At 35.8% G+C, this 66149-nt stretch overlaps 1 pseudogene; it reads right to left on the reverse strand.

Moving 5' to 3' along the window:
- Positions 1-27254: 27254 nt before the first annotated feature.
- On the reverse strand, positions 27255-53894 carry LOC127546786 (elongation factor 1-alpha 1-like; annotated as a pseudogene).
- Positions 53895-66149: the final 12255 nt, after the last annotated feature.

Raw genomic sequence — 66149 nt, forward strand, 5'->3', positions numbered from 1 at the left:
TTCAATTTCCTCATATGTAAAATGAGTTGGAGAAGGAAATGACAAGACATTCCAGTATTTTTCCAAGAAAACCCTAAATCACAAGAAGTCAAACACAACTGAACATCAAAACTAATAAGGGATCTACTAGATGACCTTTAGGGTCTCTTCCAGCTTTAAAATTCTTTTAATATAGTCCAAAAGAAACTAACATTAGTGGAGTTTTCAATTTCAACTCTTCCATTAGCCAAGTTGGGATGAATCACAAGCAGGAGGTTGGGATGAATCACAGATAGACTCAGAGAAGGAAAGTGACTTGGCTATGATCACACAGTTATGGCTCTAGGAGATAGGTCTTGAAATGAGTATTCGTTTGGAAAAATCACAGTGTCTCTCCAGATCACCTCCTGGTGGTATAGCAACTCAAAAAATAAAAATAAAATAAATTTCATAAGCTTCCCCATGGCCAGAAAGATGGCCTGCACTCTCACCAGACAAGATGGACAATCAGGGTTCAGAATTACTTTGGCCAATTCCTCCTATCCCAGCAGCCATCATTAAGGGCAGAATATGAACTTGAGAGCTCTAGACTTTTTTCTCTTCTTCCTCTACCTTCTCCCTTAGGCAATCTGGTGGAGTGGATAGAGATTCAGTGGCTATCATTGTTCACTTTTGAAGAGGATCAGTGACATCACAAGTGATTTTTTGATTCATGAATTACTAAGTGGCATAGAGTTGCCCAAAGTCTTCAGTCTCATTCTTTCTAATGTACATTGACAAGACAAAAGGCAAGACAATTGACAATGAGCCTGGGAGCCTTGGCACCTTTCCTGCCTGATCAGTCTCTAAGTGTTCCACATTACCTGCTTAAGCCACCTTCATGGCCTTTGAAACAACTTGTTCTTATCTGCCCAATATTGCAGTGGAAATCTTTGCATGCTTGGTATAGACATCCCTCTGACTCACTGATGGTGGTTTAGCCCATTTGTTAAGATGGTTTTGCTGGAGTGTTGATCTCTCTGCACAGAAGCTTCTTGGACCCTCAGGTGAGAGTTCAGTGACAGGTCATGCCAAAGGTGGATTGGCAAACCCTCACACCAGAAGTGTTAGTCCTCCCTGAATACTTCATATATTCCAGAGAGTCAACATCAAAATCAGGAAAACCTGGGTTTGAGCCCTATCTCTGACACATAATATTTGTCTTTGAGCAAATCATTTGCTCTATTTAAATCGCAGAGAAGAGGTTAATCGGCATTTGTAAAAGGGGTTTCTTATTCTGAGAGCTTTTTTACCAATGAATTTATAGAACCAATCTTTATCCCTCGCAAATCCAAGCCCATCTGTCTGCTGGAAAAGGATGGCCATCCCTTCCCCCTTAAAAAGATGCTAGGTGCCCAGACCTATGCTGCACCTGAAACTATGGTTTTTAAGTTCCACCTAAAGAAACAAGGAGGTACCATTTTAGAGAACAATTTGAAATTATGCCCAAAGGGCCACACTAAAAAAACTGTGGACACCTTTTGCTTTAGCAGTGTCACTATTGTGTCTGATTTGCAAAGAGATAATAAAAGAGGAAAAAGCACCCACCTATGCAGAAATGTTTGTGGCAGCCCTTTTTGTAGTGACAAGGAACTGGAAATTGAGTGGATGCCTTTCAGTTGGGGAATGGCTGAATAAGTTATGACATGAAAGTTATGGAACATTATTGTTCTCTAAGAAATGATGAGCAGGCTGATTTCAGAAAAGCTTGGAAAGACTTACATGAACTGTTGCTGAGAGAATTGAGCAGAACCAGGAGAACACTGTATACAGCAACAGTAGACTGTATGATGATAAACTATGATAGACTTAACTCTTCTCAGAAATTCAGTGTTCCAAGGCAATTTCAATAAACTTTGGATAGAAAATGTCACATACAGAGAGAGAACTATGGAGACAATGTGGATCAAAGCATACTATTGTCACCCTTTTCCCTTTTATTGTGGTTTGTCCATTTTGTTCAGATTTTTCTCACCCAATATGGCTCATATGGAAGTATGTAAAAAATAAATGTATATGTATAAACTAAAAAAATAAAATTTGAAAATAGAAAAAAGCATCAGTGAGGTAAAAGGAGAGCTTTGCACTGGAAATAGGAAGTGGCCAGCAATTCTTTTCATGAGCTTGGGTGAGCAATTTCCTCCCTGGGTCCCAGTTTCCTCATCTAGGAAATATGGGGGTGATGCTAAATGAGCTTTCACTTTGCCTACAGTTTTGGCATTTCTTCTGCCGTCTAGGGTGCTTTCTGGTGCTAACATTCTATTTTAACAACTTAGGTAGTACTTTTAGTTAGCTAGTCAGCTAGCATATATTAAGCACCTATCATGTGCCAGGCCCCATGCTAGTGCTATTGATATAAAGAAAGACAAAAGCCAGTCCCTACTTTCGGGGAACCCATAGTAAAATTTTCCTTATGGAAAGGATCTTGGGGAAATGGTAGAGTAAGTTGGTAAATTTCAAACTCTCCAGATTTCCCCCGTGAATAGAACAAATTTGTGCATCAGGACAAACATACACTGGTGAAAAATCAAGAAGACTTGGGGCAGAACAGGGGTCCTCTGGGTACAACCTAAGAAAATACAAAGAAAGACCGTGGATTGGGGATTAGCTGATGTGAATTGCCAACACCTCCAGGCTAGCTCCACAGAAACATCAAATGGAGACCCCAGGAGCCACCTGGCACTTTATCAGGAATCACCAGAGATTTCACCTCCTGAACAGGCTGTAGAGTCTGAGGACTGAGTTCAGGAAGACTGAGGTAAAATTAGCTGATTAGGAATGCCAGGCCCAGTTGCGCTGCAAGGATGTGGCAGGTGAGTGCAAAGGAAGGGATACTGCTATTTGCAGGCATTTGCTGGAAGGTAGAGCTCTTGGTTTGAGGTTCCAGGTCAGAGAAGAGAACTGAAGTGAAGCTTGAGACACCATCCCTCCATCCTATGATTAAGGTGCTTCTTACACGAATATCTCTTATTTTAAAAAATGAATCAGCAACAAAGAAAGAACCATACCATAGAAACTAACTATGGGCACAGGGAAGACCAGTGTTTATCTTCAGAAAAGTATACTGAAGTAAAAAAAAAAAAAAGCTTCTATCCCAAAGAGTAACATGAAATGGCTCCCTACTCAGAGAGAATTTATAGAAGAACTCAAAAAAGAAATTAAAAATCAAATGAAAGACATTGAGAAAAAACTAAAAAACTAGAACTAAAAATAAAAACCATCCAAGAAAAACAAGAAGATCATGAAAAAAGAGTTAGAATTGGGCAAGGAGAAGCAGTGAAGCTACAAGAGACCAAGAAATAACAAAACAGATTATAATGAATGAAAAAAATAGAATAAAATATGAAGCATCTTATAAGAAAAATGACAGATCTGAAGAACAAATTAAGAAGAGAGAATATCAGAATAACTGAACTGCTACAAAGTTGTGGCCAAAAAAAGAACCTTAATACAACACTGCAAGAAATAATCCAAGAAAATTATCCTGCAGTGATAGAACATGAGAAAAAAGTAGAAATAGAAAAAAAATCCACCAATCACCACTTCAGTGAGATCCTTTGTGGAAATCACGTAGGACTATTATTGCCAAATTTTGAAACTCTCAGATCAAAAAGAAAATTTTGCAAGAAACAGGACTTATCAGCAGCCACAATAAAGGACCACAGGTCCTGGAATCATATCTACCAACAATCAAAAGAACTAGGCTTGTGGCCAAAAATATCATATCCAGCAAAATTATCTACAATATTGAATGAGAAAAATGGATATTCAATGAACTTAAAGATTTTCAAGACTTTCTACCAACCAAACCTGAACTTAATAGAAAATTTAACATACAAGAACATATATCAAAGATCAATTTCAAAGAACTCAACATGGACAATTTGTTTCTGTTTTTTTTTTTTAATGGAAGTATATATCTTATGTTTAAGATTGATTGACATCAGTAATTGGGTCGATCAAAAGAAAAATTGGAACAGAGTGAAGGTAAAAGAAATAATTATATTTATAAATGAGATACAGAGGAAGAATAGACACAGAGGCATTAGAGAGGGAAAGAGGGTTTGTAGTTCTGAAAATTTACTCACATCGAAATTGGATTAAATAGGCAACACTACATGTATACCACGAAGGATATAGCACCCTTCAAAATCTATAAAGAAATAAGGGGGGAGGTATCAGTGGACTGGGAAGCAAAAGATGAGGGAAAAAGAGAAGGGAGGAATTCATGGGTGGAGGGAGGTTAAGTAATAGTAAAATAAAAAAATAAACTAAAATAAAAATTTCCTCAGAACTTCTTGAGGTAAATAAGGTAAATCTTGTTATTTCCATTTACAAATGAAGAAACTGTGGCTCTGAGATTGATTTGTCCATGGCCATAAAACTGGCAAGTTTATTTTCAAATAAAAAAGTCTTGAACTCAGGTTTCCTGAATCTAAATCTAATATATGCTATGTTGCTTCCCTAGGTTCTTGGATACGGTTCTACCAAAATGAATGAATAATGCATTTATGGGATGCTTATTATGTGTTGGAATAAAAAAGACAATAGAAAAACAGTCCCTAAACTGGGACATTAATATATTGCTGATGGAACTGTGAATAGATCCAGCCATTCTGGAGAGCAATTTGAAACTATGCTCAAAAAGTTATCAAACTGTGCATACCCTTTGATCCCCCAGTGTTTCTACTGGGTTTGTATTCCAAAGAACTCTCAAAGGAGGGAAAGGGACCCACATGTGCAAAAATGTTTGTGGCAGCCCTTTTTGTAGTCGCAAGAAAGTGGAAATGGAATGGATGCCCATAAGTTGTAGAATGGCTGAATAAGTTATTTCATATGAATGTTATGGAATATTATTAGTTTATAAGACACAATCAAGATGATAATTTTCGAGAAGCCTGGAGAGACTTATATGTACTGATTCTGAGTGAAGTGAGCAGAACCAGGAGATCATTATATATGGCAACCACAAGATTATATGATGATTAATTCTGATGAACGTGGCTCTTTTCAACAATGAGATGATTGAGGCCAGTTCCAATGATCTTGTGATGAAGAGAGCCATCTACACCCAAAGAAGGCCAGTGGGAATTGAATGATGATCACAACATAACATTCTCACTCTTTTTGATGTTGTTCACTTGCATATTGTTTTCTTACTCATTTTCTTTCCTTTTTGATCTGATTTTTCTTGTGCAACAAGAGAACTGTATAAATATATTTACACATATTGGATTTAACATATGTTTTAGCATGTATAACAAAAAAAGAAAAACAGTTCCTACTTTCAAGAAGCTGAAGTTGATGTGGAGAGACAATGCCTATGGAAGGTTTTGGTCATCAATATATTACATCCTCTATTCTAATATTCTGTATTTTAAACCTGTTTCTATTTCTAATGATCTATGAACTTCCTCTTATTCTAATATAGTCTCTGGTCATCAATGTGTCTGTATTATTCTAGGCAGGAGCTGAAACAGTTAATTGTTTTTGTGAGTTTGCAGGAAAGACTGTTTATACTTTAGAATATATTGTAATTTTGTGGAGACAGAAAGACTAATCAATTTAGCAGAATTTCCTCTCGTCATGGGAGTATGTAGAGATTTATAAATGGCCCCAGGGAGGTAAGAGAGGAGAAAGTGAAGAAAACTCTTAATTTCAATCTGGGAAATGACTCAAGGGCAAAGAGGGCTTTTAAAGAGGTGCTTTCCCATCTCTGTTTTGCTCAAATGATCAAACTGATTTAGAGTTAGAAGCAATAGTATATTGGAGCCCCCTTCAATGATTTGCAAAAGTTGATTATTAAATTTTCACTGTGGGAATTTACACTTTAGTATATAGCAAATGGTACAAATCATGTCTTGGTTTGTTGTATTATTGATTGTCTCACAAGAGCTGGTTATAAACATAGAAGAATCTAACTCAGGCTGCAAAAGATTGTGTAGACCAGACCGCTTTCATTTTATAGCAGCCTAGAGAAAAGACTTGATTAAGGTCACACAGATGGTGATCAGCAAAGTCCAGAATTGACCTCAACTCCAAAATCCACTATTTTTCCCTGTACCACCTTCTTGCTGTTGAGAAGGAAAATAATTAAGCTAGATGGCTTATTCTACCTATTCCAGATGTCAAAGGTTTGAATCATTTCCATAATTTTCAGATCATACCTAATATGAAAATATTGCTTAAGTGTTCTGTCAGGATTGCATAACCAGGATTGCTTAGACGAAGGCAGACTTAACCTTATGTAAAAGCTGATACTTAATGCAAAAATGCACAGAGGATAAATGGGGTTTCAAGTGCCCCGAGATGGAGGAAGTAGCTCAGGCTGGCATTTCATTACCAGACATTTATTCTATCATAAGATTTTGCTGTTCAGTTGTGTCTAATTTTTTTGTGACCCCATCGACCACACTATCCATGAGGTTTTCTTGGCAAAAAATATAGAAGTAGTTTGTCATTTCCTTCTCCAAAGATTAATGCAAAGCAAGGTCAAATGATTTGCTTAGGATCACACAGCAGGTAAGGGTATGACATTGGATTTGAACTCAGGTCTTGCTCTCAGTTCTAGTATTCTATCCACTAAACCATCTAGCTGCTTCTCAGCATAAGGAAGGCATTACTAACAATTAGGAACCAGCACACTGAAACTGTGCCGCTCTGTCTGGTCATATGTCCTTGCTTCAACAGGTTAATAGTAATCAAACATGGCGATGTGTCACAGTTGAAACGCTAATAGAGCCATGTGAATCTGGAAGCCTTTTTAATTACAGTGTTAGGACAATTAGTCAACAAACATTTATAGCACTTATTATATACCAGGTATTCTGCTATGTATGCAGGGGGGACACAGAGGAAGGCAAAAACATAATGCCCATCCTAGTGAGGAAATAACATGAAAATAACTATGTACATAAGAAATATGTGCAGTGTTAACAGAAGTTAGCCTCAGAGGGAAGGCACCTATTAGTACAAAGGAAAGAAGGAGGGGATAGGTTGGCACTGAGAAAGGCTTCCTAAAGAAGGTGGAATTTCAAGTGAGTTTTAAAGGAATCCAGGAGGTAGAAGTAAGGAAGGAGAATATTCCAGGAATTTTAAAAAGGTTCAGAACTGAAAGATAAGTTCAAGGAACAGCAAGCAGGTTAGTGTCAGTATGTGAGGGGGGAGCAAACTGTATAAGAAGGCTGAAAAGATAGGAAGGGGTCAAATTATGAAGAGTTCTAAAAGCCAAAGGGTATTTTGTATTTGAACATGAAGGTAATAGGGAGCCACTGGAGTTTATTGAGTGCCAGTGAAGTGACATGACCTGTGCTTTAAGAAGGTCACTTTGGCAGCCGCTTGGAGGGTGGGCTCAAATGGAGAGATCTGAGAGAGGGAACTTAACCAACCAGTAGGCAGTTGCCATAGAGCAAGCATGAGCTGGGATGACTGTTGTGTAAGAGAAGAGAAGGGGATGCGGTGGAGGAATGTTGTGAAAATAACTACTTTGTTGCTTACTGTTTTCCTATTGTATCATTTAATAGTTTATTCTCAAAGCTTCCCCACTCTATTGTGGATCCAGAGAGCTGTGTCTTATCTATGTGTTCCTGGGAGAAAAGAAATGCCATGGAAATAGAGACTAAGCTCTAACTCTAGGCTGTTAAGCAGAATGCAAAGAGCTCAGATTTGGTCAAAGCCTAAGGAGATCTGTTCCCAGGCTAGGACCAGACTGATCAGGTCAGAGAGAATGGCTCCTCTTTCTCAAAATAGTGTGGGAGACATTGCAGGGAGAAGCAATACGCCTCCATAGCAAAAAAAGAATGAGTGATGGGGCATGTTTTCTGACTGACATCATCAGAATAATCTGCCCCAAACACATATATGGCACCAGTTATAGTCTGAATGTCAGGGGGTACTATTTGTCTGTGCCTCCATGATGGATGAGCCAACTCCAACGAGCAGCTCATTTAGGTACTGGCTGCTGAGTCCACAGGAAGCATGTCAAAGGTACACTATAAAATAGCTCTCTGACTTAGGACCTAAGTCCTCCAGGTTGAGGTTATCTCTCTGATACTTAGATGCCTTGTCTGGATTCTGACCATCTGGCCCACAAACCACCTTCTGGCAGAATGGACCTCTTACCTGTTTTGGCCTTTGATAATATGAAGTGACAAGTCTACCTGGGCTCATGGTCTTGTTCTGACCTTCAGCATCTATATACTTCCTCCTACACCCAAACCATGGGCATCATAAGTGGCTGCTCTGGTCCGTGAGTGATGGATTTATTTTTGACCACTAGCTTTTGCTCCCACTTTATTCTTCATTCGTGGGCTTCCTTCCTTAAAACTCTTTCAGCTTTTGCCAAGATATTAAGAGATACCTTGTTTTCCAGAGCTAAGGCTGGCAAGCAAGTTGTGCCCCCAGTTTGACATAACAACAATCCTCCATGCTCACCCTCTGCATGCTCTTAGCCATAACAAAATCCCCCAAATTGTTTCTGGTCATGAAGCGTGGCTACGAATCAAACTTGTCCCACTGTTGCTGTTGCCCCTCATTGTCAGGGCTATAGCTCATTGAGCAGCCATTGGTATAAGTATTGAGATCTTCCCACATTAAAGCCAGGTTCCCCCCTCACAACAGGTGGTACTCTGGCACACGAGTCCTTGCTTGCAAGCCATTTCTCTCACTTTAAATTAAACTTCTCTCTGATTCCTGACTCTCTTGTCTCCAGCCTGCTCTGGGAGGCTTCAGACATACAAAGGTTAGAGACTGGTTCCGTCTGGTTGACAGTGTCATTTTCCATCAATGAGTAGCCTGTTGTCACATGCTAACAACCAGAAAGAACATTTAGTCCTAGAAATCTAAATGTACATAGTTAGGGGAATTGAGCAGAAATGGAACAGAGGCCAAAGCAACAAAATGTCATTTAAACTAGGGCTTATGAGCAAGAACATCCAGTAGTCAAAGAGACAAGTCAGAAACACTAAAACCAGATTGAAATGATGGAATGAGAATTATAAAGGAAGTTTATTGTTATTGTTTAGTCACTTCAGTCATGTCCAACTCTTTAGAACCCATTTTGGGGATTTTCTTGGCAGAGATATAGAAGTGATTTGTCATTTCCTTCTCCTGCTAATTTTACAGATGAGGAAACGAGGCAGACAGTGTTAAGTAACTTGCCTAGGATCACACAACTAGTAAGTGTCTGAGATCAGATTTGAACTCATGAAGATGAATCTTCCTGAATCTAAGCCCAGTGTTCTATTTACAATGCCACTTAACTACCTATATGATGGTAAATCCATACCTTAAATATAGTAGACATTTAACAAAAGGTTGTTGAGTTGAATTGAATAAGAGGGTACTTAAATAGTCAAGAAAAAACCATAATAAAAAAATGCTGAAGAAATGAATAAAATATGTTTTCTAGTGTGGCTTAGTGGAAGAGTATTTTGCTTAGAAATGGAGTCAGACAATATGACCTGAATTCTGACTTTGCTATTTATTATGACCTTTGGCCCTAGTACTTAATCTTATTGGACCTGTTTCCTATATGAAAAATGAGGGGGTTGAAATAGATGATCTCTAAAGTATTGTCAACTCTAAACACTATTTAAGTATTCATTAAGCACCTACTATGTGTAGCATACTGTGGATCCTGTGAGTCTGTGATCCAGTGCTGGGTTCTATAACACTGTAATTTATAAGATGATTATTTATAATATCTCTACAGTATGAGAAGTGAATATTTCTCTCTTATGTTTAACAACTAATTATTGTATTAAGATCAAAGGTTTTTTTTTTCCTTTTATACTTCCTCATCCAGAAACCAAACAGTGTGAGAAATCTCAAAGATTTACCAGGCCAAGATCTAATTAAACAGTAAAAGAAATTCTAAGTTTGAGCTAATGGATGTGTTCCTGCTTATTATGTTTATCAGACAGGTCCTGGGAAAGTGGTGATTCTTCCTATTATCAAGACAGATGATGTGAAAATTGATGTTTCTTTGACCAAGATTTGAATAATCTAAGTCATGTTCTTCAAGAAAACACATCTCCCATTTCAATAACCAATCAAAATTGAGTAGGCACCCCTTAGGAACACCTCCTCTTCAAAGAGTATATAAACAGTGACCTTACTGCCATTGGGTATCTTTGGTCTAAGAGAGCTATATTTAATTAATAACTTTCTGTCCTTATTAATAAAAGGATTAAATTATCCAGAAACTATGTCTCTCAAAATTTTTAATTATCACAATAGGGAAGGAGAAAGGCTATAAAAATTGTGCCCAAAGATGAGTCCTGGATTTCTAATGTGTACCTGTTATGACCTAGCTTGGAGATAGCCCACTATTATATCTATTTCTGTAGGAAGTTAGGGGTTACACATGAAGATAATGAGGCTCAGTGAATTTAAGTAAATTGTCCAAGACCACCCAGCTAACAAGTAATAGAATCAGAATTTGAACCCAGGTCTTCTGCCTCCAGAGTCTGTATACTTTCCTTAGATAGCACTATTTCCTCTCTTTGTTTCTCACTCATCACTTTCTGAAAAGGTGTGGCATTTCTCTCTATGCACTTTTCAGTTTAATTGAATGGCTTATTGGTGACTTATGCATTTTTAATAAAGAACTGGCGTCCATGTTAGAGACTTTCAGTTAAATTGTACTAAAGTGCTTTAAAGCCGTTAATTAGCACAAACAGGCTTTGGATTCATCCCAGGTTGTGCCCTTGTATACTTAGCGACTCTTAGTGAAGGCATCAAATACAGACAGATTTCCAGAATAAATAATTTCCTTAGAATAATATAATGTGAGAGCACAAAATAAGGTTTTAGAAAAAAGGACCTTAAGACATCGGACTATTAGAACATAGAAGGTTAGCTCTGGAGAGATGTCAGAATGAAAGCTCAAAGGGAGCTTACATATCTCATCTGACCTCATGTGACCTGAATGTTCAAGTTTTAAGGGTTTTTGTTTTTTTTAAAGGTTTTTCAATTTGCATCCTACCCTTGGATCTTTGTTAATTATAAGCATTCCCACATATCCTGGTTGCCTCTGAACTCTCTCCCCCTGGGTGTTTTCTATAGATTCTGAAAATCCATCGAACTTAGTCCCTAGAGATATCCTGAAGTCAATTGGTTCTCTCCTTTGTGGCCACCACCCAAAGGCAATCAGTTAGGAATCTGTTAGCTCTGGCTACAAGAATTTAACTTCCCCCAAATTCCTCTCCCCCCCCCCCTTTTAGGATGAGTCATTTCACTAGGAACTCACAATCATTCCAGTCTTTCTGAGTGCATCAGAAAGTATTTGGCTACAGTGAAGGCCATATTGTTTTCAAGCTAGATCATAACAGGTACATAATAGAAATTTAGGATTCAGCTTTGGACACAGTTTTTAGAGTTTCTCCCCCTTCTAGCTTAATCTTCTCATTTTAGACATTTTTTTTGTCATATTTTCCCTTATATCCTGCTTGCTAAACAACATCCCCTCTGATCTCATTGAGAAATCTCACTATTTTAATCCCAGTTTTCTTCCAAAGTATACCTTATCTCTTCTAATTCTCTTCCAGTTCTTTCCCACATTCTTCTAACCTTGAAAATTTGATTTCCCCTGTTTCCTGGGATAGATGTCTGATATTGTTGTAGATAAAGTCATACATTTATTTACCTTAAAAATAGATCAATCAGTCAGTCAATATATATTTATTTAGGTGACACTGATTTTCTTCCTCTTCATTCGGAATGGTAGAGTAGAAAACAAAAAAAAAAGTTCTAGTGCTAGAAGGGATCTTAGGATATGAAATTTTAGATAACCGAGCATAAAAAGAGAGCTGAAAAGAACCTTAGAAAATTATAGTGTTAGAATAAGGTCATAGGATTTTAGGATTATAAGAGTCCTTAGAGATTATTAGGTCCCATCTTTTCTTACATTTAACAAATACAGAAAGTGAATCTCATGGTTCCAAGAAACTCAGTTAATTGAAAGGGATCTCAGAGATCATCTGGCATAATCTATACCCCAACCCTCTCTTTGGTAGCTTTAACAAGTAGTCATTCTTTCTGCAAATAAGGATCTTTAGTGAAGGAAAAGTCTATCCTGTTCTTGGACAGCTCTAACAGCTAGGAAATATTCCTTATATTGTACACATCTGTCGCTGCAGTTTCTGCTCCTAAGTGCCAAGAATAATAACCCTATGACAACCTTAAAATATTGAATAGACAGAGATTATATCTCCCCAAGTCTTTTCTTCAAGTTTGTTCTGGTTGAAGTTCCTTCATGTTAGCTTCTTGTGCCATAAACTCCACTCCCATAACTGTCCTTAAATATGTAATTCAAATATCAAATCATTTGCTGTTGTTTCTGTACTTGTGAACTGTCCTTCATTCTCAAAGAGGACCAAGACATCAGGGAGTTGATGCCATGATATGCCAGTGAATTGGATTTTAGTGAGGGAAAGCTGTGTGAAGGTCATCTGCCTCACTTTCCCCTCCAGAGCAGTCTGGGTCCTGAATGCAAATTGAATATACTTTTTCTTTATTTTCTTACTTTTATTTGTTTTATTTTTGTTTGTGTCTTTTTTTACAGCAAAATTTACATGGCAATATATTTTGCATTACTTTGCATGTATAACATGTCAAATTACTTGTCTTCTTAGTGAGGGGAAGGGAAGGGAAAAGGAAGAACAGAATTTGGAATTCAAAATTAAAATAAAAGAACATTAAAATTGTTTTTACATGTAACTAAGAGAAAAATAAAATATTGAATAAAAAATTTCTCTAAGTAACCTGCCTAGGGTAGAGGAACTCAGAATAATATATTTTCATTGACTGATTGCTCCTTTATCATCTCTTTTATTCTAATCCTTTTGAGCACAGCTTGGCCTTCCATAGTCATGTTCTGGTCCTGAGTTAAATAATACTATATCTCAGTGATATCTATGAGGTCAAACATGCTTTTTTGTTTTCTAGTTTACCCTGTTTATTTCACAAACCATATCACTGTTTGTGTGGAGACATCAGAACTCATGGCTTTTATTGTCTGAGCTCTTTTTTGGATGTTATCATCTGTGAATTGCTGATCTTCTTGATTGCTATTGTTCCTTTGTGGAACATATTGTTTCTATCTTGGGACATCTGTCTAGTATGGCTAGCCTTTTCCCTTCTCCTCTCTCTTCTATTTTAACCCTGTTGATAAGATTTACAAGACTCCACACAAGTTTTTATCCGTCTTCATGAGATGTACTTTGTTCATTTTATCTCATTTCAAGTCAATCCAATATTTGTTTGTTTATTAGTCCTTAACAAGTCCCAGACACAGTGGCCAGGCACTGATAATGACAAAGATGAGACAAGTTTCTATTTTCCAAGATCTTACGTTCTACTAAGGGGATATAACAGGTATAGACAGAGATGTGAATGTAAACTATGTACAAGGGAATTTAAAGAGGGGAAAAAAATACTAATATTAAGGCGATTCAGAGAAGCTTTTGTGGTAGATGGTAGTATCTAGTCCTTGCTAAGAGACTACCAAGTCAGAAGTAGGGAACACATGCATTCAAGCCATGGGACCACCTGAGCAAAGGTATAGAGAATGGAGATGTCTTCTTGTTTATAGGGAAATGAATGGAAAGAAGAGTGAGTGAACAGTACTAATTAGAAATATATCTAGAAAGGTAAGTAAGAGGCAAGTCATGGAGTATTCTCAAAACTAGGCAGAAGAGAATGCTTTTATATTTGAGAGGCAAAGGAGAGACAGAGGATTTTAAAACTATGTCAGATTTGGGTTTTGGGAATGTCACTTTGGTAGCTGTATGGAGAATATATTAGATATGCCTAGAATCCATTCTTTCTAGGATTCAAACTGTAAATTATCCAGAAATACCATATTAGTTAACAAACTAACTTTTCACTACAAAGCAGATGTTCAACTGGAAGGATATTTAGGACACAAAATTCTAAAACCTCTAATTTAACTACTCCAAAAAGTATTTTAAAAGTGCCTTCTGTGTATAAGGTACTAGAGAAAAAATAGTCAATATGGCATATTAGAACATAGAATGTTAGAGTTGGAAAGAACCTTAGCGTATATAATCACCAGAATATAATTTCTTATTTGTTTCTCACTGTACTACTACATAATTTTTGCTTCAAGGGAATTCTTAATTCCTTACCAGAAAAAGATTCAGTTAGCCTAAGAGATCTCTGAAAGACAGGCTCTGCTCATTGCTAGAGGAGGGGAATGGAATAATTTTTCATGGCTGGGCATTTGGGTTGCAGATGACCAGTCAAGCAGCCAGCAGTCTTTTTTTTTTTTTTTTAAAGTAAAATCTTTATTTATTTATTTATTTTAATAACTTTTTATTGACAGAATCCATGCCTGGGTAATTTTTTAGAACATTATCCCTTGCACTCATTTCTGTTCCGATTTTTCCCCTTCCTCCCTTCACCCCCTCCCCCAGATTAGCCTTTTTTCTTGAATTTAGAAATGAAGAACCAAGAACCTCCAGAAAAGAGGACTTTTTTCTGGGGATTCATGATACCTCTTGCTTTCTTATCCAGCACTGGTGGCTTGAGCTCTGACCTCAGGTCTTAGGCCTCTGTGCTTGATTGCACCAAAGCACAGGGTGTACCTCCTCAAATGAATTCTGGTGAAATGCATAATGGGTCCCAAGGGAGGGAAGCAGATTAAGTGATAGGGGTAAACAGAGATGTCAGCCAGAAACACAGAACTTAATGGTTTGGGCTGCATCTGCCTAATTCAGTGGAAGAAATTGCTATGAAAAATCGGTGTTAGAAGCTACCTTGGCAATGTCATAGTCAACAATTAATACCAAATTCCCTTCTAGTATAATTGTTCTCAGGAAAGATTGGCACCAGGGGTCATAGTCTGAAGGGGAAGTTTTCTGTTTATCAATGAGAAAGAGACCCCTTGAGGAACTGAATCCCAAGAAAATAAAGTTTGCTGAAGAGAAATATTAATAGGAAACTCAGAGATATTGACTTACAGGGCAAATACTAAGCTTAATAATGAACATTCAAATACAGTATAAGTAAATACCTTCCAAGTATTTGCTCTCTAAGTGGAAATTCCAAGATTAGTAAACATATACACAGGATCATAGATTTAAATTTAGAAGGGCCTTAGAAGGTCATTTAGTCTAATTCCTTCATTTTTGCAGATAAGAGTCCCAGAGATTCTAAATGATTTTTCCAAGGTCACACAGTCATAAGCAGCAGAACCTGGGAAGTAAACCCAAATCCCCTGATTCTAAACCCACCACATTTTCCCCCATGTTATATTGTTTCTCAAAGAGGTATAAATCTACCAAAAATGACTTTACACAATGAAAACAAAACTCAAGAGTAATCCTAAAAATATGTCACATTCTTACTCCTGGAAAAAAAAAAAAAGACAATGGACTGCTATTTCCTGGAATTGGGTCTATCCTAATATAAAGTCCTATGACTTGGACTTCTCAACTTCTAACAGAGAGAGGGGGGGAAAGGGAATAAAAGAAAGAATAGGATTTTTGATTGCTTTGCTGCTTTGTGAAATAGCCTCCCTTCCCCTTACACCCCCAGAGAACTCCAACAAACTATGTTTCTTATTGCTGTCTTCCAGAATAAATAGGAGAGAAAAACAGAGATAGACAGACAGAAGACAGAGAGAAAATGAGACAGAGAAAGGGAAGAAGAAGAAGAAGAAGAAGAAGAAGAAGAAGAAGAAGAAGAAGAAGAAGAAGAAGAAGAAGAAGAAGAAGAAGAAGAAGAAGAAGAAGAAGAGAAGAAGAAGAAGAAGAAGAAGAAGAAGAAGAAGAAGAAGAAGAAGAAGAAGAAGAAGAAAGAAAGAAAGAAAGAAAGAAAGAAAGAAAAGGAGGAGAAGAAGAAGGAGAAGAAGAAAAGGAAGAGAACAAGAGAGAGAGAGAGAGAGAGGAGAGAGAGAGAGAGAGAGAGAGAGAGAGAGAGAGAGGAAAAGAAGGAGGAAAGAGAGAAAGGAAGGAAGGGAGGGAAACAGAGACTGACAGAGACTGAAAGAAAGAGAGAGGGAGACAGGGAGACAGAGAGACAGAGATAGAAAAGCAAGACTGACAGAGACAGAGAAAAGAGAGACAAACAGACACTGCCATTTTCTTTCCCAACCCAAGGGAAAAGGGGACAAAAGCCCCCCAAAGCCTGGATTTTGAAGATTAGAATACAATTGCTAAGCAGGTCAGATCCTAGTTCCCTAGTCACCTTCCTTTGTACAGCTCTAAGGCTCTTTTTCTGCTCCCCCTATAGAGAAAACTGTATCTTATCTACATTCCTAGCTCCTAACTCTGAAGGTCAATTAAGCCAAGCCCCTTTCCAATGGAGACACTATTGAATCAAGGATAAATTATAATGTTGCTAGAAAGAAAGCTGCTCTCAGCCCTACTTTCACAACTTACTACAGATCCCAGTTTTGAATAGACAGAACACATCTTGCTATTCTTCCTAGTTTCAACTCCATGGAATAAAATGCTGCCTCTCACCAGGTGCTCCCTAATTAATTACCCCTCACTTTCCTGCCTCGTGCATGTTGCCCCCTCCCATCAGATTGTGGGCTCTTTAACTGCATCCCCAGCACTCTCACCTTGATTAGTCCTTTTCAGTCATTCCTGACTCTTCATGATCCCATTTGGGGTGGGGTGTCTCAGCAAAGACACTAGAATGATTTGCTCTCTACTTTTTGCTATCTATTTTACAGATGAGGAAACTATGGCAAATAATGCTGAATGACTTGGCCATAATCACACAGCTAGTAAATGTCAAAGGCCATGTTTCAACTCGGGAAGATTCTTTTCCTGACTTTCAGGCCCAGCACTCTCTCCACTGCACAATCTAGCTGCCCTTAAAATAGTCCTAGCATTCTATTAGCCCTTTAACATTTTGTGTTTTAAATTCTGCCCTTTGTTCTGCAGTTATTTCTGATTCTTATATTCAATGTTTTAAAGTCCCATTCAGTTTTGACATTCTAGAATGTTATGATTCTGAGCCATGAAGAATTCAGCAATTCTCAATCCTTTCAAGAAATTTCAACTAGATTGGCAATTGAACTGATGGCCTCTTGTGCTATGGGTCTGGGGGGTGCTCTGGTATAACAGAGTCTTCTCTCTTTGGCAGGACCATTGGGTATTTAGGGTGATTATCAAAGTATTAGACAGGATGGTGACAGTAGACACAAGAGCAGTCCTGCAAATGTTCATTGACTAGATTACTGAACCATAGTTTATTCTACAGTTACCCAATCAACATCATCACTAACACAAAGTCCTATGACTTGGATTTGCCAACTCTTAACAGAGAGAGGAAAAGAGAAATAAAGGAAAGAAAGTATAGGATTTCTGAATGCTTTGCTGCTTTCTGAAATAGCTTCCTTTTCTCCTATATCCACAGAGAATTCCAACAGCTATGCTCCTTATTGCTGTCTCTATAATAGATAGGAGACAGAGAGACAGACAAAACAGAAGACAGAGACAGAGGAAGAATGAGTCAGATACAGGTGGAGACAGACAGAGAGAGAGAGAGAGAGAGAGAGAGAGAGAGAGAGAGAGAGAGAGAGAGAGAGATACAGAAAAAGAGAGACCGACAGAAAACGATAGAGAGAGTCAGAGACAGAGAGAGACAGACAGAGACAAAGATAAAGTGGGAGGGAGAGAGAGAAGACAAAGAGAGAGAGACAGGGAGGAGACATAGACAGAGATTCAGAGAGAGAAAGAAAGAGACAGAGAGACACACAGAGAGACACAGAGAGAGACAGAGTAGTGGTAGTGATAGTGGTAGTAGTAGAATGAGGCAGCTAGACAGCATTGGGGAGAAAGCTCTCAAGTTGAGTAATGAAGACTTTTGTTTAAATCTTGCTTCAAACACCAACGAGTTATGTGATCCTAGGGCAATTCACTTAGAATTTGCCTGCCTTGGTTTCTTAAATCTGTAAAATGGGTAGAAATAATAGCATTTACTTCCCCAGGATTGTTCTGATGATAAAATGAGAGAATAATTATAAAGTTCTTTGAAAACCTTAAAATTCTTTACAAATATTATCACCTATATTCATTGCTATCTAATACAATGCAGCTTTAGACTTGGTCTAGGATCATAGGATCATTAACTTAGAGCTGGAAGAGATCAAAAGTTTTCTCTCCCAATCCATAGGCTCAGAAAGATTGAATGACTTATCCAAGGTCACAGGGAACAAAGTCAAAATTTGAACCCAGATCTTGAGACTCAAAATGCTATGTTAATTCCACTATCTTTCCTTACCTTTTTTTTTTTTGTCATTCAAAGATCTTTCTCCCTCTCTCTCTTTCTTCTTGCTTTTTTTTTTTTAATAAGTATTTATTAAACATTCACTAAGTGCTAATCATTCTAGTAGAATCTGAGAGTACAAAGAGGGGAGAGAGGAAGAAGAGGAAGAGGAGGAGAAGAAGAGTCTTTTCCTCTTTCTCTTTTTCCTTCCCTCCCTTCCTCCCTTTCTTTGTTCCTCCCTCTTTCTCTCTCTTTCTTTATTCCTTCTTTCTTTCTCTCTTTCTTTCCTTCTTTCCTTCTTTATTTCTTGCAGTCCTTAGGGATTCTTATGTATAGTTTAGTGGCCCTGACTTCTGAGATTGACAATACTGATAAAAGTCCAGTCAAGTCCATCTTAGAAACCAAGAAACTGATTAGAACCCTAGACTCCTGTAACACAGCACCCAGTCAAGATTCTTTAAGCTGAGTTAGTAGAGGAAAGGGGACAGGTGAGATGACATTGGGAAGCTGAATGAGACTTAACTAATTGGATATAGGAATGTTGGTGAAGAGCCATGGATGGCTGTGTCTGCAATCCTAGGGGACTGGAAGGATGGTGGTGCCCTGGATAAAAATCAAGAAGTTATCTGGACAATAGAATGTGGCTTAAAGAGCCTGGACTTGGTGCTATGTTACAGAAGTCTAATCTCTATTCTACTGCTGCCTTTCTAATGCTTTCCCTCTCTGGGCATTGGGTTCCTCATCTATAAAAAGAGACATTTGATCTCTGAAACTCCATCCATGTATAGCATCTATGCTCTAAATTTCTGTGTTCAAAGGTCATTGCCAGTCTTGAAATTTTATAATTTTATTCTGTAGAATGGCTTGAAGATTGTTGAATAGGAATATTTTCTGTACAAAAACAAGTTAAAGGCAAAGCCAAGCCTTAACTTGACCCCAGATCTCCTGGCATCCCAACCAGGACACTTTCCATTTCCCCAAATAATCTAAATTCAAATAATTCTTGTTTAGTTACGTAAACATTATAGTGGGGAAATATTGAAGAAATTATGAAAAAGGCCTCCTGTCACAGAAGGTCTCAGTTAGTCAATAAGCATTTATTAAATATCTATTACATTCCAGGCACTAATGCTAAGATATGGGGGTACAAAGAAAGGGAAAAGACAATTCCACCTTTAAAGAGCTCATAGATCAATGGGAGATAATATGCATGTACAACTTGTACAAACAAGTTTTATTCAGGATAAACAGGAAAATGATCTACAGGGGGAAAGAACAGCAAGTTGTATCAACAGATTTGTAGTTTCATATAAAATAAATTTTTATTATTCTATCTTATGGAAATGCTTGTTTTATTTCATAAATTAAAAAAATAACATTTAAAAGGAAGTATTACAAAAAATTTTCTATAAAAGGTCAAATATTAGGTAAAACTTAAAAAAACAGATCAGCAGAGAGAGACACAAAGGAAAGAATTTCAAATATGACAGAGAATCAAGAAAAGTGCCCCAAATTGGAGATAAATATCTTAGGCAAGAAACAATAAAGAAGGTCAGTGTCACTGTATCCAAGAGGTAAGAGAGTTATAAAGGGTTATAAAAGGTTATAAAGGGTTTTGAACATTAAACGAAATTTTCTTTTATTTTTTCTTTTTTTATTATAGCTTTTTATATACAAAACATATGCAAGGGTAACTTTTCCACACTGACCCTTGCAAAAATCTCTGTTTCAACTTTTCCCCTCCTTCCCTCCACCCCCTCCCCTAGATGGCAGGTAGTCCCATACAAAACAAAATTTTATTTGATCCTGGATGCTATGACAGGAAGCCACTGGAGTTTATTGATTAGGAGGGTGACCATCAGACCTTCACTTTGGGAAGATCAGTTTGACAGTTGAGGGAGGATGGACTGTTGTGGAGAAAATCGTGAGGCAAGGAAACAAACAAGCAGAACATTACAGAAGTTCAGGCATGAAATGATCAGGGCCTGTACCAGGGTGGTGGCAGTATGAGAGTGAAAAAGGGGACATAGATGAGAGATGTTAAGAAAGTAGAATCAACAAGACTCAGTGACAGATTGGATAGAGGAAGTGAGAGAGGGTGACGTTGAAATCTATATTGTGAACATTGATGGCTGGAAAGATGGTGGTGCCCTAGATAGTTATAAGAAGTGAAGTGGGACCATGATGGTACAGTAAAAGCAGGGACTCACTGAATTCTCCCTCTAACCCCTCCAAATATCTTTAAATATATAATGACCTTAGATAAAGAAAATTAGGAAGAGGAGAAGATCTGGGGGCAAAGAGAGGTCTAAAATTGAATGGGGCTTCAGAGGCCATCTAATCCAGTCCCTTCATGTTTCAGAAAAAAGAAATTAAGACCTGAAAGTAGACTAAAACAGAAAATGACAAATGTTGGGGGAGTTGTGGGGAAACAGGTACATTAGTACACTGTTGATGGAACTGTGAACTGGGTCCAGTTATTCTGGAAAGCAATTTGGAGCTATGCCCAGAAAGCTATTAAACTGTGTATATACTTTGGCCTAGAGATAGTTCTACTAAGTTTATACTCAAAATCAAAGAAAGAGGAAAAATACACGTATGTTCAAAAATATTTGTAGCTGCCCTTTTTGTAATGGCAAAGAATTGTAGGGATGCCTATTAGGGAATGGCTGTAGTATATGAATGTGATGGAATACTCTTGTACTATAAAAAGTTATAAAAGGAGTAGTTTCAGAAACTTGGGAAGACTTTCATGAACTGATTCAAAGTGAAGTGTACAGGACCCGGAGAACAGTTTTGTGATAACAATGATATTGTAAAGACATAAGAACTTTGATCAACACAATGACCCATGGCTATTCCAGAGGAGTCATGATTAAACATACTGTCTACTTCCAGATAGAAAGGTAATAGATTCAATGTGCAGACTGAGGTATGCATGTATATAAATATTATAGAGTAATAAAAATATATAAATACACACATATAAACATATTATATATTACACATATATACATGTATAATTGAGATTGGTAACTGAGTTAATAAAAATTCTTAAGTCTTCAGAGTAGGATGTTTTTTGTTTTACAATATATATTTGTAATGTCTCATTTTTCTTGATTTTTCAGTGGGATATAGATAATTGAGAGGGAAACAGTACGACCTAGAAATAAAATAAAATTTAATTAAGAAAAAAAAGAAAGAAGCTGAGGTTCTGATTTGCCTAAGTTCACACAGTTAATGACTTGCAGAGGCAGAATTTGAATCCAGCTCCTTTGAGTCCATCACCCATCATATTATTGTGCTACCCTCCTTTGATTTGTCGGAAGAAGTTTCTTGATGAAATCAGGGTCCTTGAAATATTGAAATATTATAATTAAGGCCCTGGGGAAGGCTAGAAAGGAATGGTGGATATGTCTGAAACATAGGAAAAAGCAGGTAATCAGGCAGCATCAGCACTGAAGACAGATTGCATCTGCCACCTTACCTACTTACCTCCTCAGCCCCCAAGGAACCATGGAGAGATATACATTCATACTGACATTTCTCTCTCTCTTTCTCTCTCTCTCTGTGAGTGTGTGTGTGTGGGGGGGGGGGGGGCGGTAATCTGTCTCTATCTCTGTCTCTCTGTCTCTTTCTTTCTCTCTCTTTCTCTTGTCTGTCTGTCTCTCTCCTCTCTGTCTCTGTCTCTGTCTCTCTCTGTGAGTGTGTGTGTGTGTGTTTGGGGGAGTGTCTGTCTCTGTCTCTGTCTCTGTCTCTGTCTCTCTTTTTCTGTTTCTGTCTCTATCTCTGTCTCTGTCTGTCTGTCTGTCTGTCTCTCTCTCTCTCTCTCACACACACACACACACACACACACACACACACACACACCAACTTTCCCGTTCGGTCAGAGCTGAGTAGTGCTGACCTGAGCTTCTTTGGGTATTGCTGGGCAATGGAATTGGGATAAGCAACTTTGGGGAATGATAAGAGTAGAGCAGAAATGCTCTGCTGGGACAGACATATTCCTTCTTCTTTCAGTACAATGTGAATGAAAGAGCTTTGAATTTGAAGTCAGAAGCCTTGGACTTGAATCCTGGATATGATATTTCTTCCATATCTGACTTCCTCCCAGCTCTGTTGGTACAGTCTGAGTCATGGGATTTTCCATTTGGAAGATCTCTTGTAGATACTCTAATTTAATCCCATTCTTTCCTCTGCTTAATTTTATAGAAGAGAAAATGACACTTAAAGAAGTTAAAGGTCACAGAGATCACCTGTGCCAAAGCTAGGATTCAAATTCATGAATCTGGCTTCAGATTCAGTATTCTTTTCACTCAACCTCACTACAATTATATGTCTATGTTCCATCCTATTCCCACATCTGAGCTTCCATCCTCTAAATCTGGTGAAACCTAAACCTAAAATGATCAGATATTAGAATATCTTTATCAGAATAGTGCTTTGAAATGCAAAAAAATAAAATATACAGGTAGTTAAGTGGAATACTGTACAAAGGAAGACAGGAAAATCTCACTTTACACGCCTAGTCACTTAATTTTTGTTTGCCTCAGTTTCCTTAAGTGTAAAATGAGAATAATAGTAATACCCACCTCTCAAGATAATTGTGAGGATCAAATAAGATAAAAATTGTAATGTGTTTAAGACGGTAGTTGGCACATAGTAAATACTACATAAATGTTAATTATTATTAATATCATCATAATTATAATACTTTACAGGGTTTTTATGGAAATCTGGTGAGATAGAATTCATAGAGTACTTTGCCTATCTTAACATTTTATATAAAGATGGTTATCCTCTTTCTCTTCTTTCATCTTCTTTTTCTTCTTCTTTTCTCCTTGTCTTCCTTCTCGTCTTCCTCCTTTTTATCATCTCATTCCTCTTCCTCCTCCCTCCTCCTGTACAAAGGAAACCAATTATACTGAAACTATTATTGCTTGGTCATATTCATTTGTCTGATTCTTGTGACTCCATATAGAGTTTTCTTGGCAAAGATACTAAAGTGATTTGCCATTTTCTTCTTCAGCTCATTTTACAAATGAAAAAAACTGAGGAAAACAAGGTTAAGTAAATTAATTGGTCAGGGTCACATAGAAAGTAAGTGTCTGAGGCCAGATTTGAACTTAGGAAGATGAGTCTTCCTTATTTCAGGCATGGAAAGCTATCTACTGTTCCATCTAATTGTCTCTTAGTTATTATAATGAAATACAATTCTTAAAAAAAAAAAAAAAAAGACAAGTTCATAAATTCTACATAAAAATTCCTGTTCTAACTCTTCCATATCTCCCAACCCAAACTCCTCCAAGAAATTCCCGATGCCTCAGGCCTTGAGAGGACAGTTTTCTTCTCTGGATGTTATGGTTCTCATTGGTCAGCAGAGGTCAGTGTTGTTCAGAGCTGATTGTCTTTAAGAGAGGAATATATTGAGATAGGAAAATCCTGAGAACGTCCTTTCTCATTCCTCATTCCAAAATAGACATATTATCCTTATCTTCACCTTTGCCACCAATTCTGGATGAAATTTCAGTTAACTCTATTCCTTCTTTTAATCTTTTGTTTCCAATTTTTTCTCTCTCAACTTGTCCAGAGTCATTTGTCCAGAAAAAAAGAATAAAAGCAGTTCAACAAAATCAAACAAAATCCCAAATATATCTGACAGTATATTCAATATCACACAGCTATCACACCCTACTTTTGCAGAGAAGGGAAAGGGGCAATTTTTTTCAACCCTTTCCCAAGTTCAACCTTAGTATTTATAATTATATGGTACTGCTTATTCTTGTTGTTTCTAATAATTGTATATATTGTTTTCCTGGATTTGCTCACTTCACTATGTATCAATTCATATAAGTTTTACCATGCTTCTCTGAATTTTTCATAACCATATGGCCATCAGGGCAGTTAAGTGGTGCAATGGGTAAGATGCTAGGTCTGGATCCAGGAAGACAATTCAAATATAGCTTCACTTAATAGTTACGTGACCATGTGTAAGTCATTTAACCCTGTTTGCTTCAGTTTCCTTACCTGTAAAATGGTGTGAAGTAGAAAATGGCAAACTATCCATATCTTTGCCAAGAAAACCCGTATATCATATGAAATTCCAGGTTAGATGAATCAAAAGCCAGAATTAAGTTTGCCAGAAGAAATGGCAATCTCTGCCATCCCCTTTTCTTTTTGCCTTCAATCTTTTTCAATATCAAGATCTTTTCCAATAAGTCTTCTTTTCTCATTCTCTGATTAAACTTCAGTATTTGATCTTCCAGTAAACAGCCCGATTACATTTCTTTAAATATTGACAGAATTGATCTCTTTGCTATCTAAGGGACTCTCAAAAGTTTTCTCCAGCACCACATTCAAAAATGTCAATTGTGTGGTGCTCAGCTTTCCTTTAGTTCAATTCTCTGTTCCCATATTGCCACTGGCAAAACCATAGCTTTGACTCCATAGACCTTTGTCAGCAAGGTGATCTATCTCTGCTTTTTAGTATGCTTTCCAGATTTGCAAGTATATTTTGATTCCATAGCTGTCGTCACTCTCTGCAGTGATGTTTGAGCCCAAGAATATAAAATCTGACACTGCTTCCATTTCTTCTCTGATTTGCCAGGAAATGATGGGACCAATTGCCAAGATCTTTGTTTTTTTAACATTTAACTTCAAGTCAGTTTTTCCATTCTCCTCTTTCACTCTGATCAAAAAATCTTCTTAATTCTTCTTCATTTTCTGCCACCATAAGTGGTATCATCTATCTATCTGGAATTGTGGATATCCTCCTGGTAACTTTATTCTGGCTTTTAATTCATCCAGCTTGGCTTTTTTATGATTCACTCTGCATATAAATTAAGTAATAACTTAATACTATACAGTCTTGTTATACTCCTTTTCTAACCTTAGGTAGTAAACAGCAAAACATGGGTTGAAACCTAAGTCTTCTAACTCCAGATACAATGTTCATTCTATTGTGTATACTATTTTTCTGTTCTCTGTTGACACATTAGTGTAAGCCTTCTGCATCCTGAAATACCAGAGAGCTTAATGCAGTGTAGGGAACAGAGAACTGACCTTAAAGCAAGGATGATATGAGTTTCAGAAATGGTGCCCACATAGCAAAGCTAGAATTTTTATAGTGTTCTTAAGGTTTTCAATTTATCAACTCATTTGATTCATTGGTTAAGGAATTTTTCTTACCTGAAGATTCCCTATACTAATGGAATTGACAACTTTTGTCCATATTGCTATTTTATCCACAGCTCTGACAATTGATTTTCATTGAGATCATTTGGAATCAGGACATAGAAATAGCAGGAAAGAGGATTTAGGAAATTATTTTCATAGATCCCTCATAAGTTGTTTTGGAACTACGGAAGTCTATATGTCTGCTCAGCAGGTGATGATATTATCTCCATAGGCACTCTAATTGGACATGGAACTTTCAGCATGCACTATTTGAAAGGAAAATGGGAATCTCATGGTTGAATGAGATCAGGTACAGAAGACAGAGCCAGAGAAAGAAAGGGAAATAGAAAGTGAAGGAAGATTTCCTCTCAATTATATATAAACCACGCATGTGTTAGCGTATCCAAGTTGGTTCAGTAGTAGGAGGCAGTACACTGGTGTTAGCATTCCTAGTTAGAAGTAAAGACAGGAGATGTTTTCTTCAATTTCTTGAGAGGAAGCAATAAAATTCTCCACAATGCTTTGCAGCATTGTAAGTCATGCCTTCCAGATACTGATGATTCTGTATTTGGCCATTTGGCAAGTCTTCATACCCCTTTCCATCTGCTAGCCTGCAGTGCCATGCTGAGAGCCCAGCTTAGGGAATAAATGAAGAGAGAGACAGAGAGAGAGAGAGAGAGAGAGAGAGAGAGAGAGAGAGAGAGAGAGAGAGAGAGAGCATGATCCAGTAGAGCTGCTGGCATATACTGAACCCTTCAGGAGACCCAAGCATGAAAAAAGTAGCCTATTTTCCCCTCCTATTATGTTAGAGATATAGGATGAGGAGTGGATTCTCAGACAATGGTTTCTGGAGAATTGGGACAGGTAGATATAAGAAATGATGGTTAAAGGTCTTACTGCATGATCTAACTCCTTGTTTACTTTTCATTCTTTTAAGCAAAGATTCTTAATTTTACTATGATATCAAGTGATTTATTCTGGACTGGTTAGGGAGATTCAGTGGAATTGGGGGTTCATGGACTATTGATTGAGAGATGGAGCTGGAAGTTACCCCCAAAGAGTATTTAAGGAGAACTGAGTACTATATATCTAAAAGGTGTTTTTTTTTTGTGTGTGTGTGTGAAATGTAGAGGAATTAAACTTTTTCTTCTTGTTCTCAGAAGGCAAAACTTAAGATAAATAAGTCAAATTTGCAAAGGGACAGATTTTTTACTCGAGACAAGGAAAAGTTTTTAGACATTCTTTTTTTTTCTCCTTTATATTATCTTGCCTGTTGATCACATCAGTACTTTTAGGTTCAATGATCATTTCTATATAGATTATTCCCATATTTGTAATGCCTGGTACATAATAAGTACTTAATATAAATGCTCTACCTACCTACCTATCTATCTTTAGTTTCTCTTTTAAGTTTTAACTTACTCTCTAGCTGCCTCTTGGTCATTTTGAAGTGGATGTCCCCATTGGCATCTCATATTCAGTATGTCCAAACACAACTCATTATCTCTCCTCTTCCAACCTCCTCCTTTCTTTCTTTTTGCTCATTAAATTATCTTAATTATCTTGAAATTCTTTGACAAAATTTTTGTCATTGTTTCCATTTAAAATTACTGACTTTAAAAACTAATAACATAAAACTGCTACAAAACAAATGGTCCAAAAAACATTCCTTTCCTCCTGAAACTTTTGTGATTCATTGTAATCATTAACTAGTCCTTTACTATTAAATTTAAATGGTCAATTGAGACAAACAGTTCTGAGACTGTTCTTCCATCACTGATTAAGACTGGGGTAGCAACTGTTGTACAGAATATTCATTTAGCCTTCTGGGCCTTTTGTGGAGAGGTTGTGACCTTGCCTTCTTGTCAACTGCCTTGACCCCAGCAGCAACAGTCTGCCTCATATCACAAAAAGCAACACAGAGGAGGATAATCATAAAATCTCTCCACATATATAGGCTTTTCTGGATCCACACCAATGATGGCAGCATTACCACATTCCAGGAATTTAGGACTATTTTTCAGGTGCTTACTAGAATGATGACCAATCTTCTTCAGTTCCGCAAACTTGCAAGCAAAGTGAGCAGTGTGACAATCTAGAACAGGAGCCTAGCCAGCCCTGATTTGATATGGATGGTTCAGGATAATAACCTGTGCTGTAAAGCCAGCTGCTTTGAGGGACAGAACAGTTTTGCTATCACCAGCCACATTACATAGCAGACATCTTTGAGACACATTCTTGACATTGAAACCAACAGAGTTTCTCAGGTAGAGCTTTCCTCAAAGCTTCATGGTGCAGTTGTAAGATTGATGGGCTGTGTCCAATTGTTCAGTAATGAAGAGAATCAGCTATACCCAGAGAGAGAACTATGGGAAATCAGTGTGGACCACAGCATAGCATTTCCACTCTTTCTTTATTATTTGCTTGCATTTTTGTTTTCCTTCTCAGGTTTTTTTACCTTCTTTATAGATCCGATTTTTCTTGTACAAGAAGATAACTGTATAAATATGTATACATATATTGTATTTAACATATACTTTAACATATTTAACATGTATTGGATTATATGCCATCTAGGGAAGGGTGTGGGGGGAAGGAGGGGAAAAGTTGGAAAAGAAGGTTGTTGAAAAACTACCCATGCATATGTTTTGTAAATAAAAAGCTATAATTAAAAAAAAAAAGATTGATGGACTGTGAACCCTTACTTTCAGTAACACCAGTTTCGATATGGCCAGCAGGTATAGTACCAAAACCATCATCTTGGAGGGTAAATGCAGAGGCTTCTCAGTTGGATGAGTTGGTGGCAAAATGCAATTTAAAGCTTCAAACAGTGTAGTTCCATTAGCATTGTCATCCCTATGAGTGACTTTTCAGCTCAAAAAGCATGGTTCTAGCATGATATTTTCATTCCAACCTGGAACCCATACAAAAGCTACTGTCAGGATTGTAACCGATTTTTCTTAATATTGGTATTGACTTCTTTGACAATTTTGTAGGTTATTTCACACCTAGTGTGGTAGTCAGAAGGGCTCTTTTAAATTCACCAACACTGCAGTAATCAGGAAGCACAATATGATGTCATCATGTTCTTGATAGAATCTTTGTGTCCAATGGTCACATATTACTTGCTGAGCTCAGATTTCCACAGGAAGATATCAATAATGATACTGTGTTCATGTTCTGCCTTGGGCATATTTGGAAGTTTTTTTCCCCATCTTAGCAGCTTCCTTCTCCAAACTTTTCTAGCAATTGTATCACATTTAAAGGTGAGGTGCCCAACTGTGGCGAATTTACCAGAGTCTATGTATCCAGTGACTACAGTGTTAATGTGAATCTTTTCCTTGACTGTTAGTGTGAAGATGTAGCAGTGATTTTCACAATATCCATGTTCAGATAGCAATCTTATTGCAAAGACCAACTCTCCTTTTTTCTTAAATTCTCTTTCACTGTTGAGACCATCACCGTCTTTTCAGTCATCAGGCTTCCAACTTCAATATCATCTTCAATTTCTCTTTCCCCATATAATCAATCCACTGTCAAATCTTGTCATTTCTATTTTTCTCCTCTACATCTTTATTATTTCTCTCATGTGCATCTTTACTGTTATAGTCTTCTACGTGTTCATGCCTCATGCCTTTTCCTCTCAAATCTATCCTCCAGTCAGCTATACAATGTGATTTTTCTGAAGCATAGTTCAGACTGTGCCACCCCTCTGCTCAATGAAATATAGTGATTCTCTATCATCTCCAGGATCAAATATAAAGTCCTCTAGCATTTATAGCTCTGTATAACCTGCCTTCTTTCTCTCTTTCCATTTGTTTTATGCCTTAGCCCTCTTCACACACTCTACAATCCAACTACCCTGACCTACTTTCAATTCCTTGAACAAGTCAATCCATATCTTGATTTTACACATTTGCATTGATTATTTTTCATGCCTCATGTTCCCTCACTCTGCTTTAGTTTCCCTTGCTTCCTTCAAGACTCAGTTCAAAACCCACTTTCTATAGGAGACTTTCCCAATTTTCCCAGATGCCATTTCTATTCCCTTTCCCCTATCTTTTGTGTATTTATCTTGTGTATGTCTTGCTATTTCTTCATGTTATTTCTTCTATTAAAATGTACATTCCCTGAGAGTAGACACTGTCTTCTTTTTTAAACTTTTTTTTTGTATCCCCAATGTCTATACAGTGTCTGTCAAATAATAAGGCTTTTAAGTGCTTGTTGACTGCCTAATTGACTGATTGACTAACAATCAGAGCTCTCCAATAATGAGATGAGCTGCCTAAAACAGGCTGCCTAAGAAAATGCTCTCAGTTAGTGAAAATCTTTAAGCAGAGACTGGATGCCAACCTGACAGGGTTGTTGTGGAGAGGGTTCTTACATATGGTCGGATTAGGTATTTTTCATGGGAAAAAAAAGTGATAGGTGCAACAAAAACAAATTCCCCAGCTTTACACTGTGCAGAAGGCTGGCGCTGCTGTTCATTATTAACTATTATTTTCCATGATTCAGTTGTTTCATAGTTTATGATTTCTAAGAAAAAAACTGAGCTTCACTGAAGGCCAGAACTTAATGTAGTCCAATATATTCAATTTGAATGAAACAGAAATGGTTTGATATAAAAATATTGAAATGAAACAAAATCACAGGTTATTGGCATTGTAAGGAAATCTTAAAATTTAGAATAATAGATAATAGAATTGTTGAAGTTGAAAAGGAATCGAGAATATAGAATGTTAAACTACCAGACCTTAGACATTATAATTCAGTAGCCTACATGCAACCCACAAAGCTCCCAAGTATTGACTGAACCAGATTAAAATGTAAATATTTAACAAAAATTAAAATATAACAAAAGATAAATAATATTAATGTGTTTTTTCTAAGTTAATATGCAATCCTTGGGGATCTTTTTGCAGTTCTATCTGAGTTTACCACCACTGAAAAAAATCTAGCCCATCATCTTAGAGACCAAGAAACTGAGGATTAGAACTCAGATAATGATTCCAAATTCACTGCTCTTTTCATTAGACCAGGCTCCTCTCTCCTTTCTTCTGCCTTTCTATCTCTGTCCAATGTTTCTGTGGATCTGTTGAAGTCAGTTTCGTCTGCTGTACCTAAAAGCACTTTGTAAATTTTAGGACACATTATAATGGCAAGTTGTAATAAGAGTGGGTGAGTATAAGTTAAAAAAAAAAATCCAGAATGTCATTTCCTATGATAGTTGGATCCTAGGGAACACATCTTGTTAGAAGAAATTCCTTGAACTACATTTCCCAAGCGGCTATATGTCTGTCTATAGAACAATGGCATTGCCCAACAAGGGTTCTTATTGAAGCTGAGTCTTCTGAGTGTCAAGAGATAACAAAAACATTGGCTGCTGAAAAAAAGTTGTGAACGAAGATGGAGAAAACAAGTCATGACTGCTCAAAACAAAAATAAAAGTGTACATGGAATAATATTGTCATGTTTTTCTCCAATCCAGATCTAGAATTCCAGGCATAATCCAGATGGCCATGGAGCCAAGGTAAGAAATTATAGATTCATAGTTATAGAGCTGAGAGGCTCCTTAAAAATAAGAAAGCCCCTCCCCCATTTTACAGATGTAAAGCCTAAGGCTTAAAAGAGTTTAAGTGACATGCTCAAGGTCATAAAGCCAGTAAGAGGCAGAGTGGAGATTCAAATTCAAGTTGTGATTCCAAATTTACCTCTTTCCACTCATCTCATCTTCTCTTACACTAGTCTCCTTTCACAGATCTCTAGTGTGTCTTCCCCACTACCTCAAGTAGCTTTAGAAGATCTTCAAACTGCTCCCAAAAGGCTCCTGAAACCTTCATGAAGTAGAAAATAGTGAATTTAAATATTTTTCCACCCTGGGTTATAAATTTAGAGATTTCTAGTTCCCTTTTTCAAATATGCTTTCACAAATCGCAATATGATTTCTGATAATTAAAGAAACAACTAAATATAATCCTCTTGGAATTTATAAGGAGTTGTTTTCATTTGTGTGCAGAAGATTGAAAAATGGCTCTATTCATAAATTTTCTCTCCTTTTAGTTACATTCCTATTATGGCTAAAATAACTATTATATTTCTGGTCTTGGGGCAGATATGTGGCACCATGGATACAGTGTTGAGCCTTGAGTCAGGGAGACTCCTTTTCTTGAGTTCTGGTCTCTGAGATTTAGTAGTTGTGTAACACTGAACAAGTCACTTAACCCTGTTTTCCTTAGTTTCCTTATCTATAAAATAACCTGGAGAAGGATATGGCAAACCATTTCAGTATCTTTACCAAGAAAACCCCCAATAAAGTCACGAAGAGTCAGACATGTCTGAAGTAACAGCCTTTCTGAGCCTTGGTTTGGGAATAGGGAGTATTGCACTTGTGGCTTAGGCCAAGATCTGTATAATCAAATATTCCAAAAATTTTAGATTGAACCTATACAAGGTTCCAGAACCAAAGTATAAGGGTAATCTAGTAATACAATGATGGTGATGGTTAATGATGGGTATGATGACATTAATAAGGTCAGTAACCATAAGCCATTTGGGGTTTTTCTATCAGGGAGGGGTCAAGTATAGATAATTCTGGTAAGTAGAGAGCATTTACAACCCCCTGTTTAAAACTCCAGAGCATTCAGATTTATTAATATCTTCCTCAGTATATAGCATCAGCATCTTATAGATTTATTTATTTATTTTGCTGTGGCAGTCCAGATGGATTAAGGCAGGGTGGGGCTGAGCTAAGCTAAGACTGGGGTGGAGTTGTCCAGGTAGCAAAAATAACTTCACACAGAAATAGACTGAGCTCTTGGGGACTGAGCTGGCAGTGTAACAGGCATTGATTTGGATGGACTAGAGTTTTCTTCAGGAAGAAAACCAATCTGGATAACAAACAAAGTCTATTGAAGGATTTGTTTCCGTGGAGTCTTAGGAAGAAGATGGCTTATGATTTGTTAATTCAGCAAAACTACATTGGCTCACCAACTTTGAGACGATTTAGGAGCCCTTTGCAACTTAAGCCAACAATAAAACACTTGGGGCTCCTGCCTCTAGTTGACTCTAGAACCTATAAGTGAAAATCAAGGAGAATCAAACTTTTTTCCCAGGTGAATTAACTTACTATACAATCAATCCTCTGCAAATTTCTTTTCAGGTTTGTTTCCTCAACTGTAATAATGATTTGGGGAAGGGGCAGATGATTTAGGTAACCTTAAATTTCTGAGATTCTGTGCTGTAAAATTTTAGGTTCTTAGGTTCCACACCCTCTCTACTGCCATCATTCTATGATTATTCCAGTTGTCTATTCCTATTGTCTACAGAGTCGGAATGTCGTAAAGTAAGGGGCGTCATAGGACAGTAAAAAGAAAGGTGACCCTGAGTCTGAGGATCTAGATCCAATTCTTGGATCTTCATCTTATACCCTGTGTTCTTCAGTGTCACATCACCATTAGGTAGAGGCCATGATTTCCTCATGTATAAAAAGAGATTGGACCAGATGATCGGCAAGTTTCCTTTAATTATAATTTCATGTATATGAAATACATATGGATGTGATCCAATGATTCTACACATATGACACTTCTACCTTTGGGGATTCTAGAGACTAGAAGCTGTGTAGAGGACATAATCAACACCCTCACAAATAACTTCACCATTATGTGAACTTAAACAAATCACTTGTTTGTCTTCATTTGTGGAAAGTTGAATAAAGTTTGACTAGATGACTTCTGGGTCCATTTCATTGATAACATTCTATGTTCTATGTTCTTTCATTCTGAATTCTAAAGTACCTTCTGGCCATAATATCATAGAATTCCATGAAGGGGACATCACAGGCTTCTCCTACTCCTTTCCTTTTTGAGGTCTTTCCTTAAACAGTGCTTGAGAGGGAATAGTAATCTTTTTTAGCACTGAATGTTCCACTGGATTCAGAAGACCTTCTTCTCCCCTCCTAATCATTTTCCCTCTTCCCTACTCATATTTTCCCATTCCTTTTCTCCTTTTTCCTTCCTCTCTTCAATCTGCTTTTCCTTGCCTCCCTTGCTCCTTTCCCTTCTTTGTCCACAAGAGGGTATATTAGAGCTTTGTAAGGTGAGACTGAACTAGGAAGAGCAGCAGTAGCCCCATCACCCTTGTAATCATTCACAACCATCCAAGCCTGAAGATGCATGGCAGAAGGCCAATGGGAGATGCACAGGTCCTGAGGGCCAAGCTTAAACTAAAACAGTCATGTCATATCAAAGAAGAGTGGAGAAAACATTCTTTTACTCCCACCACTCATTCAAGGAATCAGAAGTGCTTAGTTCTATCAGGGCTTTGCAACTTGCTTCACTTGAGACCTTATCCAAATCAATTCCCATCTTCTGGACTCAGTTTCCCCATCTGTGCATCAATTTAATTATTTGCAAAATGGGGACTATTTACTATGTGATCCCCTTCTCCCTCAGTCTGATTTCTGCCTTTTCCCTCCCTTGCTTTTGCTGCTCTAGGGAAAGTAGAATAAAGGAAATAAGCACATAAAAGGACACCTAGGTGTTGCAATAGATAGAATTTCTGGCCTGTCACCAGAGAGGCTCATTATCATGAGTTCAAATTTGGCTTCAGATACTACTAGCTGGGTGATCCTGGGCAAGTCACTGTGTACCTCAGTTTCCTCATCTGTAAAAAGAGTTGGAGAAGGATATGGCATTCCTATATCTGCCAAGAAAACTCCAAAGGGGCTCATGAAGCAAAAAGTAGGTAAGTATAAGTGGCATTATTCAACAGAAGAAGAGAAGTGCCAGGAATTAGAGGATAAGGTCAGAGAAAAGGAGGCAGAGGAGGCAAGATAGCAATCAGAAAAGAATGTCTATTTATGCTTTGTTCTTGCCTCCGCACTTTTGAGTGCACATCAAATACGGTAGCCAGAAAAGAGTTCTGACAAAAAAGGACTTGGTTTTACAAAATGCAAATTTCCACTGTATCCTGAATTCATATTTTGGGCTATAAGTAACCTCTCTTTTCAAATTTGAGCCTTCTAAAGCTTGGACCTATTGGATATTTGAGTCAAACATTAATTACAAACTTTATTGGATCATCCATATGTTTTTGCTCAATTAAAGGAAAGGCTGGGGGGAGGTGGGGTGGGATGTTAAACTGAACTCTGCATTTTCTAGAAAAGCTAGATTTGGAATACAGTATGTGCTGCATCCAAAAACTGCTTAGATCTTAAAGAAGCACTAAACAGGCAGCTCCATATTATACTGTTTATTATTCATTGTTCTATTGCCTTTATTGATTCTATGAAAAGAGTAAGACCTTATAAGCAATAGCGAAGCACATTTTTCTGTTCCTATAGGAACAGTAATTTTCTTATGACAAGATCATATGGATTAAGATCAGTGGAATTTAGTGAGCTATTGAGGGAAAAGGCAGAATTTGCTAGAGATGGATCTTTCTAAATTCAAAAGACTTGAATATTGGTCTGATGACGGGTTATATTTTTTCCCAAATGTTTCAGGAAATTGTGAGACAGCAATGGCTGTTTTTCAGAAACCAGTTCCATGGTCTTAGACAACTGATATGGGTAACTAGGAAGGAAACAAGTATTTATTAACACTTATTACATGCCTGGCATCGTGCTAAGCATTTTATAAATATTATTTGATTTGTCATTTGATCCTTACATTAATCTGGGGAGGTAGTTGATATTATTATCCCCATTTTACAGTTGAGGAAACTGAAGTCAAATGACTTGTCCAGGATAACACAACAAATAAGTATCTGATATTGAATTTGAACTTAGATTTTCCTGACAGTAGGTCCCGCAATCTATCCATTATAATGGAATAGTTGAGCTGCTATCACTTGACCAGTGAATTAGGGGGCACTATCTCAGATCTTATCAAGAACTAAGTTTGGAAGTCTCTTTGTCCTAAAGTCTATTGTGATATATACAAGCACAGCCTACTTTACTTTTAGCATAGGTCTAGTTCTCTGTAACTATCAATTACCCAAACATCAGGTTTTTGTCAACTGAGCCCCTTCCAGAACCAGGTATCTGATACCTGTGCCAACAGGGAACTAAATGTACATGTCAGTATTTTTAGAGTGTGGATTGTATCTTTCATTCCCATCTTAAAATAAGACAATGGAACTGGCCCTGAGGTTGACATCAGACAGGCCCTTGGGGGAATTGGTTATACAGTGTAGTTGCTGACCCAGATCAGTGATCCAATCTTCCTGAGGCCTCCATGTCACTTGAAGAAAGAAGTAGTAGGTACCAGTGCTACAGCTTGTAATGTAGTCAGTCCTCATTTCTTTCTCTTGATTTTTTTTCCTCCTTAATTCTACTAAGTCTTGGAAGGAGGAAGCCCATGACTTGTAATGTGACTCCTACCAAACGGGAGACATTATTCAAAAGGAATAGGATAGATTCTTTTTTAAAGGGAGAGAAGAGAATAATATTATATATTGAGAAAACATACTCATAAAAGAATGTGAGAACCAGAGTGGGGAGAACAATTTGATTAATCAATTAACACATTTATAAGTAACTACTATATTTATATTCATATCCCTAGAATTACATAATATAATATGTAATACCTATAATTATAATATATATAACATAATACATATATTATAATATAAAATAAATGTGTAATATAGTATAATATATGATATAAATGTAATGAACATAATAAACTTAATATAAATATAAAAGTGTATATTCAAGCTGAGGGTATATAGCATAGATATAGGTAAATATTTGCAGTACATAAAAAATAAAGTGATTTTTCAAGAGAGGTACTAACAACTGAGGAAATTGGGAAAGGCCAATTTTGAGTGAGAAAAATTAGCTGAATATTATATATTAGCTGAACCCTGAAGAGGAAAAGGAGGAAGAGAAGAAGGAAGAGGAGGAGAAAAAGGAGGAAAGAAAGAAGGAAAAAAGTAAGCAAGAGAGGGAAGAAGGGAGAAAGAAAGAGAAGGAAGAAAGGAAGAAACAAAAAGAAAAGAAAAATAAAGGAAAGGAAGAGTAAAGGAAGAAAGGAAATAAGAAAGAAAGATAGAAAATTGCATTTGGAAAAGAGGAGATTCGAAAGCAGAATTGGCCTGCTGCTCCAGGTGCATTAGATAATGAATCTCAGAGTTGGAAGAGTTTTCAGAAGCTGCCTAGTCTGACCACTACCCTGGAGTGTGTTAGAGCCAGCTCCAAAGGGGCTGTTCTATTGTTAAATTTTCAATGTGAGCATTTATACCTAGAGCTTCATTTCTTGTTTTGTGATTGTCTAGACCTAAAGTGCCAGAGAAAATGTTAATAATATATATCATATTTAAAAGTGATTCCTGAGGACACTTCTTGTTCCTCCTCCCAGCCAGTTGTTAAACATTTACTAGCACATCACTGCCCATATCTAAATATTAATCCCTTTAAAATATGCTCACCAAGTTCTTGTCCAAGTTTTGATTGAAGAACTCTAGTGAGGAAGAACATACTAACTCCCAAAGCATCTCATTCTGTTTTTGGATAGTTCTAATTCTTAGAAAATTATTCCCTCCATTGAAAGTAAACTTGCCTCTCTGCAACTTACATGTATTACTACTGATTCTTCCTTTTGGGGACATAGAGAATGAATCTACTGCCTCTTCCATATATGCTAGTTTTTCAAATATTTGAAGAAGGTTTAATGTCCTACCACACTCTTCTCCCAGGTTCAATATTTCCAGTTCTTTCAACCAAATTTCACATGGCATGCTCTCATGTCCCTTCACTATTCTGGTAATCTTCCTCTGTATATCACTTTCCAGCTTATCTATGTCCTTCCCAAAATATGATGTCTCAAACTAAATATCCTATTTCAGAGGTGCTCTGACCAGGATAGAGCACAGTGGGACCTTTGTTTTTCTAGTTCTAGATACATTGTCTTTTCTAGTACAATCTCAGACATCTCTGGATGTTTCCTCATATAACTTTCTAATATTGAACTTGCAGTTATTTTAAACCCCAGATTCTTTTCAAACAAATAATCATCCAGCCACAGCTTCTTATTCTACCCCTTTGAAGTTGATTTTTTAAAAATTTAAATTATATTTTATTTTTTCAATCAGCAAAAATCTGTTTTTTCTTCCTTCTACCTCTGCCCTCCTTTGTAGCTAAGGAAAAAAGAAAAGAAAAAAGAATGTTACAGATATGTATAGTCAAACAAAATGAATTCCTGAATTAACCATGTCTTCCTAAAAAGTCTCAATATGTACTGAGTACTTTGCTTTTCTATGAGGAGCTAGAGAGAATAGTTCAAGTCCACTGAAATCAAAATTGGTCATAGTTCATGAATCAAAGTTTCTTAGCCTTTCATAATTCTTTGTTTTTTATGACAATGTAGAAATTTGTTTTGTTTTGTTTTCTTTCTTTTTTAGTTGTCGAGGTAATTAGGGTTAAAGTGACTTGCCCAAGGTCACACAGCTCAGTTAAGTATTAAGTGTCTGAAGCTGGATTTGAACTCTGGTCCTCCTGACTTCAAGATTGGTGCTCCATCTACTATATACTATGTAGTTTCCCCTAGAATTTGTTTATTTGTTTACTACATATGTGGTATCAGAGGCTTTGTTTTTCTTTCTTGGTAGGAGGGGAGGTGAAGGAGGCACAAAGTGGAAAAAGAGAGAATTTGGATCTAAAAATAAAAAATTAGCATAAAATTTAAAAGTTGTTTGTATTTACAATCTTGTTTTTGTATAAATTGTATTCATTCTGCATTAGTTCATACAGATTTTCCCGGGTTTCTTTAAAGTAACTTTATCATTTTTTAATGCCAAGTTAATATTCCTTCACAGCTATATAATATAATTTGTTCAACTATTCTCCAATGGTTGGGCATCCCCTCATTTTCTAAATCTTTACTGCAAAAATAGCTGATATAAATATGTTTGTACATCCTCAAATATAGTGTGTTTTGCTTTGAACTAATTCTTCCTTTAATCTATTCTCCCTCTTATTTCCCCTCTTCTCCCTTTCCTTCCTGTTTCCCTGTTAAATAAAACATATTTCTGTATCTTTTTCTTTGTATATGTATCTTTCTCTTTTTTGACTAGCTCATGTGAGAAAGTCTCTATCTACCTTTTCCTCTTCTACTTCTATTTGTGTACCCCAACTATATGAGATTTCCTCCATCTGTCCTCTCTCTTCACATACCTCCCACCTTTTTCTTTCTAGTCTTCTTTTTACCTTATTAAGGCATAGCAGGATTCCTGTCTAACTGTAACTCCTCTATAATCCCTGATGAAGGGATTCTGAGAGGATACAAATCTTGTCCCCATATTAGAATGTAAACAGTTTAACCTTATTTATTCTTTTATGATTGTTCACTCATGTTTGCCTTTTTTATGTTTCTCTTGTCTGCTGTGTTTGCACTCTAAAGTTTCTAGTTTAAAAAAAAAATTGCACTGATGTTTGCACCAGGAATGCTGGGAAGTCCAGTACATTCTCCACCCCTGCAACCTTTTCCCCCAATTTACTTTTGGTAGGCAAGGTATGACTTTTAAATCAAATATAATTTTGCTTACATCTCCTTGAATTTCTTATTTCTGTCTGCTTGTAGCATTAATTTCTTTGAACTGGAGTCTCTGAATTTTGGCTATAATATTCCTAGGAGTTTTTATTTCAAAGTTTCTATCAGGAGGTGTATTCTTTTCATGTCCAATTTATCCTCTGGTTCTGAGAGATCTGGAAAGTTTTCTTTCATTGTTTCTTGGGAAATGTTATATAAACTCTTTTTTTGATAGTGGTTTTCACATAGTTCAATGAGTCTTAATTTTTTTCTTCTCCATTGTGTTTTCTAAAGCAGTTGTATTTACTTTTAAGATACTTTAATTTTTAAAAATTCGTTTTTTATATTTTGACTTTGTTTTTAAAAATTATTTCTATTTCCCAATATTTCCCAATTATGTAGAAAAAATTAATAATCATTTTAACAATCACATCTTCTCCCCTTTCCCTTTCCTTGAGAAGACAGGCACTTTGATTATGATTATACATTTGAAATCATGCAAAACATAATTCCAGGTTAGCCATGTTACCACCTCCCCCACCTCCATTAATGTAACAAAAATTAAGTTTTAAAAGTGCACTTTAGTCTGCATTCAGAGTTCATCAGTTCTCTCTCAGGAGGTGGAATCGTGAATTCTTTGGAATTGTTTTGGATCATTGTCTTGATCGGGATAGCTAAGTCTTTCACAGTTGATAATCTTGTTTTCCTGATTCTGCTCATTTTACTTTGCATGGGCTGGAAGTTGGAATTGTTCCATTCTTGGATCAACATGGCTTTTTTTCTTCTAAACTTGCTTTTTCCTTGGGACACACTGCAGGGCCTTGGACTATTCTTCACCCTGGAATATGCCCCTTAGACATAGGTCCTCTCTTCTATCCACTCTAGCTCTGTGACTCAGAACTTTATAATGAGTGACCCTGAGAATTAATACCTATTCCTGTACCCTTCATGAGATCATATCCTTTTGTCCTGGATCTAGGACACCTTCTTGAACATGTCCCCATATAGAATGTTCCACATAGCCATTCCTAATTTCCTCTTTCCAGGGTCCATGAACCTCTTTATCAATCTTCCTGTGTCAACCCAGGCTAGAAAAATGTCTCACTGATTTTTTTTCTTAGATTTCCATGCAAGAAAAGGCTTATTTTCTATTTTGATAGGATTGCTGTCTTCACAATATACTCCAGCTAATTCTAGGTTCTAAAGTAATCAATGGGTGTACTCTGATACTTTCCCATTAATCATAAAATTACACCATCTCACATTAATTAATCAATTAGCTTTGAGTATTACACATGTTAATAAATAAAAATATTTATTTTTATATGTAGTATAACATTAAATTATAATCACATAATACAATCCAAATAATTTAGTAAAATTTAAGATAAATTTGATAATCATTATTTTGTTGACTGCATTCTTTGATTTAATGCTTAATATTGTATCAAATTTAAACTTTATGATCAATAAGTCATTTTATTAAATAATATTGAATAAATTGAGGTTGTCCAGGGAATATTTCACTTATGTCTTTGTGTCCCCAGTTGCTAGTTCAAGAGGTGTTTAAGAAATGTTTGTTGATTAAATGATTAATTTAGTAGAGAATTGAGCCAACTCACTGTCTCTGCAGTTGTGGATCCCTTATTTTAAGAAGAAAATTGATGAACAGGAAAACAGGGGACAGAGAGGGTCACTCAGATTGTTGAAGGGCTTCAGGATGATATTATATGACAATGTTTTACAGGACCTGGGCTCCTTCTTATGGTGAAAGTAGCCACCAGAAAGTAGCCACATGATAGCTGTCTCCAAGAGTTTCAACAGCTGTTACAAATAAGGGAATTACATTTGTTTTCCTTGGACTCATAGCACATACTTAAAAGAAAGAAGTTGAAAAAAAATGAAATCTATTTAATAGGGGAAAATTTTTTTTCTAACAGTTTGAGCTATACATTTTGTAGTGGCAAGAAACTGGAAACTGAGTGGACGCCAATCAGTTGGAGAATGGCTGAATAAGTTATAGTATATGAATGTTATGGATTATTATTGTTCTATAAGAAACAATTCAGTAGGAGACTTACATGAACTGCTGCTAAGTGAAATGAGGAGAGCTAGGAGATCATTGTACATGGCAATAATAAGATTATATGATGATCAGTTCTGATGGATGTGGCTCTTTTCAACAATGAGATGATCCAAGCCAGTACCAATGATCTTGTGATGAAGAGAGCCATCTATACCCAGAGAGAGGACTGTGAGAACTGAATGTGGATCATAATATGGCATTTTCACTCTTTTTTGTTGCTTCTCATTTTTTTCTTTTTGATTTGATTTTTCTTGTGCAATAAGATAATTGTGTAAATATGTATGCATATGTTGGATTTAACTTTTTTTTTTTACCATGTGTAACATATATTGGATTATTTGTCATCTAGGGAAGGGAGTAGGGAGAAAAGGGGGAAAAATTGGAATATAAGGTTTTCCAAGGGTTAATGTTGAAAAATTATCCATGCATATGTTTTGAAAATTAAAAAGCTTTAATATAAAATTTTTTTTAAATTAAAAAAAAACAATTAGGGCTATTCAAAAATAGAGAGGGCTGCCTCTGGAGATTCCCTGACTTTGCCTTTATTCCCATCATTCCTTACACTAGAAATGCCCCTCATTTCATACCTACTTGTTAATGTCTTTCCTGTCTCTTAAGTTCAAGTTCAATTGTCTCAGATATTTTTCATACAAAATAGAACAATGATAAGGTCATAAGGAAATTACCAAATATAGTAAATATGAGGTTCAAAAAAGCAAAGATTACTTCCATTTGGAAAAACTCAAGAAAGGCTACCTGGAGGAGGTATCATTTAAGTTAAGCTTTGAAGGGCATATCTTTACTCATGTTCTTCGCACTGCTTCAGAGAAGTAGATACTGTTGTGCTCATATACACACAAAGAAGCATAAAAGCAACGTTGTACAGTCTACTCTTTCACAGAATCTCAGGGCAGAAAAGAACCTCAGAAATGAATCAATCCAACCCATAAGTTTACAGTATTCATGACAAGGGATGTTGTCCTTCAGTGTTCTCTTGAAGACCTGCAGTAGTGGGGAATCCATAATTTTCCTAGAAAGCTCATTATAATTTTCACTAGTTCTAATTATTACAAAGTTTTCCTTTGCTCTAATTAATAGAATACTTTCCTTACACAGTCATAAGCTCCCTCCCTACAACTTCTTCCTGATGGTTCTTTTTCTGCCTTCTGGGAACAAGCAGAACAAGTCTAATCTCTCTACCACATGACATCCTTGAATGTGCATGTGTAAACATCACACACCTGTGTTCAAACTTACACTATACATAACATATCAACCTATCTGCACCTGCAGACAACATAGCATAAATAGGCATGCTTGCAGAAGTACAATACATCTTCACATATGCATGTAACCAAATACAAATGTGTACATGCAATGAGGATCCACATTTGCCATGGCTGGGGGATGGGCCGCATAGAGGTTTAAAATACAGCACAGCAATTTCTAAGGGGAATGAAATGTTGTTACAGTGGCTCCTATGGAAACTTCCTGCCTTTCTTTTGAAAAGAATAGGCTGGGTCAGCTGCTGAAGCCTTCCTGGAAGGCTCCAGACAAAGCACTGGACTTTTCGGGAATATAAGCCATTTGTTTTTGACACCAGGAAATTCATTCTCCTACCTCCTATTCTGAGTCAGTCTCTTTAAAGCTTAAAAGCCAAGGGCAGTAGGTAAGGTAAAGAAGCTCGACATGTCCCCAAGCAATAGGAAATCATGAACCTGAAATATTTACAACTGCAAGGGATCTTAGCATATAGAATTTTAGTGCTAGGAATCTTAGAACTCATTGAGTACAATTCTGTCATTTTATGGAGGAGGAAACTGAAATCAAAAAAGGAAAAGTGACTTGAGTCAATAAATAAGGAAAAACAAAAAATAAAAACAGAAGTCAAACCAGGGCCATTGACTGAGAATAGTGCTGTTTTTACTATATCACCTAAAATGCTATTCCCTGAATAGGTCTCTAAAATCTTCTCCTAGGTACTTAGCCCAGAATTCAGTCCAGGTGAATCTACTTCTAATTAACATAGTAAGGGTCATCCATAAATTCTCCAGAGAACAGTCTGGTGCATAAAAGTGTCCTCTTCTGCTGTACTTGGACTAGGTTATGGCATCTTGCTAAGCATGCTGCTCCATGTGACACCATCGAATAGGGAGAAGGATGTTGTGAGTCAATGGAACCCTGTGTGGGGGTACTTGTGATCAAGGGCTTGGGAGCTGAGGTTAAGAGAGGGCAATTATTGCTGGGAAGATCTTGCTGACCAAATGGACTTTAGAAATTAAGTCTAAACCCTTCATTTTATGAATGGATGCCCATCAATTGGAGAATGGTTGGGTAGATTGTGGTATATGAACGTTATGGAATATTATTGTTCTGTAAGGAATGACCAGCAGGATGAATACAGAGAGGCTTGGAGAGACTTGCATGAACTGATGCTAAATGAAATGAGCAGAACCAGGAGATCATTATATATCTCAACAACGATACTGTTTGAGGATGTATTCTGATGGAAGTGGATCTCTTCGATAAAGAGAGTTAATTCAGTTTCAATTGATCAAGGATGGACAGAAGCAGCTACACCCAAAGAAAGAACACTGGGAAATGAATATAAACTGCTTGCATGTTTGTTTTTCTTCCTGGGTTATTTATACCTTCTGAATCCAATTCTCCCTGTGCAATAAGAGAACTGTTCGGTTCTGCACACATATATTGTATCTAGGATATACTGTAACCTATTCAACATGTAAAGGACTGCTTGCCATCTGGGGAAGGGGGTGGAGGGAGGGAGGGGAAAAATCGGAACAGAAGTGAGTGCAAGGGATAATGCTGTAAAAAATTACCCTGGTATGGGTTCTATCAATAAAAAGTTATTAAAAAAATAAAATAAAATATTAACAAAAAGAAAAAAAAAATAAACCCTTCATTTTACAATTGAAGAAACTGTGATTGAGAGACACATGTACATCCACAGTAACAAAGGAAGTAAGTAGCACAGTTACTATTCAAACATAAATCTTTTCATTCTAAATCTAATGCTCTTTTCATACTACATTAAAATTCATCCCAAGTGTAATGGAGGCCTGGAATTGGAGCTCTATTCTCAGAGAAGGAGCAGTATTCCCTACTGGCAGTCATTCCATAGCAAAGATGCTGGGTCTAGTCATCTTAGAAAGCAGCTAGAACTATGATCCTAAAGTTACTGGACTATGCATATTTTTAGATCCAGTAATACTAACAGTAGGCCCAAGGAGATCAAAGAAAGAAAAATTTTGTACCATTTGTACAAAATTATTTATAGCAGTTCTTTTTGTAGTAGCAAAGATCTAGACACTAAACTATCAGTCTAGTAGGGGAATAGCTAAACAAATTATGGTGTAAGAATGTAATGAAATATTATTATGCTATAAGAAATATCAAATAAATGACAAAAAAAACCTGGGAAGAAGATATGTGAAATAAGGCAAAGTGAAGTATATAGAATCAAGAGGACAATAACAACATTATAAAGAAAAATAACTTTGAAAGGCTTGAGAACTTTAGGCAAGGCAATGACCAACTATAATTCTCTAGGACTGATGATGAAGTATGCTACCCATCTCATGAGAGAAACGTAATAGACTCAAAATGCAGAATAAGATAATGTGTTTTCTTGGCCACAGCCAATGTTTGTTTTTACTTGACTATGAGGGCTTTTCTTTTCTTTGAAGAGGTGGGATGTTGCAAAGTATGAGGAGTGATAGGTATACAACAGAAAAATAACGAAATAGAAAAGAAAAAAGCTGTTAAAATATTATAAATATGAGAACAGAAGGAAGACACTAAGAAGCATAAACAAGCAGGACAACTTTGAAAGTTTAAAGTTATCATCTAGACGAATGTTGGAGGGGAAATGGGAAAACTGGGACACTAATATATTATTGGTGGAATTGTCAATGGATCCAGCAGTGTTTCTACTGTGCTCGTATCCCAAAGAAATCTTAAAGGAGGGAAAGGGACTTACAGGTACAAAAATGTTTGTGGCAGCTCTTTTTGTAGTGGCTAGAAACTGGAAACGGTGGATGCCCATCACTTGGAGAATGGCTGAATAAGTTATGGTATATGAATGCTATTGAATATTATTGTTCTGTAAGAAATGATCAGGAGGATGATTTCAGAGAGGCCTACAGAGACTTACATGAACTGATGTTAAGTGAAGTAAGCTGAACTGGGAGATCATTATACATGGCAACAAGAAGATTATACTATGATCTGATGGATATGGCTCTCTTCCAATGATCTTGTGATGGAGAGAGCTATCTACATCCAGAGAGAGGACTGTGGGAACTAAGTGAGGATCACAGCATAGCATTTTCAACTCCTTTTGTTGTTGTTTACTTGCATTTTATTTTCTTTCTCATTTTGTTTCCTTTTTGATGTGATTTTTCTTGTTCAATTAAGATAATTGTATAAATATGTATGCATATATTGGATTTAACATATATTTTTACCATATTGCCATTTAGGGGAAGGGGTGAGGGAAGGGGAGGGAATTGGAACACAACGTTTTGCAAGGATTAGTGTTGAAAAATTATCCATGAATGTTTCAAAAATAAAAAGCTTTAATAAAAATTTTAAGTTATTATCTACTTAAAAGAAAAGCAAGTTGTGCATGAAGAAATAAATTTTACACATAATCCATTTTTTTCTATTCAAGTATATATATATGAAAAATAAAAGGTTGGAGAGCCTTCTTCTGAAAAATTGTGGTGACCTATAATGGAAGGGAATTGCTCCATGATTTGGAACAAGTACTGACCTTGTGTAATTGGTTCCAATATTCTAAACACATGATGAAGAGATGGGCGGTTGATTAGCTACTGAGCAAGAACTGGTGTGCATTCAAAAGGACTTAATTAGGCAAAGTGAAAGGAAGAGCTTCCTTGTTTCTGTTCAGCCACTATTCAGATGAGCAAGACAATGCTAAAACGATGAGCTCTTGCGCTGTCCCCATCTAGTCATAAATACACTACTCTATCCTTTGCCCTTTGGTGTGTATTCTTTCCTAATTTTATGTGGAGGAATTCTGGAGACAGTTACAATATTTTTAAAAATCACTGTTGAGCCACTGGATCACCAAGAGTTGTAGTTCATGTCAGGATTAACCAGAAGCCAGATAGTCCCTTATTTGACCTCAACTCTAGGGGAAGGTGGGTTCAAACTGAATGCAGTTTCTACAAAGTTTTCACTCCACATTAAATGTCAAGTGCTGAGTTCTCCTTTCCTCTGTTACCACAGGGCTGAATCAAGCTGATCACTTGGGATTTTTCTCCTTAGCTTCTGCCAAATCTTAGTATGGACTCTAGCTCCCAGAATTTTGATGGCTCATCATTCTGAGCTTTCAAAGTTCACAAGATTATTACTGGAAATAGTAATATTATTGAAAAGAGGAAAAAGCAAAATGTAAAAAAGTAAGAAACAGTCTTATAGATCCCAGATGGGAAGCCCAAAGGCTTATAACACTGTCTCCCTCACCCATATTGTGGCCAAGAAGAACAAGGAAAAAACTATCTTCTTCTTCATTTTGCTTTGACCAATTAGAGGCTTTTGAATTCACCCTAATTCTAGCTAAGTAGAAAATCAATAGTTCATTGTTTCACCACATTGTTAGAAGACCAGAAGAAGAACCTGTTAGTAGCAGGAGCAATAGTGGCGACTACAACTAGCATTTATATAATACTTTAAGATAGGCAAAGAGTTTTCCATGTGGGAACTCATTTGATCCTTCCAAGAACCCATTATTATCTTGATTTCAGGGAGTTGTCATATAGAGAAATTAAGTGACTTGGTCAGAATCATGCAGTTAGATGGTTTTGAAGGCAGAATTTGAACTTGGGTCTTCTTGATTCCTATTTCCATATTCTATCACTATGCCACAAAGTTAACTTGGTGATGGAATATTTATGCATGGTCCAAATTGAGGGGGTAGGGTGAGCATTCAGGGATAGGAGAAAGCCCTTCCATCACACATCATTGTACCTTTTTAGAAGTAGATTCACATGGATTGACAGCACACAGAGAATGCCACCTGTCTTCTGAGGATAAAGCTCCAATAGCTGAGCCTCCATTATGTAGGCAAATGTGATAGCTAGAAAATTCAAGAGGCAGATCTTGGGGGGGGGGGAGGAGGGAGGGAGGGGAAAAAAACGAAACATAAGTGATTGCAAGGGATAATGCTGTGTAAAAATTATCCTGGCATAGATTCTGTCAATACAAAGTTATTATAAAATAAAAAAAAAGAAAATAATGAAACATATTAAATCACATTATTCTCACTAAAAAAAAAAAAATAAAAAGAAAATTCAAGAGGCAGAAGACAAGACTCAAATCTACTGCAACAGACCATTTAGATTTTCCTGAGTCTTCCCCATTCTATTCTCTGCTGTCAGTGTCATTTTTTTAAATATATTTTTTTTGCTATCTTTTACTTCTACAACACATAAAACCCCCTTTATATACCTTCCCTTCCTTCTTCCTCATTGTCATATTATATATCCTATAATAGTGACTTTTTAAAAAAAAGACAAGAAAAATTGGCAAACTAATACAGTACCAAAAAATCTGTAAAGGAATAGGGTATTATATCTTCTCATATCTCTTTTTTGGGCCCATACTGGTTCTTTGTCGTTTTGTAACTTTGAATCTAGATTATTTTGTAGTTGTTACATTGTTTAGTCATTGTGTAAATTGTTTTCTTGGCTCTGTTTACTAAGATTTGCATTACTTCATGTAAGTTGTTCAATGTTTCAGATATTCACGTTTATAATTTCTTATAGCATAATGTTCCATTAGTAACATTACATTAAATTCACAGATTGCATCTTTTTAGCTTTTCTAGCTGATGGGCATCTACTCTGTTTCTAGCTTTTTTCTGCCACATACACACACAAAGAGTATAATAAATAGTTTTAATATATGTGAGTCTTTCTTTTCTATCAATGATGTCTTTGGAGTATATACCTCATACTGGAGTCAAGGGTGATATTTTAAAAGTGAAGGTATGATCATACCAAACACATGCTTCCCTGCCTTAATGAGCTCCCATGACTCTCTAATATCTACCTTCAGGATCAGATATAATCTCCTCTGGTGTTCAAACTGTTTCACAACCCAGCCTCTTTCTATCACTTCAGTTTCCTTATCCTTTATTTCTCTTCACAAACTGCGTGGTACAAGGTTCACTGATGTACTTGCTGTTCTTCCCCACTCCCTCTATCCTCTCCTCTAAAATACTTTCATCCCTACACTTCTACTTCTTAGTTTCTCTGACTTTCTTCAAGACTCAATTCAAATTTCACTTTCTGCAGGAGGCCTTTCCCTAAGTCCCTTTCAGTGCTGTCTCCTCTGAAAATTTTTTTTTATCTATTCTTTATCTGCTACAAATCTAGCTATTTTTATGTTGCATATTTTGATAGAGTGTATATTCCTCAAGGGCAGGAATTGTTTTTCTTTGTATACCTAGCACTTAGCAAGCACTTAATAAATTTGTTAACTCATTGCCATAGACTAGGCAAATCAGGTTTTAAATGAATTAAGGATGGCCTCGAATCAGAGCATAACAATTTCTATTTTATCGTGTTAGTAAAGGATAACAGTGAATGTCTTTGGGCAGAGAAATCATGTGATGAAGGTTATGCATCAGAGAGACTACTTCAGCAGCTATATTAAGGACAGAATGGAGAGGAGAAATGCTGGAGACAGGGAAAGAAGTTATGAGAATGTTACAGTAATCCAGGGGAAGGATGATGAGGGCTGGAAGGAGGATTGGGACAGTGGAATTGGAGATGAGGGATGAGTTTTTAATCTTCAATAATTTATTGAAATACAAATATTCCTAACAGTGAGAGTAATTTAAACCATCACAATTACTCATATTTTATATAGTTTCTGAATTGGAAGAGAACCTAGAGTAAAAATTTTCCATTTTACATATGAAAAAACTAAGGTCCAAAAAGAGAAAGTGATTTTTGTTCTATATCACAAATCAAGTTAGCAATAACAGAGCTGAAACCTGTCTTCTGATTCTTAGGCTATTGTGTCTATACCAAGAAGCTTTCCAATGTTTATCACATATTTATCTTAATTCAAGGTTATTGTTATTTGTTACATTGTCATTCAGAAATTTTTATCAAATTATATTATAATTTACTACATGTGTTGCATTCTATTTTATCAAATATATTGTAATTGGCATTTAGCAAGTTTATTATATAGTCAATCATCACATGTGTGACCACTATGTTTGATATATTGCTATTCTGTGTTTCAACCACCATGTTTCATGGTCCTCTAATTTTGTATAATTTAAAGAGAGTAAAATATTAGAAGTAAAAGATAGCATCAGAACATAGGTTACTACAAATCAGAATTTGGAATGTTGAGTGAAAGGGACCTTAAAATATGGAACAGAAAGCTCCAAATTTGATTCTTCCCTCTCCCTTATTCCTCAAGTCTGACTTCTTGAATGGGTGAATGGGTAGATAGATGGGTGGATAGATGAAAGAAAAGGCCTATGTTAAGTGTTTACTATGCAAAAGACATTGTGCACAGTTTAGAATACAAATACAAAATATAAAACAGCCTTTACATTCAAGAGATTACATTCTTACAATTTTTTAAATTTTCAGTTCGAAATTCTCTCCCCTTCTCCATTCCCCCATCCATCACAAAAGCAAGAAATATGATATTCATTATACATATGAAGTCATGCAAAACATATTTCCACATTAGCCATGATACAAAAAATAAGCAAGAAAAATAAATTGAAAAAAATATGCTTCAATCTATACTCAGTTAATCAGTTCTCTCTTTGGAGGTAGATAGAATTTTTCTTCATTGAGTCCTTTGGAATTGCTGTGGATCATTATATGATTAGAGTAGCTAAGTCTTTCATAGTTAATTATCATTACAGTATTGCTGTTGCTGGGTCCATTGTTCTTCTACTTCATTACAGTATTGCTATTGCTGGGTCCGTTGTTCTTCTACTTCATCTCACTTTACTTGGTTCAGTTTATATGGATCTTTCTAGGTTTTTTTTGTAACCACCCTCTCATCATTTCTTACAGCACAAAAGTGTTCCATCACAAATATATACTACAATTTGTTTAATCATTCCTCAATTGATGGTCATCTCCTTAGTTTCTGGTTCTTTGACACCATGAAAAGAGCTGCTGCAAAAATTTTTGTACATAGGAATCCTTTTCCATTATCTCTGATTTCTTTGAGATACAGACCTAGTAACAGTATTGTGTTTATAATCCTTTGGCTGTAGTTACAAATTATTCTCCAGAATAGTTGGACCAGTTCTTAGTTCCCCAAATTCTGCCTTAATGTACCTATTTTCCCACATCCAGTCTGAAAGGTGTAAGTTGGTAGAAAGAGGTTACATTCTAATAGGAGAAGACAATACATAGAGACAAATATTTGTGATGCAGGTAGGTGAATTTTGGTCTCGAAAGTTAGGAAAGGTGAATGAAGCTATGGGATCATTGATTGATTGGCACAAGCTATCCAGAAATGGCAATCCAGAAATGACTTGATAAAGTGTCAGAACAAGAAATTGAAAATGGGTTAAAAGGAGTGAGGAAATTAAGGAATGTAGTCGTTTCTTTTCACTCACAAAAATCCATCATCCTAATTCAGACACTATTTACCTCTTGTCTATACCACTGCATTGTGGAACTTCAAACAGTAGCCCTGGATTTTAATCCGTCCCCCACAGAGATAAAAAAATGACATTACTAAGGTCCAAGTCTGACATTGTCATTGCCTTCCTTACCCCTCACAAAAGGAAAACATCAGTAATTTCCTATAATCTATAGAGTAAAACAGTCCTTTTCATGTACTTTATGATTTCATCAAAATCAATGGTCCTCTAAGCTTGACCTACTTTTTCCTACCTCCATGCATTCATGCAAGTTGATTGCCAAGTGTAGAATGAATTGTTTCTTCATCTTTGCTTTTTAGACTCTTCCTTTGGGATAACTTCTGGGCCATCTTCCTTGAGCTCCCCAGGTAAAAATGCTCTCTCCCTCCTCAAACTTTCACTTTGCCCCATTATACTCAGTTTAGTGTTGCATTTAGTTAAATATGTGCTTTATCTTTTATCTCCTAACCTCATTCCCCAGATTAATATGAGGTCTTTGAGGTCAGAAGGAATTTTTTTCTTTTTAAATTTTGAGTCTCTAGTTGGAGATGAAAGGGATTCTAGAAATCACTGACTACAACTCTCTCATGTAAAAGTGAGTCAATAGGTTTAGATAGAAGAAGCTTTCTAAAGGAATCCAGTAAGAATTTACTAATCACATATTGCATTCAAAGCCCAAAACTATGCACAAAAATAAGATGAAAAGCAGTCTTCTTACTCATAGAGCTTATATTCTATTCGGAGGATACATAAAAGTATGCACAATATCATTTGAGGACAAAGAAAATATTAAGTAGAAAGCTAAGGAAAGACTTCTTGAGGGAGATGGCATATGGACTTGAATTTAACTAGAAATTCTCAGAAGCAGAGATGAGAAGGGAATGCATTCCAGACATAAGGAATGCACAAATGCATGGAGGATAAAGATGTAGTGCCAAGTTTGGAGAATAACAAGTTAGTTTTGTTTGAATGCAGCATGTATTCATGGGGAATATATACAATAAACCTGGAAAGACAGGATGGATTCAGATCATAAAGCACTTTCAATGCCAAGATGAAGAGTTTATATTATAATAGGCTAAAGGGAGCTATTGACGATTCTAGTCCAAGGTCACACGATGAATAAATGGCAGATCATGGGTCTCCTACTTTGGCCCTTATTCTTTCCATTAACTATGTTTCCTCTTCTTCTTTCTCATCATTTGGTTCATTAGAGCCATAATCTGATTTTTATACCTCAGTGCATACACACACACACACACACACACACACACACACACACACATACACATATCTATGTATATTTTTACATTTACTCTTCCCTATTTTTTACTTCTCCACTAACTCTTAATCCTCCCTACCCTATACTCTTTCTCACCACTAGCTATCCAAAATCTACTCTTTTTATTTGGAGCTAAAACCAGGATGATGACATTTACAAATACCGATCCTCTGGTTCATTCGCCTCTCAAATCACAAACACATTTGTTTCCTCAACCTTCCTTGCCTTTTCTCTCCTCTTTCTCTTTCCCCCTCTTACTTTCCTTTTCCCCTCCCTCTCTAACTCTTCTTTCTCTATTCTGTTGAGGCTCCACCTCTTGATTGGGAATTGAGCTTGTGTCTGAGAGAAACCCTGAATAGCTAGCTTGAGGAAGCCAGAGCGTCTCTGAGGAACAATTCAATATTCCTTTTTATAGTCTTTGGCGCAGAATAGCCTGAAAAGTTTGTTCAGTCTGAATTAACTAATGGATTCCAGAATACTCTTTAACACTGAGGGGAAAGATGTGAGTTTCCCCCAATAGCTAAGTCCCTTGGACAAGCCTTGTAAACAAATTTCCACCCAAACCCAAACCTTCCCCAGCCTGACCCAGAATTGGGCCACATTTCTAATGCAAATAACCAAGACCTTGCTTTGTTAACCCTTGGTAACCAATAATTTCAATCCTTGACAGTTCCAAAGAACTTTCCCAGTTTTTTCTCCTTAGAGTTTCTCAACACTAATATGAGGAAGAAGTCCTATAATAGTAGTACTGTATTATAGTCCTTTTACAGAGAAGCAATCCTGAGCCTGGAGAAGGGATATTTTCACCTGAGGTCTTATGGGATCTCTGATAGATCCTGGATTTGAAGCCAAATATGATTGCAAATTCAGTTCTCCTTTTCAGCATACTTACCATCTTCCACTGTATTTCACTGTCTGATATGTAATAGAAAACTGTAGTCAATTGGCTCTTTTCAACAATGAGGTCATTCAAGACAATTCCAATATATTTGTGATGGAAAGCACCATCCACCTTCAGAAAACTATGGAGTCCACATGTGGATCAAAGCATAGTATTTTCACCTTTTTTTTTTTTTTTTTTGGTGGTGGTGATGTTTGTTTGCTAGGTTTTTTCTCTTTTTTTGTGGTTTTCCTCCTTTGATCTGATTTTTTTGTGTGCAGTATGACAAATATAAAAATATGTTTAGAAGAAAATGTTTAATCTGAATTGAATTGCTTGCTGTTTAGGAGAGGGGGGCAAGAGGGAGAAAAATTTGGAACACAAGGTTTTGTCCAGGTGAATGTTGAAAATTATCTTTGCATGTATATGGAAAAATAAAGTACTATTTAAAAAGAAAAAAGAAAATGTAGTCAAAGGACCCTGTGACTCAAAAGACCTTTATTCCAATATTGACTCTGACCATATCTAACATTGGATAAATAATTTCATCCTGTTGATACTTATTTTCCTCATCTATAAAATGTGGGATAATACTTGCACTACCTACTAACCCAGATTGAGTTGCTTTGAGAAAACTACATGTTAAAGCACCATAGAATTAAATGTCATTATAAACTAATGATTATTATTGTTGACCAGTTAGAATTGATTGTTATTTTTTTGTCCAATCTTCCCTTTACTTTTTTCTGTTTATTCCTAGTTTTGGGGGGGTTATGTACTAAAAATCAATAAAATGATAATACTTTAAAAATTATTACTGTAAAAAAACCAAAATGAGTACTATTTTTTGTGATTGCATGATCAATCATCATTGAGGTGGTGGTAGCAGGAATGGTGGTGATGGTGATGTTGGTGTTGGTGATGGTGATAGTGGTGGTGGCAATGGTGCTGGTAGTGACAATGATGACAATAGTAAATCTATCAGGCATACTGCATCAAGATAAGAGTATAGACTAGATGACCTCTGAAAGCTCTTTCTGATATCCAAATGAAATGATGGTGCAATTGGAAAGGACTTTTGAGGCAACACATCTTTAAAACAATTTTAGAGCTAGAAGGGACCTTAGGAGCCTAACCATTTCATTTTACAGAAAAGACAAAGGATCAGGGAAAGAAAGTGATTTTTCCACCAAATCACACAACTAATAAATGATAGAATCAAGGTTTGAACTCCTGATTTTCTGACTTCAAATTCAGTGTTCTTTCTACTTTACCTCATTGCCTCAGATTTAATAATTCTCTATATACATCCTTTAGAAATGAGAAATTTTCTCCCTAAGTAGTCTAGGCAAGTCCCTTTTCTTTGAGGTGTCTTACTTTCCTTATCTGTAAAAACAAGCAGGCTAGATTGTATGATCTTTAAAGTTTCTCATAGGTCTATTTGTCTAAAGATGAATCAGTTAAGCTGTTCTCCTTGGTAGAAATCCCAATCTATCCTGCTCTAGGGCTTTTTATACCCTACCCATCATAAAGAGTCCAACTTCCTCCAAAAAGTCATTTTTAACCACTTATGACTATAGGGATCCCTCCTCTTTCTGATCTCCTATAGTAGATTGTTGGTCTATGAGACCATCCTTTTTTCAATAAGATTGTAAAGTAGGTAGTGCAAAGATTATTACTCCCATTTTAAAAAAGCTATACTTTTATTGGTACAGAGATTTCTTGGTGAAGAACTATCAGTGCAGATGGATACCTTCTATATACCTCAAAGAGCTGTTTGTTGCCCTGAGAGATTAATTGTCATGTCTCCAGGGTGAGATAGTCAATATGCATCAACTGAATCCAGCTCTTCCTGACTACATGACAAGCTCGCTATGTACTACACCATCCTGCCTTTCATCCATTTTACAGGTGAGGAGACTGAAGCATGGAATTCTTGAAATGACTTGCTAAAGTCCACATAGCTAACTAAATATTGTTTCAAGTTCATTCTAAGGCTTCCAACTTTTAGTGCTTTCCTCACCACACAGTGCTACATCCCTTTACTTATTTCATGCCTTATTTTGTTTTTATTAGACTGTTTCATATATCTTTATTCTTCCTCTTTTCTCCCCTACTTGTCTAATCATATTATGAGAGCCCTCAGAGTAACAACTATGTCTCTAATTCCTATATTCTAGGTAGTGTGTGTAATACATGATCCTCTAAACTTCTGAGTATTAGGGAATCAGACTAAAATGCAATTAAAAAATAAAAATAGAATACAAGATTGATAATACTAATGTATCAATATAAGGTCCACAGAGATCATTTCTATTTGAGTTTGACACCAATATACAATAGGACACCTCTCTCTAGGGCTGACCTCTGAAAATATGTCCTACAAAATTATTTAATTTATTAGAATGAAATAGTGTAGTTATAAGTTTTATCCACAAGGTGGCACATTAAAGTTACTTCTAATTATACTGTCTATTCCTCTAAAACTTAAGATGTCCAGCAAAAATAAATTTCTCTTGTGATGAACAATTGATAGTGATGATCAAAGTTGGAAGGAATAAGGCAGCCTGATAAAAGCACATTGAACTTGGAGCCAGCAGATCTGGGTTTGAATATTATTATTTGAGCTTTGACACTCTGCTGTTACCTTCTGAAGTCATCTTCCACTTTCAGTTCAGAGCTTGTTTCTTCATCTTTTAAGTAGAAAAAGTAATAGTGGCCTCACAAGGTTGGGATAAGTAAAGCATGCTATAAAAATTAAAGAACTCTAAAAATTGTTACAAAAGCAATTCACACTTATATACTTTTACAGTTTGCAAGTACTTTTTTCATCATAGTCTCATAAGAAAGTAGCGTAAGGGTTATTGTTGCCATTTTTAGAGGAAACGGCTAAGAAAGGAAATGGTTAGTCAGTGATGGAGCCAGGTCTTCAGACCCCAAATACATAGCATTTTTTCCCTTTTAATATTTTGCTTTAAATCCTATAAAGTATGGGTTATCTATATGGGATTGTTTGCTGTCTTGAGGAGGAGGGAGGGAAAAGAATGAAAAAAATTGGAACACAAGGTTTGCAAAGGTGAATGTTGAAAATTATCTTTGCATGTATTTAGAAAAATAAGACACTATTTAAAAAAGAATAGATATTATTAACATTATCATTGTTATTTATGTTAACAACATCAACAATAATAATCCCTTCCTTTGCATTGGAGGTGATAAGGATTTCAAAAGGCTATCCAATGGAACACTTACTCTGACCATTTCTATATTCTAGGTAGGTGCATGTAATACATGATCCTCTAAACTTCCCAAGCCTGAAAGTCATGGGGATGGATTGAATATAGACTCTACAGCTACTGGGCTAGGTGCCTAGAGGCTCATTGTCAGAGAGCTGGTTCCCAGGGGATGAATTTTCTTCACTACTGTCAATCAGGAAACTGCTGAAGTACTGAAGGGCTACTAATGAAAGCACGGATGTTGGTGTTATTTTTGTTTTGATGATGATAATGTCACATTTTTGAGCTCTTGTAAGTCACATAGACTTCATTTTTACTCAGACCTCATGAGTAAGCTCATTTAGTCTCTATTGGATCAATTTTTTTGGTGTTCAAAGAGGTCTCTACCGAGAATGATTACTTGTAAAACTAGTGAACCTTTGAACATCACAGGTTACAGACAGATATGGATGGTCAGTTTTAAATAAGCCTAATAGATTCAAGAAAATCTAATAGCAGGTAGAGAACAGGAATCTAAACAGGTTGATTGTTGTGATCTAGACACAGGACTGAGAATTTAGGGAAAGGATTCTAATCAGTGGGAGGATTGGGGCTGCAGAAAAATGAATTAAGGCATTGAGTAGTGCCCTAATCCCTGAGTAAGGGATCAAAGGCAAAGAAAAAGATAACCATAATAGCTAGCATTTATAAAGGGTTTTCAGTTTGCAAAGTACTTTTCAAATATCATCCCATCTTATTCCCCCAGGAATCATATGAGGTAGGTTCTATTTGATAATTCTGTTTTACAGATAAAGAAACTGAGGCAGGTACAGGTAAGTGACTTGCCCAGGGTCACGCTGCTAGTAAGTATCTGAGGCTGGATTTGATCTCAGGTGTTCCTAATACCAAGTCTATTGCTTTATTCACTGCAGCACCTAGCTGCCTCTACTTCTCTTACTACTACATCATAATAACAAACACCTGACATTTACATAGCACTTCAAAGTCTGCGAGATGCTTTATATACCTGATCTCACTAGACCTTTGAAAAAAAACTCTGTAAGGTAAATATTACAACTATCTTACAGATGAGGATATTGAAATCCAGAAGAAGTTATATAATTTACTTAGGTCGCACAGACATTAAATGCCAGAGACAAGATTTGAATCCAGATCAGAAGATTCCAGATCCCAACTTCTCTCCATGATATCATACTGCCTCCCATGATGTGTTCAATGAGAATTCATAGATGACTTTTTGGTCATTTGGTTAATCCTGTCTACCCCAAAAAACCTGTCCCACAGGAAGGAAGGGCTAGGAAGTGACATGAGGATCTTAGTTCTTAGGGAAGCTTGGAAAGATAAGAACATTATGATTTCTTCTACCCATAGGGAGGAGTGTAGGTCCCCTTGTTTGCTAAAACCTCCACCCAAAGCAGCTTCCCTGACAAATATGAAGTTGGTTGTGGTATCAGCAGCTGAATTGGGGCTTGCATCCTCATAGCCATGTGTGGTTGGCATGAGTTATATTCTTATCAGAGAAACCAGGAAAGCTTATCTCTGACTAGGCGTCAGCAAGTTTGGGGTAATAAAAAATGAAATGAAAAAATCTGGAGAAATATGTTCTAGCAACTTACTAAGGGATTTTTTTTTTTTTTGATAAGTCACTTAGCCTAGGCCTCTCTTGGCCTCCATTGTCCTATCTAGCAAAAGTTAGAATATACAACTTCAAAGGTCCCTTACTGCTCTAATTCTTTGTTCAGAGGTTCTTTCAAAACCTGACTTTTTTTGTCTTAAGGTCACTTCTAGCTCTAACAATCTGTGGTTTATGTTCTGATATTCTATATACATATTATAATTTCTGGCTCTAGAATTTTGTAATTGATTTCTGAGTCTGACTTTTCTCTCAAAGAGAACAAACTGGGAAAGTTTCTGTACACGCTTCTAAAACAAAACAACAGTAAATAAGGTGTGTGTGTGTGTGTGTGTGTGTGTGTGTGTGTGTTTTGTATCATTTCATGCCTGGTAGGTTTTGTGTGCCAAACATGGCTTTCAGAGAAGCAAGATGAGATAGATACCTCTAGACCCCAACTTCTTAAACTATTTCAAGACTCCATATGGGATCCCAATTTTGAATGTGAGGGTTGTGAAATTATGATTTATTATCAGTAAATGTTTGATTTGTATACCTACTTTATATACCCATATATCCAGTCATGTAAAAATTTCCTGGGTGAAAAGGGGTTGTGAATGGAAAAAGTTCAAGAAGACCTACTCTAAAGTTTCCTCCTCCTACTCATGCTCCAAAGGAGACTTTGATTCCTGTCAGAAAGAGAAGCAGGAAATTGGAGCTAGGTACTCTGCTCTCACTAGAGAAAGAGGGGCACTGGGTTAGAAATATGTTTATCTGATTTCTTAAATATTATTGTTTAATATAAAGGTGGGGGAAAAAATCTCTAGGTTCAAGCTGTGCTTTTGACCACTACCATTTAATGGGGAAGCAATGCCTCCAACTGATATATTCAAGTCTTGACTCCCTTCCCAAACTATGTTCCCTACTGAAGCAAGTAATGAATAAATCTATTTATCCAAGTTGATATTAAAACAAATTATGAAAACGTGTAGCATACAATACAGAGTGAATGACAGTGGGAGCACAATAACAGCTCAATCAATAGAGAGAGTATCAGATCTCACCCATGGGGAAATTACCCCACAATCCCTAGCTGGGGATAAAGACACTAGAAATTGATGTCTTCTCCACAGTCAGCGTTTCCATAGTTTTTTCTTGCTTTAAGGAACTGGAGAAAGATTGGAACTGCATGTTTTTTCAAGTTCTTTTTTTTCTCTAGTTCTCACCAATTCTATTCCTTATGCAGATACAGAAGATTGGGTGATCAATCTCTACCTTTAAGGATAACTCCATGTAGATGATTCTCTGAACCATAAGTTTATATTTGTTATAAATAGGATTAAGTATTCTGAGATAAATGTGATGATAACAGTATATTTGGTATATTATAAATTTTTATCAAAAATAACCTTGATTAGTTTTCATTGGAGAATGTTCTAATTGTTGCCACTATGTTTGAAGATTCACTCCTTGATTTAAAGTGTTATATTTTTTTAACTAGTAAGATTCTCTGTACTTAAATTTGAAAACTGGGGTCCAAGGATTCTGATATCCTCCACCTTCACTCCACTCTACTCTAGAGCCTGGGATTGCCAGAAGGAAATATTTCAGAGGTTATTATCCAATCTTGATTCAGAGATGAAATTCAATTTAATTTATTTTCAATTAAATTTAATTTCCAAAAAGAACAACAATAAAAAATTATGCAAGAAAGGGAGGGCTCTTCCCAAGCAGTGCTTTTAGGCAGTTCCTCTTATCTTGTCATAATAAGCAAAGGAGCATGGGATGGCCTGTGCCATCCCTTGCACAGATGTTCAGCATTCAGACAAAGCAGTAGGGAATGGGGTTTTGGAGGTATCCACTTCTAGATCAACGAACAGAAGATGATTATAAATGTTGCCCATTTTCAGGACAGTATTCATAAGGGGACCAGATCCTTACTTTTTCTAATCTCTCTTGGCAAGGAATCATAACACTTTGAGTAGGAAGCTATCCTTCATGTGATCCCACAGTGCCTTTATTGACTTCAAGCTGCATTTACTTTGAAGGATCAACATAAAGACAATGAGGTCCATAATTCTGATAGACAGAGGGAGAGATATGGCCACATGGACTTGGATTTTGGAAAGATGGCCCTCTTTGTTTATGAATTCTACCACCTATTCCAGAAGCTTATTCTATCCAGAAGCTTATTCCAAGACTCTCCTTGTTAACCAGTGAAAACATGGTGGCTATATCCAGGTTGGTAGTTTATCCAACAGCCAAAGTACTACCATTCTTATACTGGCCTAAGAAATTTTGTTATCTATAAGAGAGCTAAGCTATGTGATGGTGTCAAATTCAATTTAATTTTTTAAAATTCAACTCAAACATTTATTTTTTAATTCAATTTTATTTTATTTTCAAACTTGCGTCCTCTCCCTCACTCTACCAAGAAATATATTAAGTCATCTAAAATATTTTAATATTAGCCATGCCCCCCTAAACCAAAATGATTGAATTTCAACAAATAGTTATTAAGCACCTAACAAATATAAAACTTTATGCTTGTCTTACAATGCAAAGATGAAAGCAAAATATGGTTCAACTTGATGGCATAGTGGATAGAGCACCAGCCCATGAGTAAGGAGGATATGGATTCAAATTTCATTTCAGACACTTGATAAAATGGATGCTGGGTGCCCTGGATAAGTCACCTAATCCCAATTACCTCACCAAAAAAAAAAAAAAAAAGAAAAGAAAAGAAAAGAAAATTAAAGAAAGTAAGATAGTTTCACGGAGCTAAAAGTCAAATGGGGAGTTAGAATGTGATTGTACAGATAGGTGGCATAGTGGTTAGAGTGTCAAACCTAAAGTCAGGAAAACTCATCTTCTGAATTTAAATCTGGCCTCATGAGCTGTGTGACTGGACAAATTAGTTAACTTGGTTTGCCTCAGTTTCCTCACTTTAAAATGAGCTGGAGAAGAAAATGGCAGTATCTTTGCAGAGAAAACCCCCAAAAAGAATCACAAAGAGTGGGACAAGATTGAAAAGGGCTAAACTTTTCTAATGTACAAAAAATAAATACAATTCATGGTAGAATGTGAGAGGGGACAAGAGAGAAATCAAAACAAAGTGAGATGCTATGAAAAATCTGAGGAGAGAAAAATTACTTTCACTTAGATTTGGAGAAAATGGGTTAGGAAAGTCTTTATGGTAAGATATAAACTGTCTTTTGAAAGAAGAGGAGATAACATTGAACCTATGGTATCATGGGAGAGATAGGGGTAAGAATATTAACTTAAAAAATCATAAGAGCTGAGACAACAGGAGTACTGAAGTATTGTTTAAACAAAAACGATCAGCCAATTTTTATTAAATAAACTATTCATGCTTAGAAAGAGAAAAATGTGAAAAAAAAAAAAAAACAAGAATAGAAAAATCAGGAAGCTATAGAGAAAAGGGAAGATTTCAGCTAGTCTGCACCAGAGAAGGAAACCTTTGTTTTCATCACTGTGACTTCCTAGACCCAAAATTTGTTCCTAGTTAATATATAATATACATATACATATATGTGTAAAATGTGTGTATGTGTGTGTACACACACATATTTATAGTTTTAATTTATTATAGAAGGATATTAATAAATAATAATAAATAAATAAATAATGATATATGTGTGTTTATACACACACATACATTTATATTTCTAGTTTATTATGAATATTCTTTTACCAGACCTATAATTTCATTAGTAGAAAATTTCTGATGAGGAAACTCCCTCTACTAAAGCAGATTGGCAATAGAATGAATAATAAATAAAACCAAATAGAATCAAATATATATTTCTTCATTCAATCTAGTCCTAGACAAAAATGACTAATAGAATACTAAAGAAACCCAAAATGGAAAAAGTCTGTGGTATATGGAAGGTTCAATATAAAACAGCCTAGACTCACAATAAGAGACAGGCCCCAACTAGTACCCAACACAGGGTATCCCCAAAGCTCTTATAAAATTCAGGAGACAATCAATACCCAGCAGCCCTGAGGTAAGAGACATGCTCTAACCAATGCCCAGAACAAGGAATCCTCTGATCCTTGGTAGATGTCTAGAGGAGGGCAGCGCCAAACTTTTCACAATAATAGGAGATAACCCTGGAGCAATATCCAATGTCCAGGCAGCCCTGACCCAACTAGATCCAAGAAGTCCCTGCCCATAACTTGTGCCTGAACCATAACAGAAAAAAGTCTTTTTTTTTTTTTATAGTAAGTAGAGTTTATGTCTAGTCATGAAAATAAGGATCAATCACAGCCTATCCATACCATTCATTTTATTTCAGCAAAATTTAACCCAAGCCTAAGATCCAATCTTGAAACTGAAGATGGTGCTATTTAAAAAAAGAAAATTTCAAGCCTAGTGAGAAAATACTTAAGTAGGAAGTCATGAACCCAATAGAAAAGAGCCACTCTACAAGTTCAAATTTGAGAAATAATATCTTGGTCATAAGGATTACAAGAGTATATAGAAGAAAGGAAACTAGAAATATGAAATAGAATAGTATGGGGAAAAAAAGAATGACAAAGAGATATCCACAAAGATAAATACCTCAGAGCAAACAATGATAAATCTCAAGAACTGCATACTCAGAAAATTAGAATAAAAATGACACAGTGAGATAAGAAGTATTGAAATAAAACTAAAAAATTAAAAATCAGAAGAAAATGTGAGGAATATAATACATATTTTTAAAAAACTGACCTGAATATGCAAAAAATTCATTGAAAACCTCCTGAAAGAAACCATAGAATGAAAATTCTCAGGAATGCCATCGCCCCAAATCCAGAGCTTCCGGGTTAAAGAAAAAAAAAACAAACACAACAACAACCCAAGCTCTGCAAGTATCCAAAAGTAAAAGTTTAAGTACCAAGGCATTATAACTAGGATCACACAAAACTTGGCAGCTGCCACAATAAAGAATCCAAAAGATAAAAGGTAACTATTTACCATGAAGAATAATTAAAAATTCATGTTATATTCAAATTGTTCACTAATACATCAATCTGGTTGAAACAAATTCACATTTTTAAAACAAGCATAAAAGCAGAACTGATACTATAATAAGAAATAGACAGCAAAATTATAATTATTTAAAACTTAAATGTACTTCCTCTAAGCACAGACAAATCTAACCCAAAGTTTAAAAAGTTAAGGACTTGAATAGAAAAATAAGAGATGAAGTATCTCTAACAATTATTATATGAGAATAATATATATATGTATTTCTTCAAAAGTTCTTTATTGAATATAATTTTATTATATTTAATATTATTCAAAATAATATTCAATGAAGTTATATTCAATGAAGAATCTTTGAAGAAAAACCAGTGTTTAGAGATTAAATAATTCAATTCTAAATTATTTGTGAATTGAAGAACAAATTATAGAAATAAAATTTCATCAAATAATATAACAATGAGACAATATAGTAAAACTTATGGGGTAGAGCTAAAGTAGTTCTTATGGGAAAATTTATATCTGTAATTCTTTTATCAATAAGAGAGAAATAATAAATTAATGAACTGGGCTTGAAATTCTAAAAGATTAGAAAAATAACAAATAAAACCCCCGCCCATCTAAGCATAAAAATAACAATTTTTAAGTCAAAGAAGAGATTTATAAAATTCAAAGCAAAAACATCCCAAAACCTTCCCTCCCAAATTTCATTGTCTTAATGAATAAAAACTAGGAACATTTTAAAGGAAAAAATAATAAAAGAAATAGTGAGTCCCTTTGATTTTAAAAAGAAGAAAATCAAATCAAATTTTTTCATATTAAAATTTTTAAAGAGATTTACAATAATTGAAGATGAAATTAAGTTGTAAATGAAATTGGTGATTTGGATATAATGAACAAATATCTAGAAAAATGTAAACTATCCACATTAAAATAAGAAATATATATGTAAATAACACAATATCTGAAAAAGAAATTGAATAAGTCATAAAAGCATTCACAACAACAAAATCTCCAGAACCAAATTAATTTGAAGGTGAATTCTATTAAATATTAAAAGAATAATTAATTTCCATATTATGCAAAGTGTTTTCATAACAGTAAAAGGATGGTTTGATACCTAAAATAAAACTATAAACCAATATCCATAGTAAACACTGATACAAAAATTTTAAATTAAATATTAGTAGGCAGCAACAGTACATTAAAAATGTTGTATTTATATCAGGAGTATAGAATTGGTTCAATATAAGGAAAACTCTAAACATTATAAATCACCTTGATTATTAAATAAAAACCACCCAGTTGATTATATTAATAGCTGTTGAAAATTCTTTTGACAATATTCATTTCTAATAAAGTTTTAAAATCACACACTAAGAAGCACAGAAATAAATGAATTTTTCCTTAATGTAGTAGATAACATTTATCTGAAACCAAGAGCCAACATATAAAATGAAGAAAAGTTGTATGCCTTTCCAATAAGACTGGGGAACAACAAGGGTCCATTGTCTCTAGTACTATTTGATATAATGCTAGTAATGCTAGCTATAACAGTAAATAAAGAAAAAAAAAATCCGGGGAATAAGAATAGACAAAGAAGGAACAAAACTACTACTTGTTTAGGAATAAATGATGATTTACCTAGTGACTCCTTAAAGAAAAAAAAAAAATAGCCAGAATCAATTGACACAATAAATTCAGCCAAGTTGCAAGATATAAAATAAATCCATATAAATCATCATCATTCCTGTGTGTTACTAATAAAACCCAATAGAAAGAGACAGAAAGAAATTCAATTCATAATAACTGAAGAATGTATAAAATATTTTGGAGATTATCAATATTCACTTAGGAACTATATGATTACAACAATAAAAAGACTCTTTACAAAAATATAGATAAATAAATTTTAAAATGCTAATTGCTTATGAGTAGGTCATGCCAATATAATAAAAATGACAATTCTGCTTTAATTCATTCATTCATTAATTTCTATATCAATCACTAAAATCACTAAATGACTAAAAGATTGTTTTTTAGATCTTAAAATATAGTAAAAGTGTTTATCCAGAGGAATAAAAGGTGAAGACTATGAAAGGGAATAATGATAAAAATAAAGGAGAACTAAGTACACTAAGTCTCAAACTGTATTACAAAGCAATAATCATCAAAATAAGTTGGTATTTGTTTAAAAAAAAAAGTAGAGGCCTATCAGGGGAAAAGATTATATTCACAATACAGAAGAAAATAAGGGAGAACTTTCCACCAATGAAGAAGAACTTAGAGCGATAATTAGGTGCTATTTTGCCCAACTATATGTCAATAAACCTGATGATCTAAGTGAAATGGATGAATACTTAACAAAAGTATAGATTGTCCAGATTAATAGAAGAGAAGTAAATTACTTAAAGAACCATTTTAGAAAAAGAAATTGAATAAACTATTAATCGACTCCCTAATAAAAGTTCTCCAGATGGGTTTACATGATTCTACCAAACATTTAAAGAACAATTATTTCCAATATTATGCAAACTATTTGGAAAAATAGAGTAAGAAGGAGTTCTACCAAATTCCTTTTATGACACAAATATGGTGCTGATACTAAACCAAGTAAGATCAAAACAGAGAAAGAAAATTATAGACCAATTTCCCTAATGAATATTGATGCAAAAATCTTAAATAAAACATTAGCAAAGAGATTACAGCAAGTTATTCTCAGAATAATATACCATGATCAAGTAGGATCTATACCAGAAATCAAGGGCTAATTCGATATTAAGTAAACTATTAGCATAATTGACTATACCAATACCCAAACTAATAAAAATCATATGATTATCTCAATAGATGCAGAAAAAACATTTGACAAAATCCAACATCCATTCCTACAAGAGAGTATAGGAATTAATGGAGTTTTTCTTAAAATGATCAGCAGCATCTATTTAAAACCATCAACAAGCATCATATGAAATGGGGACAGACTAGAACCATTCCCCCCAAAATTAGGAATGAAATAAGGTTGCTCACTATCACCATTACTATTCAATATTGTATTAGAAATGTTAGCTTTGGCAATAAGAGAAGAAAAAGAAATTAAAGGAATTAGAGTAGGTAATGAGGAAACCAAATTATCACTCTTTGCAGATGATATTATAGTATACTTAGAGAATCCTAGAGAATCAACTAAAAAACTACTAGAAACAATTCACAACTTTAGCAAAATTTCAGGATTGCAAAATAAATCCACATAAATCATCAGCATTTTTCTATATTACCAACAAAGTTCATCAGCAAAGAAAAAATCCATTTAAAATAATGTAAATAATACAAAATATTTGGAATCTACCTGCCAAGGCAAAGTCAGGAACTATATGAACACAATTACAAAACACTTTCC

This window comes from Antechinus flavipes, chromosome 2, assembly GCF_016432865.1.
Source record: "Antechinus flavipes isolate AdamAnt ecotype Samford, QLD, Australia chromosome 2, AdamAnt_v2, whole genome shotgun sequence".
Taxonomy (NCBI): Eukaryota; Metazoa; Chordata; class Mammalia; order Dasyuromorphia; family Dasyuridae; genus Antechinus; species Antechinus flavipes.